At 44.0% G+C, this 72,089-nt stretch overlaps 1 long non-coding RNA gene across 1 annotated transcript; it reads right to left on the bottom strand.

Annotated features, from left to right (window-relative positions):
- Positions 1-30,697: 30,697 nt before the first annotated feature.
- On the bottom strand, positions 30,698-57,468 carry LOC146866289 (uncharacterized). The gene is made up of 5 exons (XR_014976781.1): positions 57,420-57,468; positions 55,303-55,372; positions 52,261-52,299; positions 33,314-33,508; positions 30,698-30,826 (listed from the first exon to the last, which is right to left on the bottom strand). It is a non-coding gene; the product is annotated as an uncharacterized LOC146866289 (long non-coding RNA).
- Between the last annotated feature and the right edge of the window lie 14,621 nt (positions 57,469-72,089).

Below are 72,089 nucleotides of genomic sequence, written 5' to 3'. Positions count from 1 at the left end.
ACAAAAGGTCATATACAGTTTATGTAAATTTATATTTCTTACATATTTACATTAAGGGTTTAAGGAGAGATCTTGCGTGTGCATGATTCGGTTCATAGTAATTAGTTGTGACCATCTTCAAACATAAGCAAGTGAGAATTTAGAGTAATTTTGACAGTGGGAAGAGAGGTGGTGGGGTACAGTTAAACTAGAAGCCTATTTGAATAATTCAACTGCAATCAGGGGACTAGGGATGCTCCACAGAGCGATTGGGGTGTAAAAGAAAGCTTAGCTTCAAAGAGATTAAAAAGTTATATATTGGGTTAACATTTGCCATAGGTGATTGGAGACAGATCAATTATAGCTCCCAAACAAGTTCGAAATTAATATGAAAGCATGTTATTTAATTTATAATACTAGGTTGCGCAAATTTTATCCCCGGTAATCTGGCATTACAATGGCTGATGTGTAAAAACATTTCAGTTCAATACTTCATCCCCATACACTGTAACCCGTTCATTTCTGCTTAAAGATTGTTTCCCTACACAAACTGCCTGGGGTGAGTGCGTCTAGAAACCCCACTTGGGTGGCGTTGGGGGCATGCAGAGCCAATAGGTTAAGGGGAGCCCCATCTAGGTGTCCCTCCAGAAGCCCTTAATGCCCATCTGTGTCCACTTCTTGAGTGCTCAGGTCAATAGGCTTAACCTATTGGCTCTGTATGCCCCCAACGCCAACCAAGTGGGGTTTCTAGATGTACTTACACCAGCTCTCTTTCATGATCCATTTCCCCTCAGGCTTTGGAGGTCGATTTTAACTGTGTGCCTGACTTTCAACTTGACCGCTCTACTCCCCCTTGCATGCAGCAGCCAGCACCCGCACTACACACCAATTTAACCAATGGCTCACACGTATGCACCTACATGACGCGTGGCGCATGGAGCATCCACATTATCGGGAATACTCTTTCTACTCTTCAGTACATGATGAACACACTAGGATCGATCTCCTCTTTTGCACGAATCATCTTGGTCCCCTGATTGACAGATCAGAATACCTGATACGCACCTTGTCAGACCACTGCCTTCTGCTGCTCACTCTGCAGTGGGCCCCACCATACCCACCTGCCGGCAGCAGGTTAAAGTTCTCTCTTACCCTCCCTTTCACGCGACTCTGACACAATGTCTCACTCAATATTTTGAGGAGAATAACAGTTCTGCCTTGTCCCTCGCCCTGGAGTGGAATTCTCATAAGGTTGTAGTTCACGGCCACTGCTGGTTGCCCTTTTGATGTATCTGCTGATACTTGACTAGAGATCTTGTCACCATTAAGTGGGATCTTCGTTCTTTGGAAATATGGGTTGCCACCCAGCGACATCCCCTATCCAACTACGACAACTGTGCTAACAGCGCAGTGAAGTTGAGGCATCCTTGAGTTGACGTGACTATCGGAATAGGACGGCACTAAAACATGCTCAGGATGATTGCTCCTGCAAATTATTTGCACAGCTTGTTCGGGAACAACAGCATTGCGCCCCCATTGTGGTGCTCCATCTGCATGATGGCAGGCTCATTACCTCCAGCTGACCATCGATGCAGCTTTCCATGATTTTTACCCGGGGCTGTATTCAGCGTCTGCTCCACCCGTTCTGGATTGTATATCCAGGTTCTTGAGTGGGATTTCCCTTCCCAGGCTGAATCCTTTGAGGCAGGTTGAACTTGAGGAGCCCCTACAGCTGTAAGAGATTTTGCAGCTATTTCCCAGATCGCACAGAATAAGACTCTGGTCACGGACTGGCTGCCAATTGGGTATTATGCCACCTTCTTTGCGTAGACCACCCAACACCTACTGGCTATGTTGAATGAGGCCAGGGATCGAGGTGGGCTTCCAAACTCCCTTTGGGAGGCCCTGATCGTGACCCTACCTAAACCAGTCCGTGATCCTTTGGATGTTAGACAGTATCGCCCCCTTTCCCTCGTGAACCTGGACTGCATGATATTGGGCAAAGTCCTGGCAAAGCACTTGCTTCCTATCATCCATTCCCTTGTGCATGACGACCAGTCTGGCTTTATACCAGGTGTTAGAACCGGCGGTCTCTAGTTGGCAGAGGTATACACTTCTGACAAATAGGGACCCACCAACTCTAGTCAGGGCAAGGGGATTACACACTCAGATAACCCCTGCTACCCCCTTGGTAGCTTGGCAGAGCAGACAGGCTTATCTCAGAGGCAGTGTGTTAAGCATTTATGACCACATACAGTAATAAAGTGAATACACTACAAATGGACACAACACAGGAGTTATTATAAAAATAGTATTTTTATATAAGGCTTAGCACAAGACCATATAACGACAAAAATATACCACAATCTTAATAAATACTCTTTGAAAGGAAAAATAATAGTTCAGGTAAAGTTTCTTCTCAGGAAATAGTTCTTTAGCAACAAAAGTAAGTATTCTTCTGAAACACAGTTCTTGGCAACAATGTAACCCCCACAGGAGTCACACGACGGATTCGGGTCGATCCGCAGCGGCGTCGAGAGGGTCAGGCCGGAGCAGCGCTCACGGCGTCGAGAAGGGCGTCGAGTCGATGCGATCAGCAGCGGCGTCGAGACGGGGTCGCTTAGAGCTGGAGCCGATACTCACTACTCAGACGCGTCAATACCGGCGTCAAGACAGGGTCACTTGGAGCTGGAGCCGATACTCACTACTCCTGGCATCGCTACTGGCGTCGATCGGGCACGGCGGCCGGCGTCGAAGTCTCGGAACACTGGAGCCGTTACTCACGATGTTGAGCTGGATTCGGCGTCGTAAGCGTCGTCGAGACTGCAGATTTCCCCTGTGCACTGGAAATAACACTTTCCAGCAACCAGCAATTCAGTAGAGGGTGAAGTCCTTTGGCCCTGTGACTTCAACAGGAGGCTGGCACTCTTCCAGCCCTTGGAGATTTTCTAGCAAGCTTTTGAGAGTACACACCAAGTTCCTCTTTCCTTGTTCCTTGGCAAAAATAAAGAAGCAGCTTCAGGTTCCCCCCAGCAAACAGCACACTGGCAGAAGGGGGAGGCAAGTCCTTAGATCAGCAGGCTTCTTGTCCTTGGTAGAGGTTTCCTTGTCAGAAGTGATCTGAGTTCTTGGTTCAGGGGTCCTTCTCTTATACCCCTTTTCTGCTTTGTTCCCTTTGTCCAAGCTGGTAAATTCCCCCCATCCTGGGTTTGTTGTGGGTGTTGCCAGGCAGAGGCACCTGGCCTATTCACTGAGCAGGGCAGGGTCCTCAGCCGCCCAGCAGGAGGCGGAGCCAGTATTGTCACTGGCAGGAGCAGGGCTATCAGTCGCCCGGCAGGAGATGGAGCCAGCATTGTGTCAGGCAGGGCAGGCTATCAGGGACTACTCTTCCCCCACTCTAAGTGTAGATGCCTCATTCACCCCACACTGACTCATTCAAACCTCTGGAGCCACCCAGCCCCTGACACATACACCAAACCAGCAGAGACCGGTGGATAGTTGGACAAGAAAATAGCCACTTTCTAAAAGGGCTATTTTCAAACACAGAATTTAAAAACCATCCATCCTAAAGGGTGTGTTATTAAATTCTGAGTTCAGGGATACTAAACTCGACCTGCTACCATGCTCCCTGAGTCAGATAGATTATAATGGAGTTAATAATCAGTCTGCCCAGTCTGGCCTATTGGAGGTAGGTAGCCCTTCAATAGTGAAAAACGAAAATGGCTGTAATTCACTATTAGGTCATGCCACACACATCAGGGCATGACCTACCTTTTACCCACAATGCACCCAGCCCTAGGGCCTACCATAGAGGTGTCTGAAATGTGGCAAAGTGAAGGTTTTAGAGACTGGCAAGTAGGTTTCCTTGCCAAGTCGACATGGCAGTTAGGGACTGCACACAGGCTCTGCGATGGCAGGCCTGAGACACATTTTACACGCTGCTTCTGGGGGTGGCACAACCCGTGCTGCAAGCCCACCAGCAGCAGTTAACTTACATGCCCTTGGCACACGCAGTGCACTAGACTAGGGTCTGAACTGTAAGTCAACCAAGCCAATCATGGTAACACCAATCAATGTAACAATTTAACATAGGGAGCACTTGCACTGTGGCACTGATCAGCAGTGGCACAGTGCCCAAAGCAATATTCCAGCAAAAACATCGTAAACAGAGGAGGCAAACAGAAAAAATGGAGGAGAGACTCATGCCAATGATGCCAGGTCTAACACGTGTCCCCTCCAGCTGAAATGTGGGGAGAACTACCCTTCACCCAGGGAGTCCTCATCACTAAGGCGGAAAAATCTGGACAGACCATCAGCATTGGCGTGATCTGTACCAGGGCGGTGTTCCACCGTAAAGTCCATCCCCTGTAGGGAAATGGACCACCTCAACAGCTTTGGGTTTTCACCCCTCATCTGCATTAACCATCTGAGGGGCCTGTGGTCTGTCTGAACCCGGAAGTGAGTCCCAAACAGGTAGGGTCTTAGCTTCTTCAGCGCCCAGACCACAGCAAATGCCTCACGCTCTATCGCACTCCACCTCTGTTCCCTGGGAAGTAACCTCCGGCTGATGAAGGCTACAGGTAAGTCTCGGCCCTCTTCATTTATCTGTGCTAGAACAGCCCCCACACCATGCTCTGAAGCGTCCGTCTGGACAATGAACTCTTTGGAAAAGTCGGGTGCCTGGAGGACCGGTGCTGTACACATTGCAGTTTTCAGGGTGTCAAAGGCTTTCTGACAGGCGTCAGTCCAGATCACAAGTCTCGGCTGCTTCCTGGAAGTCAGCGAGGTCAAGGGGTGCACAATGTTGCCATACCCCTTGACAAACCTCCTGTAGTAACCCGTGAGACCCAAGAAGGCTCTCACCTGAGTCTGGGTTTTGGGCGGTTCCCAAGCCAGGATGGTATCTATCTTGGGTTGCAGGGGGGCCACCTTGCCGCTCCCTACTTGGTGCCCCAAGTACACCACTGAACCCTGCCCAATCTGGCACTTACTGGCCTTGATTGTGAGGCCTTCTCTGCGCAGGGCCAACAACACTTCCTGGAGGTGGCGCAAGTGTTCCTCCCAGCTGGCGCTGAACACTGCTATGTCGTCCAGGTAGGCGGCGCTGAAATCCTCCAGTCCAGCCAATACCTGGTTGACCAACCTCTGGAATGTGGCAGGGGCATTCTTCATCCCAAAGGGCATAACCCGGAACTGGTAGTGCCCATCTGGTGTGGAGAATGCAGACCTCTCTTTTGCCCCATCGGTCAAGGCGATCTGCCAGTACCCAGACGTTAGATCAAACGTACTAAGGTACCGGGCAGCCCCCAACCGATCTATGAGCTCATCAGCTCTGGGGATGGGGTGCGCGTCAGTCTTGGTGACCGAATTGAGTCCTCGGTAATCCACACAGAACCGAAGTTCTGGTGAAGCACCAGGCGCTGCAGCCTTTGGGACCAAGACCACTGGGCTGGCCCAAGGACTGCTAGAGGACTCAACCACCCCTAAGGCAAACATCTTGGAGACCTCCTCCTTGATATATGCTCTGACCTTGTCAGTCACCCTGTAGGCCTTGTGCCTCACAGGAGTGCTGTCCCCGCTGTCCACATCGTGGACACACCACTGAGTGACACCAGGGATTAAGGAGAACAGATCAGGGAATTGTCCCAACAGATGGCGACAATCTTGCTGCTGCTCAAGGGTCAGTGTGTCAGAGAGGACAACACCATCCACTGACCCATCTTGCTCCTTTGCACACAGGAGGTCAGGAAGAGGCTCACTCTCCTCCTCCATTCCAGCATCTGTGGCTAGGAGCATGCCCACTTCGGACCTTTCTAAGTGGGGTTTTAACCGGTTGACATGCAGGACCCTCAAGGGGTTCCTGGGAGACTTCAAGTCCACCAAGTAGGTGACATCGCTCTTTTTCTCCACAACCTCAAATGGTCCAGTCCACCTGTCCTTGAGCGCACAAGGTTCTACAGGGGCTATGACCCAAACTTTCTGACCAGGTTGAAGCTCAACCAGAGTGGCATTCTGGTCGTACCACCGCTTCATCTCTTCCTGGCTGGCCTCCAGATTTGCCTGAGCAAGATCACTGAAGCGCCGAGTCTGGTTCCTAAAGGCCAGCATGTAACTGTATACATCCTGGGGAGGTTTCCTGGGAGATTGCTCCCAGCCTTCTTTGACCAGACTCAAAGGCCCTCTTAGCGGGTGTCCATAAAAAAGCTCAAAGGGACTGAACCCAAGAGACTTTTGTGGCACCTTACGGTAAGCAAACAGCAGGCATGGTAAGAGGATGTCCCATTTACGCCTCATTGGTTCTTCAAGACCCATAATCATGCCTTTTAGGGTCCGGTTGAATCTCTCAACCAGCCCATTACCTTGAGGGTGGTAAGGAGTGGTAAACTTGTAGGTTACCCCACACTCCTTCCACAGAGACTTCATATAATTAGAAATGAAGTTGGTGCCCCGGTCTGACACCACCTCTCTGGGGAACCCCATGCGGGAGAAAACACCCATCAGTGCCCGTCCCACCACGGGGGACGTCACTGTGCGGAGAGGGATGGCTTCCGGGTACCCGGTGGCATGGTCCAACAAGACCAGGATAAACCTGTTGCCCATGGCTGTCTTGGGGTCCAGTGGCCCCACAATGTCAATCCCCACTCTCTCAAAGGGGGTACTGACTACGGGAAAAGGTTGGAGGGGAGCCTTCTGCTTCCGCCCGCTTTTCCCACTTGCCTGGCAAGTTTGGCAGGTCCTACAATGGATGTCTGAATCCCTTCTCATCTGGGGCCAATAAAAATGGTTGACAAGCCTGTCATAGGTCTTGTCCTGCCCCAGATGTCCAGCTAATGGAACGTCATGAGCCAACCCCAGTAGGAAGGCTCTGAAGCGCTGGGGTACCACCAGCACACGGGCTGACCCAGGCTCAGCAGCCTTAGGCTCGCTATACAGGAGGTCGTTCTCCCAGTAAATCCAATGTGATCCAGACTGATCACCTGTCGTTTGGGCTGAGGCCTGCTGCCTCATACCCACAAGAGAAGGGCACACTTTTTGTTCAGCACAAAATTTGTCCCTGGAGGGACCACCATCCTGCTGCCAATGGGTCAGCTCGGGCAGGTCTCCCAGTTCAGCCACTTGTTCCCCTGTAGGTTCCAGGGCATCCCCCTCAGGGTCTGCTCCCTCCTGGACCGTGGGAATGATGGGGGACGGTTTCCCGCGCCCCCTGCCTCTTCTCTTCATGGTTGGGTCCTGGGCCATACTTTCAGGCTCCGGGACCCCATCAACACCCTTACTAGCTGACATGGACCGGGTGGTCGCACACACCCACTCCGGCAGACCCAACATTTCCAGATGCGCTTTTCGCTCCACCTTTGCCCAAGGAGAGTCCTCCAAATCATTGCCCAGGAGACAATCAACAGGCATGGCGGGCCTCACAGTAACCTGAAGAGTCCCTGAGACCCTCCCCCACTCAAAAGGAACTTGAGCTACCTCACACTTACTCTGTGAGTTGTCAGCAGCTACAACGGGGTAGAATGCATGAGGGACCACCTGCTCTCTGGAGACCAAGTGACACTTGACAGCTGTCACACTTGCTCCGGTGTCTCTGAGAGCTTCCACCCTATGGCCATTAATGGTCACCCACTGCCTATATTTCTTAGTGTTACTAGGCAGAGGGGTTGAAGGGACCATTTCCACATCTCCTAAAGAGACCAGGGACATTTCTGCGGGACCCCACCCACCGGGGGCACCCATCTCGCTCCCTCCCAGGGCTACATTCGCTACCTGACGGGGGGTGCACGCGGTGGTGCATTCGAATCCTTCATGGGACACTGGGGATCATAATAACGGTGTCCCACCTGCTTACAAACGTAGCAGGTCATTGGGCCCCTGGGAACAGGTTTACCTGTCGGGACCTCTGGCTTCTTTACAGGGGGAGGCTGGGAACCCTTCCCTTGGTTCCCTTGGGGATTACTTTGGGGCCCTTTCTGAAACTCCCTCTGTTTACCCCTGTCCCCCCCACTCTTCTGCTGGGGACCCTGCCCACCTTTGGCTGAGTCTCCCACTGGACCCTTGTGGACCCTGGTACTGACCCAGCGGTCCGCCTCCTCAGCAAGTTTTCTAGGGTTAGATATCTTGCTATCAATAAGGTGCTGGCGAAGCTCTGGAAAACAGTTATTAGACAAGTGCTCCCATGCAAACAAATCATAAGGAGCATCATAACTATCCAGCTTGCTACCCTTTACCCAACCATCCATGGCTCTGCAAAAGAAGGACACATATTCAACCCACGTAGTGCCAGGCAACTTCTTACATTCTCTAAAGGCTTGTCGGTACTTTTCTGGAGTCAAGCCATACCTCAACATTAAAGCATCTTTCATATGAGTATAAGACATCCTATCCTCAGCAGGCATGCCCAACAAGGTATCTCTCCCTTCGTTGGCAAAGCGACACCACAACCCCGCTCCCCAATCTTTCTCAGGGACCCGGTGGGCCAACAATGCTAACTCATATGCTTTAAACCATTGACTAATATCCTCATTTCTACTGTAATCTTTTATCACATCTTTGGGAAAATAAAACCTACTTTCTGCAGGCACAGATGGAGTGCTGCCACCAGAGGGATTCAACTCTAAACTCTTAGTTTCAGCTCCATCTCCCTCAACATCTTCTCACCTTCAAACGCTAATTTTTCTCTTTCAAAATCTAATCTTTTGCTCTCCATATCAGCTTCTCTCTTGCTTCTTGCATTCTCTAACTCCAACTGCCTTCCTAATTTAAGTTTTGCCATCTCTAACTTGTACTCCCTCTCCTTCTCCCTGTCTTCCAACTCTTCAGGAGAAAGGCTCTTAGAGGAAACACTGCTGCCGGGAGATGACACGTGCCCATTCATGTCCTCTTCCTCTGCCTCTTCCTCTTCCTCTTCCGGTACCACCCCCGGATCAGAGGGATCTCTGGCCTCTAACCAGGCCTTCAGCACTTTAAGGAAGTCGTCTCTCACTCTGAGACCTGTGGTAGGAACTTTAAACTGCTTGCAAAATAGCTCTAGCTCCTTTTTCTTGTACTTATTTATCAATTTTTTATCAAATTCCCCCACAACACTCTCAGCAGGCGCAGCAGCACTGGCTTTCTCCATGGTAAAAAATGGCAGTGTTTAAAAAATAAGCTCCAGGAAAGCGGAGAACAAAAATAGAATATCCTACCAAAACAGATTGTGGCTGCGCTATGGTCTGCTTTCACTATGTAGCGTACACTAATCACTGCACATGAGTCATAAATGCAAAGTTCAATCCTCACCGCTGACCACTAATGTTAGAACCGGCGGTCTCTAGTTGGCAGAGGTATACACTTCTGACAAATAGGGACCCACCAACTCTAGTCAGGGCAAGGGGATTACACACTCAGATAACCCCTGCTACCCCCTTGGTAGCTTGGCAGAGCAGACAGGCTTATCTCAGAGGCAGTGTGTTAAGCATTTATGACCACATACAGTAATAAAGTGAATACACTACAAATGGACACAACACATGAGTTATTATAAAAATAGTATTTTTATATGAGGCTTAGCACAAGACCATATAACGACAAAAATATACCACAATCTTAATAAATACTCTTTGGAAGGAAAAATAATAGTTCAGGTAAAGTTTCTTCTCAGGAAATAGTTCTTTAGCAACAAAAGTAAGTATTCTTCTGAAACACAGTTCTTGGCAACAATGTAACCCCCACAGGAGTCACACGATGGATTCGGGTCGATCCGCAGCGGCGTCGAGAGGGTCAGGCCGGAGCAGCGCTCACGGCATCGAGAAGGGCGTCGAGTCGATGCGATCAGCAGCGGCGTCGAGACGGGGTCGCTTAGAGCTGGAGCCGATACTCACTACTCAGAGGCGTCGATACCGGCGTCAAGACGGGGTCACTTGGAGCTGGAGCCGATACTCACTACTCCTGGCGTCGCTACTGGCGTCGATCGGGCCCGGCGGCGAAGACTCGGAACACTGGAGCCGTTACTCACGATGTCGAGCTGGATTCGGCGGCGTCGGCGGCGTCGAGACTGCAGATTTCCCCTGTGCACTGGAAATAACACTTTCCAGCAACCAGCAATTCAGTAGAGGGTGAAGTCCTTTGGCCCTGTGACTTCAACAGGAGGCTGGCACTCTTCCAGCCCTTGGAGATTTTCTAGCAAGCTTTTGAGAGTACACACCAAGTTCCTCTCTCCTTGTTCCTTGGCAAAAATAAAGAAGCAGCTTCAGGTTCCCCCCAGCAAACAGCACACTGGCAGATGGGGGAGGCAAGTCCTTAGATCAGCAGGCTTCTTGTCCTTGGTAGAGGTTTTCTTGTCAGAAGTGATCTGAGTTCTTGGTTCAGGGGTCCTTCTCTTATACCCCTTTTCTGCTTTGTTCCCTTTGTCCAAGCAGGGAAATTCCCCCCATCCCAGGTTTGTTGTGGGTGTTGCCAGGCAGAGGCACCTGGCCTATTCACTGAGCAGGGCAGGGTCCTCAGCCGCCCAGCAGGAGGCGGAGCCAGTATTGTCACTGGCAGGAGCAGGGCTATCAGTCGCCCGGCAGGAGATGGAGCCAGCATTGTGTCAGGCAGGGCAGGCTATCAGGGACTACTCTTCCCCCACTCTAAGTGTAGATGCCTCATTCACCCCACACTGACTCATTCAGACTTCTGGAGCCACCCAGCCCCTGACACACACACCAAACCAGCAGAGACCGGTGGATAGTTGGACAAGAAAATAGCCACTTTCTAAAAGGGCTATTTTCAAACACAGAATTTAAAAACCATCCATCCTAAAGGGTGTGTTATTAAATTCTGAGTTCAGGGATACTAAACTCGACCTGCTACCATGCTCCCTGAGTCAGATAGATTATAATGGAGTTAATAATCAGTCTGCCCAGTCTGGCCTATTGGAGGTAGGTAGCCCTTCAATAGTGAAAAACGAAAATGGCTGTAATTCACTATTAGGTCATGCCACACACATCAGGGCATGACCTACCTTTTACCCACAATGCACCCAGCCCTAGGGCCTACCATAGAGGTGTCTGAAATGTGGCAAATTGAAGGTTTTAGAGACTGGCAAGTAGGTTTCCTTGCCAAGTCGACATGGCAGTCAGGGACTGCACACAGGCTCTGCGATGGCAGGCCTGAGACACATTTTACACGCTGCTTCTGGGGGTGGCACAACCCGTGCTGCAAGCCCACCAGCAGCAGTTAACTTACATGCCCTTGGCACACGCAGTGCACTAGACTAGGGTCTGAACAGTAAGTCAACCAAGCCAATCATGGTAACACCAATCAATGTAACAATTTAACATAGGGAGCACTTGCACTGTGGCACTGATCAGCAGTGGCACAGTGCCCAAAGCAATATTCCAGCAAAAACATCATAAACAGAGGAGGCAAACGGAAAAAAATGGAGGAGAGACTCATGCCAATGATGCCAGGTCTAACACCAGGTCGTAGAACATTTATCAACATACACCACCTACTGTGCCTCCTACACAACACTCCTCCGGAGGCTTGGAACCAAGTGACTGTATCATTGGAAATTGAAAAGGCCTTTGAAACTCTGGGGTGGGATTTTCTCTTTTTGACAACCACGGCTATGGGGTTTGGGCCTGAGTTCCTGCGCTGGGTATGCACCCTGTACACAGACCCATCCACATGGTTGAAGACTGGCCAGGTGATATAAGACTGTTTTAGTATTCAACGGGGCACCTGATAGGGCTGCCTGCTGTCCCTACTCATCTGTGCATTGACCATTGAGCTTCCTGCTTGCTGCCTGCATAGCCGAGCGTGTGAATGGGGCATTCCTTATCCTTAGTTAGGCGTCCATCACATCATATCGCTTTAGGCATATGATGCCCTGACCTAACTCTGAGATGTCAGGACGCTCTTCCTGATCTCATGCACCTGTTGGACAAGTTTAGGGATGCGTCGGGCCTTCAGGTGAACTGGTCCAAATCTTGCTTATTCCCCCTGGCGCCGCACCCGGCACCACATTTGACCAAAACGACAAGTATGCACCTTCTTTGGTGCTACAGCTCCTTTAAATATTTGGGGGTGCACATTTATCACACCAGGGGGGACCTCCAAGAGGTCAATCCTGACAGGGCGTTTGGTTCTATCCATGATCCATGCCATTTAGGGGGTCGCTACCTCTGTCCCTACTAGATCGGGTGGCCATATTCTAAATGTTTGTGCTGCTCTAGTTGCTGTATTTTATTGCAGCTCTGCCAGTCATGCTTTCATGGAGTTTTTTTCTGATTACAAAATGGCCTATTACCCGAATTGATATGGAGCGGCGATCGTCACGGTTTTGCCTTGACCATGATCCCCCCTCTACTGCAGGAGGGCAGACTAGGGCTCCCAATTTTTAACTTTATTGTGCAGCGGCGTAGCTACAGTGTCTGATGGCTTAGGTATGTTCTGACACCTGCCCGGAACTACCTCTTGTCCGAGGGGTTCTGAATGGCATGAGCATTTACACCTGGCTGTCCGACTCTTCCATCTGCCCCTGGCACAAGACGACCACTATGCCAATGGCCTGTGCTTGCTGGCACAGATTGTTACTCCCTAGGGGTCCACACCTCCGGTATTTGCCAGAAATTGTCATTTGGGACCTACCAAAATTGCAGCGGGTGACTCGGAGCACGGGCAGGGGTCTCTGGAGGGATGCAGGCATTGAGCAGCTACGAGACCTCTATCTTGAGGGGGGTCATTATGTCATTTCAGGACTTTGTGGATACCTATGGCTTAACTGCTAGCCAGTTCCGAGCCTACTACACCATACAACATGCACTGCGAGCCGCATGGGGTGCTGGAGAAGGGGAGCCTTTCACCCAGACGGTGCTGCATATGCTGCTGTCCTCTGGCAGCACACAGCATGCTATCAGCACTCTCTATACGGCGCTGCATGGACCTCACTTGACTATTCAATGGGTAGTCAAGCGTGCCTGGTAGGACACAGTGCTACAGCAGCCTTTGTCGGATGGAGCATGGTCCCCGGTACTTTAGATGGTTAAGGGGGTATCTTACAACACCAGGTTCAGGTTCACACAGTTTAAATATGTCCATCAGGCCTACCTTGCCCCTTAACGCATCAAACATATGTTTCCGATGTGTGCCCCCACTTGCCCATTTTCGATGTTACAGTAAGCAGAGCTCTGCTACATTGTATGGGACATCCCTGTACTACAAAAAAAACCTGGCAAAAGGTAACTGCAGCAGTGGTGGGACTGTCAGCCCATTACATAGATTTATTGAACATGCTTTTGTTTTACTCAAACATCAGGTGGCCATTGTCTGGAAGGCACCTTTCCCACCTGATCTCCAGCGAATGCTCTGTTACCTACTGACATGGACTCGGGCAGTTGTTCACACCCCTCAGTGTCTCCAGATGCTGGAGATCTCCCGCTTTGAAGGTGAGTGTTGGGAGACCATTCTGCCTAATGTGGAAGTCAAAGACGATGTGTGTCCCCCTGAACCCACACTTATCTCTTTGACATTCGAATGGTGTATGTTGGCACGCGCAGGGGGAGAGTGCCTTTCATGCAGCATGTGATGACTACTGGATCTAGTAGTTACCCGATCAATACATCCTACATCCCGCAGAGCGAACGACTGCATCCTGTGCATTCATCCGCGTCTCCCTCACCTCTCCCATCCTGAGTTAAGGTTCTTCTCACCACCTCCCCCCCTCCCACTACCCCCATGTCACATAACTACACATAGGGGTCTATTAGGATGTCGGTCGGAAAATCACTCCGAACGCCATGGTAGCAGGAAAACACCGCCCGCTAGGACCGCTGCATAACCGCTGGTCCAATTAGTATGCTCCGCAGTCTAAATCCTACCACATCGTCACTGCCATGCTAAAGGGACCGGCGGTTTTCTGGGTTGCGATTGCGGGCGGATGACCGCCGCCGGCCCGGCGGTTGCCACCGCCGGCCCGATGGTGGCCATCCGACCGCCATCCTAAAAGGCCCCATAGAATTTGCTTTTCACTCTTGGCAGGCACCTTTCCAGACTGTCCCCTTCACTCATCATATATGGTTCACTCCTTACTTCTTCCATGCAGTCTCATGAGCCTGCTTACTTTGTTATGAAGTTTTCTTTGCTATAACTGTATGTGTTACTGAGATCCTCAAAATAGGCACAATAGTGCCGTTGGGAATATTGGTTGCTAAATTTTTTTTGCATGTACCGTATGTTGCGGCAACTCTCTGCCTGCTGCGATGAATGTAGCAACTCTTTAATTCAAAGCTTAAAACCGAATAAACAGATTAAAAAAAACTACATGTGGTATGTCCTTAGCTTGTACTTATGGCTTAGCACATCATAAATGCACCTGAGGGTTGACTTACATGTGCCTAGTCTATTCTTTGCAAAGCACAAATCATTATGTCTAGACATGAAGTTCACCGCACGTACTTTGTGGAGATTTTCCCACTCTGCGCTCCATGTACTGCGCGGAGTTAAAAAAACTCTGCTATGCGGAGCAGAGTTTTTCCTCGCTCATGCTCGCCAATGTTAACTTGACAAGCACGAGAGAGGAAAATCTCACTTTAAACCACCTCCTTGTAAGATTCCTCAATATGGGCGGTCGTGGATGGTAAGTACCGCTTACGTTGAGAAACCATCTGTTTGCGGTGAGGGAGTTGTCATTCGAGTTGAATATCTTTTCGAGCAGTAGAAAGAGGCAGCATCCTCATGTGCTGCACATGGTGCAGTTCGCACTGATTTTACAGCATGGGACAAACACCAGCTGCTAAGAATCAGTGTGAATGGCACAAAGTAACGCACTCTGCTGCTTGTGAAACTCTACGTTGCATGGCGGAGTTTTTTGGTCACTTCGCAAACTCAGCCGAGGCTCACAAATCATGCATATCCTGAGAACAGGACTTACATTCCAGTAAGGGGTGAAGGGCTTATAATTGCAGGCTACACCATAGATATGTTTGAAGTTATGGGTTGAGTAAACCCATTGTAACTAAATAATCAGAGAATTTAACACACCATAAACATCAGCTATGGTTCATATTGACTGGGAATATCAGTCATGATACGTTCTATTTCTGAATACAGTGAACAAATAATCATACTTCTATTTCATACAAACCAGAAAGAGGTAACAGGATACAATCCATAATAATTGCAAATGACATTTTGAGTGTTAAGGAAAAACAACCATAGTAAAAACCACTACATCATAATTATCAAATGGAATTCATCATATAAGCAACGTGGCATTTGTGGGTGCTTTGGGCCAAATAGCTACTGTTCAAACAAAAACATTACACTACATGATCCATCATAAACAACAAATTGCATTTATAATTGGCTTAGAAAAATAGCTGCTGTCTCAACCAACTATTAGGAAAATATTCAAAGTCTACCTCAGGAATTTGTTACGTTCAGAACTACAGCAGGATATATAATTTTTTTGTTTCCTGTTTTTGATGGGGAAATGTACGCCATTGTTTATTTTGGCACCGTAAAAGGGGTCTGACTCATTAAAATAAATACATGTGTGTAGATCAGAATCTAAGTTCAAGTAATTTCTAATGTGTGTATTGTTGCAACCATTGTACACATGTTGCTTGTGTGCTTTTACTGAAACTTCAATACTCAACATCTGACAGCTACATATACTTTCTATAATTAATGATTTAACTTTTAGATTAGCTGCAGTTTCAGTGCTTTCAGAACTCAGAGATGGTTGGTATAGCACTTTGCGCTCCTTTAATAGAGTATTGTAGAATGATATGCCTGAACGGAGAGTAGGCGGCACTAACCATTCAAGGGTATATTTATCAAGTAGTTGCGTTGCCCTTGCGCCTCAACTATTAAGTTAGATTTATCAGGCCATGCAGGGCCACATTGCGTGGCCCTGAGTGGCTTGATAAATCTGGAGTAATGCAATGCAGGGAGGTGTTCCATGGGTGGTGCGTGGTTGTTCCCATGCAGCACCAATGGATTTAGGTGATTTATCAGATTTACTCTTATTGGTAAAACTGGGAATGCGACAAATTGCTACGCCTTCTCAGTTGATGCATAACAAGAAAAAATATATTTTTTCCTCCTCGTTTTTTCCTCTTTCTATGTGTGCTGAATTTTGCAGCACACAAAGAAAGGGGAAAATGCCTCATAGGATTGTTGGGGCCAGTGGCATAGCCGATAACATTCCCAACAGAACATCTCAATCTGCAGCTTGTTTAATCAAAACAGAATCCTATATTTGTCCTCAATTACTTGAAGCATTGTAAACACTAAAAACACTTTTCCTGGAAAGCATATGTTGTGGCTGTCACAGAATACCCTGAAATCGACTGCTGGAGCCTTGATGCAGTGATGATTCACTTGGGAAATTAAACCAATCCTCCTATGAGTGAGGGTAAAATGGTGTCTGGAACTATGTGAATGAAAATGAGAAGGTGGGGGTTGCTTGGCCTGCCTGTGGCACAGAGCAGCGTGAACCTGAATTCCAAGGTGGGTGTGGATCTGTACTGGACACCTGCAGACATCCTTGGCTGAGTTAGAGAGGAGCTGAGCGGCATGTCGCAGGGGTGTGGGCCAGGCAAAAGAAAGGACTCACCAGAAAAGAGGTGAGTGCTTATTGTGCTGAAACTTCACTCTGGAGAGGCAACAATGGTCCAGATTGGAAATGGGGAGAAGACAGCCCTTTTTGACATGTCCACATAAGGAGATGCTCAACATTTGGCCCAACTGTGGAGTGATGGAAAGAGAAAACAGGCTGTAACTGTGCCTGGTTGGGTATGGGATGGCCTCTTTAATTCTTTCCAGTGGGTTTGGGTCCCCGCTGCTTGAAATAGGCTGACCCATACTATTCCTTCATCCGTCTCTCCTGTCCCTGCGACCTTTGAGCCATTGGATGTTTGTGGAGATGATCATTTCTAATGCCTGAAATGGGGGCGGGGTGAGCTACTTGTGGAAAAGATATTAGTGCCATTAAATTTGGAGGTGAACTGAATTATGTTCCACTATGACTAGAGAGTACAAGTTTCAATGAAGATCCATTGAATATCTGCGATGACTGAGTGTCGTGGGCCTGCCCCAGATGCAGACAGAAGAATAACTTTAGCATAGGAGTCCACAATTAAGACACTATCTGGACACAAACATATTTAAGGATAAGGCCCAAAAATGAAAGCAGGCCAATATTACTGTGCGGTACACAAGAGATGTTACATTCCTCAGGGAATGTAACATATCTCTCGTCTCTTATCATCTTAAAGGGCAGAGCTAGAAGTCACCAAGGAGATATGATTGACTGAAATGGCAGGTATCGGAACTGTTCTCAGGAATGTTGCAAACAGAGCAAAAGTGAAAGAGGAATCTATAGAAATCATCATGAATAATGTGGCCAAAAGGCAAACCTCAATCATAAAGAAACCATAATAATATTGTAGATAAGGGAGGAGAAACAAGCTGTTTTCTGGGATTTGGGTTGCGTATTCAGGGTCAAACTGGGCTATTCTTAGAAACCTAGATCCTGGGCTCTTTGAAATCCCAGGGTCCATAGTGTTTTGACATCCTCTCTGATACCAGGGGCTCCTACATGGGATGGTATAGCTCATTGATTGAATTGTTGAGATAGAGTTGCCATTCTACAGTGACTAGAATGGGAACTAGGGCACAGTAAAAGTGCCTGTCAATTCAGATCTATACTGAATATATGTGGCATGCACAGCAACAGAGGAAGTCCTATGAAGAAGTAAAATGAAGACCTCATGATGATAACCTGAAAAACATGCTCCTTTTCCTCACAAAGCTAGGAGTGGACTGGAAGATGCAAAAAAGAATGAGAGGGGACAGGAATTTATGACCAAATGGCAGCTGTGCCCTCACTACCACTTACAATAGATTTGACAAAGCTAAAGCACAAGAGCCTGCTCCCAGCTCTCAGTACAGAATTCTGGTGAATTTACATGGTACTCTCAGTGTGGTTGGGTGGACCTGACTCAAGTCTGGGCTTTCAATGTGTGTGTACACAGTAATGTTATCAGGGTGTATACATTGCTCCTGAATCTTATGATTGCTCTAAAAAGCTAATGGTGGGCACACTGAGATGAAACAGATATAACTGTAGATTGCCACTGTGCACCCCTATCTGGTCCCCCTTTCCCTGCCTGAACTATGCTGAGTACTGTGCTTGGACCTTAGATGCCTGATTAGATGGGCATTGATGATCGGGGGAGATAGGCTTTAAGTGATCCACAAATGTTATTTCTTTCTTTGTTTGCTGATGTTTATTGACAGCTTGGCTGGTTAATAGGTGGGATGAGGTTTGGAGAATCAGACGTGAGGATTCAATGCCTGGATCTCTGCCAACAAAATTATTTGTGTGGATTTGGGGGAAATAGGTTTAGGTTTATTGAATGAGATTTGTGAGATGTGACAGTCTATATCGTTGGTAGGGGGACTGATTTGGGTTATTAAGTTGTTGATTTTTGTGTTTTTTGAACAGCGCTACAGTGAGTTGACATTAGTGATGTCAATGTGTCAGTAATATGACAGTCAACAGCGTGAAGTGGAATGCAGGCAATAGGCACTAAAACTGCAAGTAGGGTAGTGTGGCAGGTTGTATAAAATGATCTCCAGGAAGATTTGAGGCCTCTACAACTAGCCTAAATTCAATAGCATACTACCATTTACAAGTAGATTGAATGTATGAATTGCTTACTTGCAAGAAACTCACATTAGTGTTATAACACATGCCCCTTTGTTAGCAAAGTGGTTTTCTACTTAAACTTTTCAAGGGGTATAGCAGTTTGATTCCATTGTAGAGCCACAGTTAGGGCTACAATGATTCAGAGGGATGCAGAAGGGGGGAATGTAACAGTATGTGGGGAGTTGAATTCTACTGTGTAAGCCTATATGTCCCAAATATTACCATTGTACAATTTTTCAAATGATGCAAAGCTTGACAGTATCATGGATAGGAAACCTGATGATTTGAGCAGGAAATTATAACTGCATAGCATATGTTACAAATGATAGAAAATATATTTATCTTCCTACTCTACCTTTTCAAAGTTGGTGGACATTTAATTTCATAATAGATTACATTTAGGCCAACTTTAATGTAGAGACATAGATAAAGAGTACTTCATGGCATGTGTGGAGTTGGATTGGCAAGAACTTTGTCAAGTATATACCCCAAATGTAATAAATGTGTCAGTTTTGTCCAAAGATTCTAGACTTGACAATTCCATCAAGCAGATCCGGTTGTATCCGTTGGCCTGACGGTGTCCTGTCAGTGGAGTACTTATGGGGGTGACGCTGGAGGAGGACAGACAGGTTTTTATGTAGATCACATATATGTTGTGTGTGTACATATGTGTCTGTGGGATATGTGCTGTGTGCATTATGTGAACATTCTGCACTGCATTCAACCAACATACACACACCATGCAATATATATCCACACACACCACCAACACTTACCTTCCAGTCCATCAAAACAGGGTGCCAGTCCCTCACAATCAAGGTGCAACAGGACAGGGGGACCTGGACGAAGGAGAAGAAGAGGAAACCGCAGTCTGAACCCTTTTCATCCATTTCCACCGACTCGAAGTTGGAGGGATTCCAGGTGGAATTCCCTCTCAAACAAGCCAGAACCAAATACAGACGGTGGTAATCCTGACTAGAGTCCTATTACAGCCTCCTGCAGCCAATCTTGCCAGGGGGGCGGGGAACAATATCCTGGTGGAGTTAGTCGGACCACCGCAGTCTTCTTGTCCATTGCAATGCAGCATCTAAATCGGGTTGGTGGACAGCTAGTTAGGCGGCCGGGAAAACCGCCAAAAAAGCACACTCCATCACAGTGCTGCCATCATCTAAATCAGGCCCAGGGTCTCAAAAGGATGAATAAGGTAATATGTTGGCTTGATTACTGAAAAAACTAAAACAAAAGGGGTAATCTGATACATATGATGTGTGAAAAGGGAGCAACTTGGAGCAAACAGGACACTATTAATGAGTATATTTTGGCTACCTCAAAGAACTTCACTGAGAAAATCAACACCCTCCATTGCCTCTACTGTGGCCAAAAAGGATCCCCTCTTAGCAGGTACAATTACAAGTTTCTTTAGTAACGCTATCGGGACAATTAATACAGAGATTGAAAGTGCGGAGGAAAGACTGAGAGTCACAAAGACAGCCCTAAAATTGGCTACAGCTAAGAGCTCTACCCGAATTGATCCGTTGCCCTCCTTCACGAGCACAGAGAACATGCATGGGCACATATATGATGAGGTGTTGACGGTGGTGGAGAGTCAGCAGGCAATAAGTAGTGACAGTGCGAAGAATAGACCATGTGTTTGTGAGGGACCCTTGGACTTGATACAATGGGGTCACATCCAACAAAGAAGCAGCAGAGCATAAATCGGCCAAAAACTGGTATCAGGAAACCTGCCTCAGCAACTAGACGGCTGAACAAGAGAGGAGAGATGTCAGAGAAGAGACCTGGCTTTTCTTCTCAACATGTTTTAAAACCTGCAGGGAATAACGCTATTAGCACTCAATTTGACTTAAAAAGTATGGAACTTGTTTTTTTTGCAAAAACAATTTTTTATTGCATAACTCAATTACAATTGCCATCTGCAATGACCAGCATATCATTGGTCTTCTCCCAGTAATAAGCACCATTGCATAGTACAGTGTAGACCACTTCCAACTACCAATGCACTGCCCCCCAACACTCCCCAATGCAGATACTCCCTCCCCCCACCCACATGTCAGTGTGCCATAACCGCAGGTACCGGGATAAATCTGTCTCATAATTAGCCGTGTGAGCGGCCGCAGGCTACTCCCCACCCCCATGGTCAGGCGCCAAGCAGAGAGGAGAAGGGAAGCCCTCCCGCCCTCATGCGTGACCCGTCAGCTGCCTCTCCACCGCTACGCTGCTGCATGCTGCTCCAGTGCTTCATCACCCTCCTCCACTTCTGTGCCCCACCCCCAGAGGTCAACCACTAGTGCTTCCCATGCATGTGCCATGGCTAACGCCTTTTCATCGTTTCCCCGCAGCGCTAGCTGCAACCTGAGCATACTCTCGCTACCCGCCCATTTTGTGAAGGTAGCTCTCCACCTCGCAAAGCTGGGAAAAAGTATGGAACTTGTTATTTTTAAACTGATTAACCCAATAGTGGTAGCTCTGACTGTCATTGATTCAACACTGAGAAATATCAAAGTGCATCTTTTAGATTTGGCAGTGAGAGATAGGCCAGCATGCACAAGGGAAAAATTATATGCCAGTGGTACCACAACATCAGCCATAGAGATTGTCAAGGCTCCGTGATTTTGGCAACGTCTGGAGTACCCACTGGGGAAAATTGTGAACGGATTGTGCATCGTACTGATCCTGCTAAACATCCTCGATCTCCACAGCTAAATGCAAGTCCTTTACCTTCTGCCTCTCCCCTTGCTGCTGAAAGTATTTCTGGTAAAGCGTGACTAATTGTGCAGACTGTGCTTCAATTGCCACCTAAAAAAACTGTACCAGCACTGTGTCATGGCCAAACTGCAAGGCTATACATTGGTTATGCTCATCCTTGGGGAATCTGAGTAGCAAAATTCCCATTTTGGAAGAATTGGAGCTAAGGCAGGTGCGAACATCTTTTACGTTTTTACAATTGTTATACAGTAACACTCTTTTATGTTCTTAATTTTTCTAAATCAGCACTGAGGCTTAGAGCTGCGATTGATTGACAGTGGGTCATAAGTGATTACCCTGTATTCTATTATGCATGTTTGTGACACTTTCAGTTCAGTTAGGGATCCCGCGCTTATTCCCCTCCCTTTCTTTTATTGTATATGCACTTTATAACACATTTTTATGTATTGTACATGAGACTTCTAAGTCACATCGGTTATTTATGTCACTTTTCTGTATAATATATTGTTTTAGACTATTATTTTATGCTATGTACGGTTTTAGAATACTTTTATGGTTTATGCACAAAACGAATAAAGTGCAATTGATTGATTGATTGATTGAGTAGCAACTGTGCGTTACAGAACATTGTTTTAGTGCGGAGAATATCTTGGTTGGCCAATACAGTGAAGAGGGAGAAGGCGACTGTATTGTCATCAACTTTTCTAATGCTCATTTGGTCGCCACTATACGACATAGGCTAGCAGGGAGGCCCAAAAGCAACTATGCGATCACAGCAATATCACTGAGTTTTTTTATATAAGCCCTACTCTGTGGCACCAGTTGTGTCTGATTATATGGATCCATCATTGGGAAGATTCCAGGCTGTGCCTTTTGTCATACCTACGTATAACCGCTTTCGGCACTTGCTGATGTTGATTGACGGGGGAATATTGAATGTCTGCGAGAGGCAAATGTGGAACATATCTAAAGGCCTCCTGGACCAACTGATAAAAATGTGGAGGAAAATAGTAGGTCTAGGCTTCTTCCCCATTCGGTCTGGGCAGAGAGGAAGGGATGTGAGGTGGAGAATGGGCTGATTTAGGCATCCCTAGGATACAACTTCATCCAGGTTGTGGCTCGCCCCCACTTTTCTGAGAGAAATGCGGCTGTACAGAGGAGTAATGCTTGTACACAGAGCTTCGTTCAACCCAGTACCATACCTATGAAGAATACTAATATTCTGTTCTGGAATGTTGCAGGATTTGCCCAGAAGTTGACAGATCCAGATAGGGCAAACATGATTGGTGATTATCACATCATTTGTCTAGAGGAAACTTGGACATATGAAAGTTTACATAAATGGTTTTTTTGCTATAACCACTCCAGCCTTGCCAGTTCCTCATGGGCATAACAGAGCTGGAGTGCTAACTTTGATTAGTATAACTTTGCCCTGTCAGATAATAGAAAGGGTTCTTGATTCACCACACTTTCCTATTTTGTTTCACTTCCTGTTATAGTGTTGATACATTTTTATCACAATAATTTTAAGTGTGGTGATTCGACTATTGTGGATTCACTGGTCACTGTGCCCACTAAAGATGTAAGATTAGGGCATGATTATTATACTAATCGGAGGGGGCGCCTTTAATTGTAGAATGTGTCCATTTTGTGCAATTCTCTGTGTGGCCTGTGGGATATTGATCTTGATTATCCCCAACATTTCAAGCATAATCCATGTGGTGATTCGCTGAATAATATACTGTTAGACATAGCCTTATGCTTACAGTTGACTTGTTGAAGGACACAGCTGATTGACAAGTATCATTTAGGGGGAGAGGTAAGGGCAGTTTAATTATTTATTTTGCAGTTTCACTAGAGATGAGAGGGACAGTCTGTCATTTTTCAATTGAGCCCAGCGATAAAAATGACCATAATTCATTAGTGCTTCTTCTATGCTTGGGACTAGTATCCCCAATACATACTTACACCATGCCATTACTAGAATACTCCAAAAATAGAGGTATTAGGCATAAGTGGTTAGATGTGGAATCTGGGGAACTGCTTGGAAGTTTGGTGAGAAGTAATGGAGATAAAATAAAGACTTGTTTGGACGCTGATGCAACCCCAGGGGATATACTGGAGGCTTACATAGATCTATGCAGGCGAACTGCTAAACCTTTATCAAATCCCAGTGACCATTGTGCAGTAAAGATCCGCAAGGGGTTTGATGGTCCTTGTTCGGAAGCCCACAGACAGTTAAAAGGTGCTCTGAAAAAATTTACCAGGAATTTGGAGGAAGTGAAGTCCTGTAGACATCCTTAGTGAAAGGAATTATACAATCAGAAGGGAGGGGTAAGAAAAGCTAAGGAGAGCCAGTCTGCTCAAAGAAACAATAAAATTGTGGAAAGTGGTTAATGCCCCATATTTTAGTAATGGCCATAATACCAACATGAATATTCCTATACTATCCTTTTCATGGGTAACCTATGTTACAAAGGCATTTGAATCCCTGCCCATGGAAACCCAGGGGAAACAAGGCAAAGATATCGGCCCTATAAGATATGTGAGCCTTTGACAGTATCTTTAAATGAGGTAGATTGTGCAGTGGCGAGATGCCCTAATAGCAAAGCGCCAGTCCTGGATGGAGTCCCAATAGACCTTTTTAAGAGCAATATGGATCTGTGGGTCTCAATCCTTATGAATGTCCTGAATAGCTGAATGGCTTGTGGTCCCCAATGTCATGATCAAAAGCCATAATAGCACTAATTATTTATAAGGGTGATAGAGGCGACCGCAAATGCTACCGCCCAAACTCACTCATAGATTCCACAGTAAAGGTGTTGGGCAGGATGATGCAGAGACCTGGGCAACCCAGGAGGGGATTTTATTGCCCACGCAATATGGATTCAGACACGGTCTAGGCACTACAGACCAGAGGCAGAACCTTTACTTTTTGTATAATAAGTATGTACAGTGTAAGACCTGTACCTTGCCTTCATAGATCTCAGCGCTGTTTTCTATAACATTAACAGAGGGGAACTGTGATTGAAGCTGCTCACTCTGGGAGTGGAGGGAAGGTTAGTGCACATCCTTTGCCAAATTAATGAGGAGGTGGTTGGGTATGATAGGTATGGGACAAGCAGCAAATGTACTCTTCTGATTTACATCAGTATGGGAGTACGTCAAGGCTATGTCCTCGCTCCATTTTTGTTCAGCCTTTACATCAATAATTTAGACCTGCACCTACTAAAGATAGTGGCTGGCACCCCAAGTGTCGGGATTAGAGGCCGACCCATACTCATGTATGCAGATGACAGCGTACTAATGTTTCAAACGTGTATTGTTCTGCAGAGGTTACTAGACTGGTTTGTGCAGGTTTATGGATTCAATAGGTCATCAGACAAATAAGTCAAAATCATTTACTATGGTATTTGGCAGACCTATAGGTATGGTAAGAGCTTTTCAGGTACGGACAGTAAACACCTTTGCATATCTAGGTCTACCATTTGAAAATAAACGCAACAGGAATCATCTTTTTAAAGTTAAATGCACCCAACTTGATCAAAATATGTGCCCATCCTTAAGTATACTAAGAAGCTGGGGTCATCACCTTTGGGTGCAATTTTAAATATTTATAAGGCCAAATGCATTGCAATGGCCACCTAAGGAGCAGGTATATGGTGCTGCCATGGCCTGGTATCGTTACAATCTGCTGAAAATATTTTCTTCCGCAGGTTGCTTCCTTTACTGGGTTGTGTGCCCACCTCCATTTGTCATGAAAACGTAGGGAGCAGATACTATCAAGTGTGATACTATCAAGCTAGTGCCAATCATGCGATGGCTGTCTACCTGGTCCTGCCCTGAAGCAGCATTGAAAAGTGCGGTAATCAAGGACTGTTTGGCCCTTGATAGGGCTTGTAATATTTAGGGGGCTACAGTTCATGAAAAATCAATTAGCCAAAATAGGCCACCTACAGCTTTTTGATAAGCCACAGAACACAATAAGGCAGATTAAATTGCTGATCAGAAAAACACTTACATGCGAAGAGAGAGAGAGGAGGGTGAGTATGGAAAAAAGACAGTAGGGATGTTTGCTTTATTGGCAACGACTAACAACATAGAACCTTATCTACTTTTATATTCCCGGGTTAGGCCAATGTAGCAAAGCAGCTTATTTCCTACATTGTCCTCACAATAACATTTCAGCTGAGACCTTTTGCAAAAATTTGAGTGCACAACAATGTTGGATTAGTTTCCCTGAAACTAAACTTGTTTACACATCGAGCTTCACACAACTTTGTCACAATGCCCTGTACATTATGTACAAGGTTTCTTTTTGCACTATATAGAAATGTAGGGCAGCAGGACTATCGACATATCCATAACATCACTAATCTAAACGCACATCGAAAGTCTGCTTTCTATTATAAAAGATGGAACATCCTAATAGATTAGTAGAGGAGGCACTTTCGCTCTCACTGAGGGTTCTTGCATGCTGAGAACTCACCATGCAGTGGTTTGACATCTCGTCAGGAGTGTCCAGTTCTTGACCAGGACAAGGTCCTTCATTCTATCCCATCAGGTCATGGGGTTGGATCGTCCTTTGAGGGGATTCTTGGCTCTAGACCTACACACTCTCTAGGTACACTTAGAGTAGGGTTTGCAATGTAGGAGTGCGCTTGATTACTTCTTGTCTGATATACATGCATATATACACTGTATTAGCACCATGGTAGAACTATATCTACTCTTTACTCTGTTGGTGCTTGTAATCACGTTTTTTGCTTCTACCTATTAATCATTACAGCACACTTATTTTATACAAGAATAACGTTGCTTCAATAAACGTATTGAACATGTCCCACTGTATATTCTCTGTATACTTCTCTGGGAATAAGTTAGCATGAGTGACTGAGCGGAAGGTTCTGTACTGTTTCCACAATCCCTGAGGGGTCAGGGTTGTCATGTTCAGTGGTTGCCAGAAACCATTCGCTCTCTGGTAGTTTAGTGTGGCATACGGTGGCACTGTGAGCTAGATGGTCTATAGGCCAAAATATCCTGTTGGAGTGTCCTGAATCGGTCTTGGCATCAAGCCCCTAGTTGTTGTTGTCCAAACAAATGCGCAGATCCTACGGATTAGTAGGAACTACATGACACTACTTATCATTGCCAGTGTACAGCATTTTCATTTGTTAAGGTTCTGTCTAAACATGGCACATCTCCTTGTTTCATATCCATCAGCCGCAAATTGTGATAGCAACGTTGCAGTATGCCGCTGCGATACACACACTGCCCAATCACAACTACACTTTTGTTTCTTTTGGGAAGAAAGGGTTCCAGTATAAAATCTACTTTAAGATCAAGGAATGCAGAACCTAGAGAACCTGTTACCACTTGTCCAATTTATGAAGAATGTGTATACTGCTTACAAGCTCTTTAATGATTAAGAATAGGGGTTACGTCCTTAATAGTGGCCAAGTGAGATGAGCTTAAAGTTGTATTACCAAAAGGAATCCAGCCACCGTCTTTTGCTTGCTATTTATTGAAGCAGACTTAAGACCAATGTATAAAAGTCAAAGGACTTGTTTTTTTATTTCACCCTTATTTAAACTTTCTTTTGAGTCATTTCTGCTAGCAAGCCTGAGCATAAAATGATACACTCTTACAATTTAAACAAACATTAAGCAATACATGATATACATTGTGAATAAACAGAAAGTTAATGAAACTTCTTGAAAAGTGCATTATTCACAAACCTTAATTAATTAAATATTACACCAATTTATGATTTGTCACACAAAATCAACAATAAGCTCTCTCTTATCATCTATTTTGTTTTCTTCAAGAGCGTTGCTACCCATGGGGATTGGGCTTGTAGTCCTAGGAGTAAATCAATGTTCAATGTCCCCTTTTAAAGACTTTGGGCTACAAAAATATTTGGTTTTCCCTCATGAAACCTTATAAAATAGTGCCGACGCGTTTCAAATCCCTAGACTAATCGTGGAATTTTCATCAGGGCTGTAACACGGTGTAATCTGAATTCTTGTTAGAGATTGTTCCTTTATTGTTAGCTTTTGACCTTTTTAGATACCAGCATGTTCCCTTTTAATTAATTTTGTGTTTTACGTCAACTGCATTAAGTTTGACAGATTAGTTCCCACTTTATTGCTGCAGAGAGTGTTCGGTAAGAACGTGTAGCCGCATAAACTTTGGAGAATTCTTAGCCGTTCCGTCACTGTGTGCAGTAATTTATTTTAAGGCACGACCGTGTTTCTTGTCGGGGGCGATGGGCTCTTCAGACGCTGTGCGCGTTTGTTGCTTTTTAGTTTGAAGTTGACACGATGGATCGTTCTGCTTTCGTCATGGTTCTCAGACTTGCATGTTTGGTGGCTCCGACAAACATGCAAGTCTGAGAACCATGAGATATGCTATGAACGAGGCACTTGTTTGAAATTGTGGATAGTTGCACCTCCATCGATTCTTCGTGTTCTTGAGACTGGAGTGGCACACCCTCACAGTATCGGAAAACAACTGGATATTGAGTGGGGTTTAAACCTTTCTAGTATTTTCAAATACAGTATGAGACTAAAGTCTTGTCCAAATGGCCACTGTGGAGACAGTACATTTAACAACAGGAGTAGGAAATGAGAATAGAACCAGAACAAGCATTGGCATAGCCAATAGGTCTCGCTTTTGGGACCTTATAAGTATTTAGTTATGCAGCACAATATCCTTGGAGCAACAACATCAACTGTTGCATGGCTAAACACTTATAAGGTCCCAAAGGCGAGACCTATTGGCTATGCCAATGCTTGCTATTTGAGTTCCTGGGACCAATATTGCAATTAGGTGAATAATAAAGGATGCTGCTTGTTGCTGCAGGAGGAAAAAGCAGCTACAGTGTAATATCACTCCCCAGCGTTGCCTCTGGCTGTCAGCATCACACTTTTCAGAAGTGGCTCACCCAGCCATTTCAACTTCGAAGCGTGGCCCTTCCCGTATCATCACCATCAACCCGGCCAGACAAAATGGGAAGAAATGGCACCGTTAGGGCATCGCCTGACACCACATTTTGAACCGGAGTAAGCAAGTGGTCTTGTCAGCTCTTCAGGGTCAGGCCCTGAAGCCGGTTTTGTGGCCTAGCAAATCATGCTCTGTGACAGCGACTGCAGCCCGAGCACAGACCTCGTAAAAACATGCCAGAGACGGGTGCATTTCAAACACGCACTCTTCGCTCTCTTCCTCTTGCGAACTGACACAAGGTGCCAAGCAGTCTGTCGTTCATGTTTGTTAAAGCATGTGTTAGATTCTGCTGGATTTTATGACAACCTCTATGCAAGGTAGTTGCAACATGCGCCCAAAGGGTGTTTGGCAAAACAGCGTGGGACCGACCCTTGGAGGTAAGTAGGTGTTACACGCGTGAAGTGAACTGTGCCATGCAAAACGTTTGCCCGCGCTTGCGTGTTATTGTTCAAGTATTCACATACACTCTACTTCTATCAATGCAGGAAATGTTCATGTCGCAATGCACGTGTGCAATGGTACTCACGATATTGACACATACCTGTGTTCCATATTTTGCATGTATGTGCTTTACACGACTTGTCCTTTGCTCATACGTACGGTTAGGAACATTGTGCAATTTTTTTAATAATGCATGAAAGTATTTTTTTTCGTACCCTCCATTTTTATAATGAATGGCACGCCTCCCTTAGCATGACCTATTAAATTGAGCGGTTTCAAGGAATTTCCTACACTGCCCCAGTCATGCCTTGTCTTAGTCGGAAAAGTAACTACAAATTCATTTCTGCATGTTTGTGAATACCCAAAACAGCGCCACCTTCTGGATGTTAAACTAAATTGCATTGCAGTTCCCGGGTCAAACATCTATCGCTTCCTTAGGTACCTCCCGTAATTTAGTCCACACCCCTCCTTGTCCATTTTGGCACAGATCTTGGTGAGAAAATAGACACACATATTTGGAACCTTTTTTGCCCTGGTGACCAGGTGGCCTCAAATTTGTTCACTTTTTGAACCAGATTTTCATTGCTGACAATAGCGAGTGGATAATATGTGAAATTAGCTGATGGTGTGTGCAAATCGGTCATAAATACTGCTTCACTTGTTATCCCCTTCAATGTCAATGGTCTCCACTTTTGGCAGTAAATAAAAACAAGCAGGAAGTGGGATAAGGGAGGGGTGGCAAATGGTGAGCACTTTCGTGGCCTCTTTGATGTTCTCAGTGGCCGCGCGGCTCACTGAGAACATCAAAAGCGGCCGCGAAAGTGACCAGGCAGGCTGCCAAATGGTGCGCGCGCCCTGCGCACATGCACTGTATTTGGAGGCCTGAAAAGCACTAGTTTGCACTTCCAAATCCCCCGTTGACAAAAGCTCTCGCCAGAGCAGCGCTAAAGCGCTAGCTCAGGCGAGACCTAAAAACCCTATAACTTGCTGTTCTCATCGGCTTTCACTGAGTTTGTGTAATCCAAGATTACACAGTACTTAATCATAAAAGAATAAGTGCCGGGGCCCAAAGTTTTGGTCATAAGCCGGCAGCCGGGTCTCTTGAATGTCAGTGTGCCGTATACCAAGGTTATGAATTCTTGCTTAACCTCATGCCTCTTTAATACTCTAGCAGACACTCCCTGCCCCTTTACCTCACTCTTGCTGGTTATTTCATCCACTTTCTCTTCTTTATAATAGTTTTCAATTATTTCTCTTCCTCCTTTCACTTGGTCAAATTCTAATGAGAATCATAAGTGCTAATCCATACAAATGAGCACTGGTAGGCCTTACCTGCAACCACTGGCTAAAACGTAAGCCCTGGGATTACATTCAAAAGTGTTGCCTGGTACAAGAAATCATCCTTGAAACCTGATGGGAGAAAGTGGCCAAGATGTTTCACATGGAGGGCATTTTGGGATCCAACTCATAACTGGAGTAGGAGCCATAGGTCAGGCAAAGAAGATAGAAAACGTGAATTACTATCATTATGTGGAGATATGATTCTCTTGTGAACAAAATCGGGTAAATAAAATCCTAAAAAACTGCTATATTGGATCCAGGGCTCTTTACCTGTGTTTGTATACCCTGCCAAATGCGGTAGTTATTTTATTTAAGGTATCTTAAAAGCCTGTGTCTGAAAGGTTGTGTCTAAAGCCACATATTGCAGCGAGCTCTGATTGAGTTGTTGCTTATTAAATGTAAAACAAGTATACCTGAAACATATACTTGCAGATGCTTTTCCAAGAAAAGTAAAAAAGAAAACACATCAAGCCACAATGTTGTTCTGAAGAATTTATTTATTGAAAGAAAATTTTTCTGAAAAGAACTCTCTGAACATAAGATACAGCTTTTTACATTCGTTAAGAGAATAGACCTTCACTTATTTTGAAAGGGATGTTTTCTTTCTGATAGTAAAGAGCAGACACTTCTTTTCTCTTCAGATGAACCTCTTTTCTCTTTCTGTAAAGAAACACAGTCATATTAGTTTATAGTATATTGAAGATGTAGTGTTGATTTGTTTTTTGAAGCTATGCATTATCTGTATTCTAGAAACCAAAGTAAAATGCTAACCCCACATGCGTCTTCTTGCACCTTTCACGTGACTAATCTTCACCATTCTCGTTTCCCCTAATCTCCCTGTGCTGCTTCACGAGTCTATTCATTCAAGCTACTCAGATGATCCCCTAGGGATGTGACTCCTATTTGGACAGAACTCAGTTGAATCTCTTCCCACTGGCAAAATAACTCTGAAGTCCCACTGGCCTTTGATTGACAATTAATTCACTTGCACACCCATTCCCTCCCTTTCTCCCTGAGTGTGAATATGTTGAGATGTATATATATAAATGTAGTAGGCTATCTATCCTGTGTTTGGACTTTCAATCCGTAGCTATCATGCATCCTATTCATACAAGCTGTACATAACCGTTTCATAACCAGATTCTATGGGTATGCACATTCTTGTCAAAATGTTTATTATTCTTGCTGAATATATTTATTAAATAAATATATTGTTGAGATGAGAAAGCACAGTTTGAAAACCATTCGTGGAAGCTATAGAAGTTAATAAATTAAATTGGCAAAGGCCAAATTATAAAAAGCACAGTTAAGCATAAATGTGTTTGAGAGGATCATCCCTGGGAATGATTGTGGGGGGGGGTTAATCGATTAAAATGGTTAATAAAAAAGATTTTCTTGTCACCCAGTGGGTGCTGTGAATTCTGGGTAAGAGGAAATGCATCTTTCTGCTCGACATTTCATGGGTGAAATATAAAAAGAAGTCTTTAATGTCCAAGATTCATAAATTGTGATCACCCAATGAACATTTTGAAGGAGCAGTTGTGGAAAACATTTTTGTGAGTGCAACATCAAGATGATTGTAGCCATAAACAAATTGGAATGCAAACCATTGTAAATTAGCTACAAATTTGCTCAATGCAACATACAATATGTTTGTCTAAGGTAGGAAGGTAACGTTTACTAAGGGGACGTGATATAGCTGTACAAGTTTCTTTTACACATTATGTGGCAAGGGCTCCCTGGTGACCTTTTTGGTCCACCTGACTGCGGCATCCTTAAATTTGAAAATGAGGTGTCATTTCTTCCCCACTGTGAACCTTTTATTTACAAGCAGTGGCTGGGCTGTGATTGGTGGCCACATTGCAGTGCAAATTCCCAAAAGAGAAGGCTGTTGTCATACATGCCTTTCTTTTAGTGACATTTTGCTTAAAATATGCTTATTTATCATTCAAAGCTGTTCAGATTGAGACCCTCCATCTACAAATTTTCAGCCTGTTGTGTATTGTTGTACAAATGGTGAAAAAAAGACCTGACACAATATGCCACTTGGGCAGCGGAAATACAGATGCCACCGGATTCTATTCTGCCCAGACAATGTTTCCATATCATTACACTTTGCAATTCAGAATGGTGGATAGCTAGGTGATGCTACCTGCTTTCCAATGTTCCAAGCTGCAAAGCTCTGTACATTGTGTTTCAATCTGCAATAATTGTGCCAAGTTGTTTCTTGTGGGTGGGAAAGGACTATGTACCGCTGATAATCCTAATTTAGACACAAACTGGAGTTTGTTTCAGAATCGAGATTATGGGGCACTCAAAATTAGGCAGTAGGTGTTTCTACGGCCAGGCAGCAATCTGCCAGGCCTGGTTGCTGTTCCCAGTCCGGCCCTGAGTACTAGCCATACTGACATAAACTGTGACCAAGCAGTATTAGATAGGGATCACAATCTGCATCCAGTTGGCAACAAACTACCCTCAAATATTTAATCCATATCTTCTGATGTTCAAGCCTGTGTCCTGAAGCGGCTGGAGAGTGAACAGTGGCATTTGCCACCTATGTTTATATTGTCTCATCATTTGTTTCCCACTGTTTACATTGAGATTTGGTTTTGAGAAATATTGGATTTGTAAAATTAAGTGATGGAATGTGCTTGATGCATCATTGACTTTCTGTATCCTCATTTCCCCTCCTTTCCATGGCCTCATGCTAAATGAGCATGTGAATAACTATTTAGCTTTTTATGTGTCTAATAACATTTTAATAAAGACATGCTTGTTTGGGAGCGTGGGGTTATCAGAACTTGTATTGTGACACTCTCAACACTAGGTAAGCAACGTGGTAGGACTATGTACAATATTGTGCTATAACAAAAGTGTAGAGCTTCTAGGTATATTTATACGCCTGCACTGAAGGGTTGGTGCTATTAACACATACTTTGGTGAACATGTTTGTTTTTATAACCCCTATAAAGATTTCTTTCATCTTTCATTATTCCTATATTTATCAAAGTTAAAAATGAGGACAAAGGTGAAAAAGAGTGTGGTTGTTGTGATTTCTGATTGTTGGCCTCTTGTTGTTTAGAAGAGTGTCCCCACACAAAATGATTAAATATTTCTATAATGTTTACTGGTGCATGCATCCCCTACCTGATTTCATATTTAACCTTGAGCCGTGGAAGGCTTGGTCGTAGTGGGAGTAGTTGTTGTTGGTGTAGAAGTGGTTGGAGTAGTAGTGGTTGGAGTGGTAGTGGTTGGAGTAGTGGTGGTTGGAGTAGTAGTGGTCGGAGTTGTTGTACGGCGATGATAATGATGCTTCTTCTTGTGCCATTTTTTTTCATGCGACTGGAAAATAGAGAACAGAATAAAAAATATGCTACACTCAAATAAATTATAATACAGATGTACATAACAAGACATCACACTATAATCTTTGGCAAAAGGCATCAAGGAACATATACACCAAGGTTTTTGCTCACTACAGGCACACAAAGCAGAAAATACCAACAAAGGTGTATTTCCAGGGACATCAAAACACCAGCCTATGATTTAAGATTCATAGCACATTCACTGCAGGTAGTCACCCTTTCTGATACATAAATATAGCTTTTTATGGTGTGGCTTGGAACCATTCACATCCTTCCCCAAAAAATTCAAGAACTGGAAGTATGAAAGTGTGTATTGAAATGTTGTCCCTGTAATAACTGCTTTGGGAAACATAGACCTTCAATGTATTCTGATCACAAAGTGACCTAATTGTGAATTCTTTGGGATGAGCTGCTGCTTTTCTCCACATTATGTAAGCACAGAATGTAGGAGCCTTGATTAAGAAAACAAATATTTGGACTGTAGTTTGACTCTTTTACATGGATGTAGATTTTCTGAATTGCAGGAATTCACAAATCTTTACAAAGGTATTCCTGAAAAAGGTTTGATATGTTTGGCTCATATAGAGCGCTATTTGCATGAATGACTGGACTGTAAATCTAATACTCAATACATCAAAAAGCAATTCCAGTCTGCTCTAGCTGAGCACTGTAAGAGCCTGTCAGAGCAGTGCTGGAAAGCATGGAGCACAGCTTCTGGAGGAGAGGGAAGAAACAGAGCAGAGGGGTGGGGTGGCTACTTCAGTACAACAGAACCCTAGTTGCTGAGGCTCTTATCCCCGGCTGTAAATCGCCTGGTCTGAAGTGGGCTAAGATGCAGATGTAATGTTTGCGCCAGGTGAAGTGTTTGAGTTTTGCTTATTGCCATTGTGATGTGTGGCTAGCGGCTATGATCATTTGCGGTGTTTTCTTTGTGATGTGTGAGTGAGTCAGAGTGCACATCCTAAGTAATCATTTGCTGTATTTAGTGTATATATCTTTCTGACTTCTTGCAGGACATCCAGTATTATTTGCTGCTTGTTTATTCATTATTATTATTCATGCATTTAACTGTTGCATTTACCCAGTGTGTTATTATTGCTTGTATATATATATATATATATATATATATATATATATATATATATATATATATATATATATATATATATATATATTCACTGAAAAAACCATAGGTTTCAGGCACGTTATAGTTAGGAATTAGCATTTAAAAAGCCTTAGAAATTCACTGAGAAAAACATAGGTTTCAGGGGCGTTATAGTTAGCTGGACTTTTCACTCGTACAAAGCCATTGAAATTCCCCCGTTATAGTTAGTTCAGCTAACTATAACTCGCGCGCCCGCAATGCACTGCTGATGACGTCACATATTACATCACTCATGACATGGTCAGTGACATCACTGATGACATCTCAAATGACATCACTGATGACATCATCCAGTGAATGTCTGTTTTTCTGAAAATTAAATATGTTTTATATATGTATATCTCAAGGTCGATGGAAGAATAAATGGGTATATAAGTGTCTAAATGGATGATTTGTTTTTGAAAAATTGATTGTGTAACTGACTGATTAAGTGTATCATAGTGAATACATTGCTTAGTGAGTAATGTTTAAATGTGTAAATATCTGTATCAGTCTCTCACTTTGTGTATAAGTGGCTGCATGGGTTGGTGAGTAGCTACATGGGTTATTAGTTGTTTTTTTGAGTATCAGTATGAGTGTCTGCATGGTTCGGGGGGGGTATTACGTAGTGCATAGGTGCATGAATGAGTGACTCACTGTATGTGTTGAAGACAGCATGTGTGCAGGACTGTATGGGTGGATGAGTGTTTGTATGGGTGTGTTAGTGAGTGAATGACTGTCTCAATAGTGTCTTTATGAGTAACTACATATGTTTTAAACGAGTATATGTGACTATTGGTGTATATAAGTGAGTATATGTGAGAGTGAGAGATTGAAAGAGTTCCTGTATGAATAAGTATGTGTTTCTATAAGTGATTGTTTAAAAGACTAAGTATGTGTAAGTTTCCGTAGAAGTAAGTGTGGTGGTGTGTGTATAACTGTATATGCAAGTAAATGTATGTTTGATTCTTTATTAGCATGAGTGACTATGTGTGTGAGTAACTCTATGGATGAGTGGCATTGTGTAACAGGATGTATAGGTGTATGAGTACATATGATGAGTGAGTACATGTATGAGTGACTGTATAGGACTGTTGGTGAATGAGTGGATGTGTATGTGGATCTTAGAATTACTGAAGAGGTTGTTGTAACTGGTATTGGTATGTTTATTGTTTTGAAAATTTTAGTCTCTATTTTTGAATGTGTGTATCAAAGGTTATATTAGGGTGAGAGGAGGTCTGCCACTCTATCACAAGGATGATGTCATCAGTGATGTCATCAGTGATGTCATTTGAGATGTCATCAGTGATGTCATGAGTGATGTCACTGACCATGTCATGAGTGATGTAATATATGACGTCATCAGCAGTGCATTGCGGGCGCGCGAGTTATAGTTAGCTGAACTAACTATAACGGGGAAATTTCAATGGTTTTGTACAAGTGAAAAGTCCAGCTAACTATAACACCCCTGAAACCTATGGTTTTTTCAGTGAATTTCTGAGGTTTTTTAAATGCTAATTCCTAACTATAACGTGCCTGAAACCTATGGTTTTTTCTGTGAATTTCAAAGGTTTTTTAAATGCTAATTTCTAACTATGCCTACAGAGATAGGACATGTGAAGAAAGAAGAAAAAATGCACAGAAAGAAAAAAAAGAAGTGCAGAAAAAAGCAACAGAAGTCCTCAAAGACGAAGAAAAGTGCAGGAAGAAGGATAACGTGCAGAAAGAACATAAAGAAGAGCAGAAAGAATCCTTGTTGCGAAATCATCCTTTACCCTCAACTTTTTCAGACGGATACTGGTGGTAACTGAGTCTGACTAACCAGTCCTAGAGCCAGTGCTATGTTAAAAGACACTTAGAATACAGTGAAAACACCTACATACACTAGGGAACATTATGCGTTGGGGTCCCCCTGTAAGCCCCTAGTATATAATAGGGCAGGGGGATTAAAACTACCTCTTAAAACAGGCCACAGGGCGTTTTTGCACACGTTAACTCAGGCCCCGTCCCCTTCCTTCACCACTGTGTAAACACGCCCTGTGTCCGTTTTTAGTTGGGAGATTAAGTTCATTTGAATCCTGAGGGTCCCTAGGGTCCATCTAGCCCGCTAAGTACCTCCAGTAAGTGCCACAGAGCTGCATTGCAGAGAGGTGTAAAAAGTGGCACAGCCTGGACCACCTCTCTGCAATGCAGCTCAGTGGCGCTTACTGGAAGCACTTGGTGGGCTAGTTAGCCCCCAGGGGCCCTCAGTATTGAAGGGAAATTATATCCCCAATTTAAAACGTGCCATAGTGCGTGTTTGCACACGTCACCTCAGGCCCCGTCCCCTCCCTTCACCACTGTGTAAACGCGCCCTGTGGCTGTTCTAAGTTGAGAGATTAAGTCCCCTTGAATCCTAAGGGTCCCTAGGGTCAAACTAGACCACTAGGTACCTCCAGTAAGCGCCACAGAGCTGCGTTGCAGAGAGGTGTAAAAAGGGGCTTGGCCTCAGAACACCTGTCTGCAGCGCAGCTCCCTGGCGCATACTGGAGATGCCTGTTGGGCTAGTTGGCCCTCAGGGACCCTCAGTATTGAAGAGGAATTAATTCCCCAACTTACAACTCGCCAGGGGGGGCGTTTGCAGAGTGCTGCAAGGAGGGGGCGTGGCCTCCGGCACGATGCCAGTCTTTTATTTATTTTAATTTTTTAAGAAGGGGGGCTGTGTGGTTCCCCTTCTTATTCTAATTTATTGGCCCTGATGACCCCATCCCCCAGGGCCTGTCTCCTAATTATATTCTTTTGACCCCAATCCCCAGGGCCGGCCACTGTTTTTTATTATTTAAAAAAAATATATATTTATAGACCCACCTAGGACATGCTGGACAAACCGTACGTACCTATCACCATGACGATTTGAGTGATATTCATTAAAAGGCGACTATGCATACAATGAATCCACGTGGAATGTATTTAAACCACTAGTGAAGCTCTGACATGTCTGATGCCCTACCGTGCCTAATCCTGGTAGACACCCTTGTCGTTTATTTATACAAACATGGGTAGCTTTTGACGGGCACATTTAATACACATGCACACCAAGCCATTCAAAGGGGATTCGACAAAAATTTGACCAAAACTATGTAAGAAACCCCCCTCACGGTTAATAAAACACACATCCACTGCCGGATGTGTAATACTTTTTATTTTACTCTCTGGAAAGGGGACGAACATCACTTGAGAGTCACAGCGCGCTCCTGGCAGAGCCCAATGCTGTGTTACACCCACCATTGCCTGCCGAGTGCCACACACCTCTGGGTTGTATTCCACCAGCTAGTGCATATGCTATGACACTCTCTAGCCCATGTGCAATGTAACACCACCCCGTGAATATGTCATGCCACACTTGTCTTCGCACGGGTTATATTGCCCCATCTAACGTGCCTTCCTCGATGCCTATGTTATAACGCACAGTGCTATGCCATACATATTACAATCTGGGATCCATATCTTTGTCACAGTGCATATGCAACGTTACAATCCCCAGCACATATTTTATATTACAACTTTAGAGACTAGTTAGGTTACACAACACTGCCCTGTGCATATTACACTCCAAGGCACACATCGCATAGCACGCGCTAGTGCCTGTGCTATCTCGCGCTCTCCAATGAATCTGTCATTGCGCACAATGTATTGCATATTATATTTCACGCCCGGTTCATCTTATATCACACTTTTTGGTGCATAGTTTATACCATACACTATATCTAGTTTTCATTTTCAATCGTGCTCTCAGGACTATGTTCTATATAACACTGTGTTCACCTACCCTTTTCACGGGCATTACATTTTGCGATGGGGGGTGGAGGGTCAGGAGGTGTTTCTGCCAAGTGAGCCCGGAGTCACAGTCACAAACGTCCTCTTCTTCCTGAATAAAAGTGAGATTATGCTGCATACTTTTTCATATTTTAAGTAGTTCGCACAGACACACGTTTTAAAAACAATAAAGTTCCTAATACTCGCCTTCTCTGAACAGTTAGCTTGCTGCCCCATCCCCCTCCTCCCTATCCTCTGCTGTGTGAATCCATGGACTAGCCTCCTCCCTCCTGCCATGCATGGTCTGATGTGCTGCCACTGCCCTCAATTTAGTATGATGTACCAGTCCCCTCCTCCTGCCCTCCATTGCCCAATTCTATGCCCCATCATTGACCTCCTGCTTAAACTCTGTGCTTAGCTTGCTGCCCCTATTCTCCTTCCCCCTGCCCTCCGATGTCTTTGTGCATGCCCCTGCTCCATCCTTTTTGCCCACCATGTTCCATGGACCTGCCACTCCTATCTACTCTGAGTGTTCTGTTAAGCTGCCACTCCCCTCCCACCTGCCTAGCATTGTCAGATGACTGTAACCTGTCCCTGCCACCTCCACCCTGCCTGTCCACATGCCATGCCCCTATCCTCTTCCTCCTGTGCTACATGGTCCATTGTACTGCCACACCCTTCTGCCCTCCCTGGTCTGTTGTGCTGCAACTGCTCCTCCTGCCTGCCCTGTGCGGTCTGTTGTGAGGCCCCTTCCCCTGAACTTTCCTGTCCGTGCACAGGTCCTGACCCTCCCTTCTATCCTCCATCGTCCTTTGTGCATGCCCCTGCACCCTTCTTCTTGCCTATCATAGCCATTGTGCTGCCACTAACCCTCCCACTTGCCATGCATGGTCTTCTGTGCTGCCATGGCCCCTCCCACCTTCCCTGTGTGGTCAGTTAGCTGCCCCTGACCCCCTCCCACCTTCCCTCCATGGTCTGTGTGTATGCCATCACAGTCGCACTGTTGCTCTTCATGGTGTGTATTGCTTCTAGTGCCCATCCTGCCTGACCTCCATGGATATCTTGCTGCTCCTGCCCTGCCCCCTTGCCCCCAGCCCTCTGTTTACATGTGCAGACCCCTACTCCCTCCCTCCTGGCTTTTCTGTTCCATTGTAATGCCCCTGATCCTTCCCTCCTGCCCTTTATGGTCTGTTATGCTGCAGCTTTCTCTCCTGTCTTTCCATTATGGTCAGCTAGCTACCATTGCCTCTTGCCCCTCTGTTCTCTGTTGTCCATGTGCATGGTCCTGTCCCCTCCCTCTTGCTTTCTATGGATTGTTGTGCTGCACTCCCGTCCCGCATGCCCTGTGTGGTGTATTGTGCTGCTGCAAACCCTGATGCCTGTCCTACAGGGTCAGTTTGGTGCACCTCTCCATGTCCCTCCTGTCCTCTGTTAACCAAGTCCATGTCCCTACCCCATTTCCTTCCATGATCCAATGTACAATACTTGCGAAGATTTTGAAAAAAAAACTGGGGTATTGATTTTCCCCTTTGAGTTACATTGAAAAAGAGGAGATTGTAGACAGGAGACAGATCAAATAAAGCCCATTTGAGCTTAAAAACATTGGACGTTTCCTGGCTGAATCGGTCTGTTGGCATGTATGGTTGTACTACCATTGCCTCTTCCTTCTGCCCACAATGGTCTATTACATTGCCACAGTCTCTCTTGCAAGTCCTGTATTGTTGGTTTGTTGCCCCTGCCCCCCTTTCCACTGCCCTCCATAGTCTGTTGTGCTGCCACGGCCCTTCCTGCCTGCTCAGTGTGGTTAAATTGTTGCCTTTGCACCCTCCTACCTGCCTTCAATTTTCAGAGTCCGTGCCCCTGGCCTCTGCCTCTCAACAGTATCCTAATGAACAACTAGATTGCTAACATTATTTATTTATTACAAAAGTGTGGAACGCCTGATGTCATCTTGATGTAATCAAAACTGTAATTTCTAGAGCATTTCCTTTAGAAATTACAGATATGAGAGGGTCTTATTGGCATCAAAATTATGGTTAGTGCTCTAAAAGACTAAAATAAGGACATATTTTCTGAGTTTTCAAATAGCGACAAAGCACTTTTAAATTATTTGTTATCTTTACGTTTTTTTATCCAGTTGACCACTTGATTAAATGTTGCACTTAGGGGAGAGGATGCGGTGTTACTTCCAGAACTGCAGACTTTGCAACTGGGGAACCAGGTTGGAGTTTCTGCTTCAGCTCGACATTCTGTGATTCTGGTCAAATCACTTAGTCTCCCCATGTCTACAACCAAAATTAATTTGTTCTTGTGTGATGTAACCAATGCTCATGTAAAGCACTCCAATACCTGAAAAGTCTGCACTATAACACTGCAAAAACACAAAATAATAAGTGTTTTGCACACTTCTGTCATTGGGCTATATTTGGGCTACATCTGGATGATTTTGGGCTACATTTGGGCTCTTTTGTCTCCGGTGGCCATCTTGGGAGATTTATTTGTTATGAAGTTTCCTAATTTCCTCATGTACTGCAGTCTCCTCAGTAGGAAATGCTTTCAGTTTTTTACTTTGATTCCATCATGAAGGTATTCAGATATGTCACACATTTGCCATAAATTCTGAAAGTTAGCACTCTAGTTGCTCATTAGATCACTGTAGTAAACCTACTGTTCACCATGGAAGTCTGCTCCTGGTATTAAAAGTGCATGTTTCAGTCTGCATGTCAGAATTTTTTAATGAAGTAGAAGAGGATTTGAATAGTCACTCAAAATGTGCCCTCATATTCTTTCTTCAGCATTAATCATAATTTCTATGGCAAAATGAACCCCCTCATTGTGTTCCTTTTTAAATTAAATGTTTTAAGTGTTACCAGTTTATTCCAATCAAGATGGCTTCAGGTGTGCCATACTTTTGTCATAATAAAGACAGTAAGCGCTCTAGTTGTTTTTAAGAACACTCTGGGACATTCTGTCATTGGGCTATACTTGGGCTACATCTGGGTGATATTTGTGCTACATTTGGGCTCTTTTGTCTCTGGTGGCCATCTTGGGAGACTTATTTGTTATGAAGTTTCCTAATTTCCTCATTTACTGCAGTCTCCTCAGTAGGAAATACTTTCAGTTTTTTACTTTGATTCCATCAAGAAGGCATTCAGATGTGTCACACATTTGCCATAAATTCAGAATGTTAGCACTCTTTTTGCTCATTAGATCACTGTAGTAAAGCTACTGCTCACCAGGGAAAACTGCTGCTGGTATTGAAAGTGCATGTTTCAGTCTGCATGTCAGAATTTTTTAATGAAATAAAACAGGATTTCAGAAGTCAAAATGTGCCCTAGTTTTTCTTTCTGCAGCACTAATCATACTTGTTATGGAAAAATGAACCCCCTCATTTTGTTCCTTTTTAAATTAAATGTTTTAAGAGTTACCACTTTAATCCAAGCAAGATGGCTTCTGGTGTGCCATACGTTTATCATAAGTAGGACTGTTAGCGCTCTAGTTGTTCTTTGGAACACTCTGGGAAGCTGCAGTAGAACACAAAGGAATCAACTGACAGTCTCTGCCCTTGTTGGATGTACATGTTTTACTGAGAATGTCAGACTTCATTCTCACATGACTGAGAAAGATAATGTGAATTTACAGAAAATAAGCTCTCATAGATCACCTTCCAAACCTCTGTGGGAAAAGCATGAGAAAATTTTTTTCTCTCAATCATGATATCCCAGCAGAAGGCTTTTTCACATGGTGAAATCACCTTAGAACATACCACAATTCCTAAAATGAGTATGGTACCATCAACAAATGATTTATAATGTAACTAAAGTCTTAAAACCTTCTATTAACTGCAATGCTTTTTAATGAGGTGCTATCATGTATATTGGTCCCAAGATGGCTGCCAACACTTCTTGGATGAAGTGCTGACAGCCAATCAGATCTCAGGATGAGATGTGTGGTTAGGCTCCGCCCACATATATATATGATTTTACTTTTGATTTTCTCAGGAACTACTGAACAGATTGACACCAGACCTGCAAAAGGCACTTCCCTGAGCTGAGGACTACCTCTCTGCCAAATTTCAAGTAATTCTGTTCAGCCGTTCGGGCTGTACCTTGGACTAAAGGTCCCTATGGAAAATTGCATGGGGAAAATGCGCTTTGGGACCCCCCTTTTTTCTCAGCCCCCGCTTGACGAATCCCCCCCGAGACTTTCAGGGTAGGAGCGGATCGGAGCGCCCCATCTATTTTGAAAATTTCGCGAGGATTCGTCTACCGGCGCCAAAGTTATTCCAAATAGAATGTTGCGGATTTCCTATGGAAACACGGTCCTAACTATAACTATCTACTGGCGACTGCCAGTAGATAATATATATATATATATATATATATATATATATATATATATATATATATATATATATATATATATATATATATATATATCCTTTTCTTCCAACACGGCTCCAATAAACGAGAACCAAGGGATGGACACAGACCCGAAGTAAGTGCTTGCAGTGTTTTATTGTCCAGAAGTCGTCGATACGCGTTTCGGCTCGGGAGAGCCTTGTTCACTCGACATGGTATCATAAAGTACATACATTTAAAGTGACAGTGCATACATACGTCATACCCCACGTGGTCAGACAATGGATAGACATAGAAGAGATACACATAATGCTCTCACATTATCAATCAGCTTGGGGTAAAATCGTCAATCATGTGCAAAGTAGCAATGTAAAATTCAAAATACAATGGAAAATTCTAACCTTAAACCTATTGTTGGAATTGAGCAGAACATCATGGTGGTAAATGAACCAAGTTCTACCCCAACTAGTGGAAATGGCCGGCATGTAATATTCAGTATTTATAGTGTATAGGAGATAGCTTATACATCCACATGAGTAAATGCAAACAATCTCAGCCTCAAAATTCATGTAAAATACAGAATGGCAAGCCTGGGCTGGGAGTGAATCCTGGTAGACATGAAAAAGCTTAAAGCTTTGAACCTGTGACAAGTAGCGTAACAACAATCTGCATGAAATACACTCGAATTATATTTCTAAGTATGGGTGAAGTTCCCATCATAATCGTATGAAGGTAAATACCCTGGAATAGAACCCACAGATAAAAGGGGGGCATGGCATCACCATTATATATGTCAGTCTCAGAGACAGAGCAACTAGTAAAGGACCCACATGAATATTAACCACTATACAATATAATTTTAATGTATAGTGAAAATAAGGACATAATATGTCCGTATGGTTGGAGACACTGAAGGTGCTTGTCATGTGAATATCATGGCAAACATAAACCTGTAAAGTATCAAGATACATCACCACTCGTAATAATGTGGAAGATGTATAAATGTGCAAAATAGCAAAAGTGCATATATAAATATATAAATATATAAATATAGGCAATATAAATATATAAATATATAGATATAAAACTATATGCATTAAGAACAAATAGAAACTTGAAACTTAATAAGGATAAAACAGGTTAAAATTCTACCGTAAAATCAGTAAAAATATAGTGTCAGTAACCTATAAAACATAATAAAGATAGAATATCAAGTCAATATATGAGAGACATAATGTGGCTAGCATGTGAGGTTGCTAATAATAGATGGGACACCATGGACCAGGTATTCTACAGGCATGTGTACAGATCTTCAGTCACATTCAAGCCATTCGGGTGCTTAGTGTCGAGTTGTAATATGTATCTTGTCTCGAGTTTTCTGAGTTTGTATTCGCGGTCTCCACCTCTTCTACTGGGAGGTACGGCATCGATTACAAAGTAATTGAGACCTTTGTTGTTAGATTGATGGAATTTCTTAAAATGTCTGGCCACAGGATAAGTGCTATCTTCATTCGAGATTGCGCGAAGGTGTTGAAGAATGCGCTTGTGGACCTGGAGTTTAGTACTCCCTATGTATTGGAGTTTGCAGGGGCAAATCAAGACATAGATGGCAAATTCGGTCTTACACGTCAGGAGTTTGGTAATTTTGAATGCAGTTTGACAAAAAGGGGTGGTATAGGATAGTGTGTTGATCCCATGAGAGCAAGCTTTGCAGGTTCTGCATCTAAAAAAGCCTTTATGTGTTTGCAGCCACAAGGTTTTTTCCATGATCTCTGGGTCGGTCGACACCAGACAATCCCTCATGGATGGGGCCTTACTGTAGGTAATGGACACCCTCTGCGGTAGCAGGGGTCCAATAACCGGATCACATAACACTAAGGGCCAGCAGGTTTGCACGATCTTATGTATGGCTCTGTGTTGTTTGCTAAAACTCATGATAAGGCGAAAATCAGGTTTGAGTTTAGTGTAGTTAGTGGTGTCTAAGGTCTCAAGGTGTGTCAAAGAGCGTTTGTCTTGGAGAAGAATGTTCCTATCTATGCCGGAAGTTTTGGAAATGGCAGAATCAATGACATTGAGTTGGTAACCTCTTGCGAGAAATCTGGCTTTACTCGATTCTTGGGCAGTTCTAAGGTCAGTGCTGTTGCTACATACTCGCTTCAGACGGAGCATTTCTCCATATGGAATGCTCTTTATGAGGTGCTGGGGGTGAGAACTCTGAGCGTGAAGAATAGAATTACCCGCTGTTTCTTTCCTGTATAATCGAGTCTCTAGTTTATCATTGAGCACATATATTTGTGTGTCCAAGAAATTGACAGTAGTGTCACTGACATTGACTGTGAAGTGTAGATTTAGATGGTTACAGTTTAAGTTGTTAACAAACTCTAACGCCCCTTCAATGTTACCCTTCCAGACCACAAATAAATCGTCAATATAGCGCAGCCATATAACAATGTTGTTCTCCATAACCTTTTGGTACTTGATGTTGAGGACCAGCTCTTCCCACCAGCCCATGTGTAGGCAAGCGTATCTGGGGGAAAAGCTGGCCCCCATGGCTACACCTCTGGTCTGTTGAAATAACAGATTATTGAACATAAAAATGTTATGTGTGAGACAAAACTCAATCATGGATATCAACATATCATTATGTGCCTGAAATTCAACCTCACGTTGTGCAAGAAAGAATTTAATTGCTTTGATACCATCAGTGTGTTGGATGCTAGTATACAACGAGGAAACATCAAGTGCCAGCATAAGAAAGTCTTTTTGCCAAGTGAACCCCTGAATTTTCCTTAGAAAGTCACTTGTATCGCGAACATACGATGGCAGTTCCTTTACAAAATCCTGAAGAAAGTAGTCAATATAGATGGAAGTGTTTTCAAGAAGGCCTTCTTTTGCAGTAATGATTGGTCTTCCTGGCGGGTTGACCATGTCCTTGTGTACCTTGGGGATGAAATAGATACTAGGAATTGTAGGATTTTCTTTTCTCAAAAATTTAAATTCATCTTCGCTGATAAGATCTTTTTTCCTCCAGCCAGCAAGTTTGTTATAATATTCCTGGTACATGGATTTGAGATGAGCCGTGTTCGTGCGGCTGTAACATTCTCTATCATTCAACTGTCTGAAAGCTTCATTGTGGTAATCTTCCTGTGATAAAAGGACAATGTTGCCGCCTTTGTCGCTGTTGCGAATCACAGTGTCTTTATTTAGTTTTAGTTTTGTCATAAGATTGTTGTACTTGATTTCTTTCTCATTGTATCGTCTTTTGGCCATCAAGGTGGTTTTGTTGAGCCTTTTGATCTTGGAAGTAACCTAACTATAACTATCTACTGGCGACTGCCAGTATATAATATATATATATATATATATATATATATATATATATATATATCCACAAGAACAAAGCGCCACCACACCGGTTTCTGGAAAGAGGCTTTATTTGATTGGCGCAGGGAACAGCATGTAGGAGGCACCTGACGCGTTTCGGCCAATTGCCTTTCTCGAAGGTGTTGCCCCATCAGTGCAGTGTCCCAGGTGTAACTTGTCTCAAGATCACATGTCCCACACCTACCACACTACAATTCCCATGATTCATCTGGGATGGTAGCGTAGTGTTACTGCAAACGAAATGATGTTTTTTGCTGCTTTGCCAGTCCCGAAATGATGTTGCAGGTAAGTGTGGCAGGTGGGAGAAGACTGGTGCACAAAGTAAACCTGCTGTTACCCTCGAACTGCCCATAAGCGCTGTGTCCAGAACCTGCCTTGGATAGGCGTCTGCCTTCCTCAGCTCCCTTTCTCTCCTTACTGCACAATCGCCGGAAATCCTTAGGCTTGCAGGTCAGGTGAGCGGGTCATGTCCCCCATCAAAATTCACAGAAAGAGGGCTGTCGTCGGGGACCCCCAACCCTGCAGGGCGGTCGTGGCTACAACGGGAGACAGCAATTCCCGTCAATGAATATCCACAAGAACAAAGCGCCACCACACCGGTTTCTGGAAAGAGGCTTTATTTGATTGGCGCAGGGAACAGCATGTAGGAGGCACCTGACGCGTTTCGGCCAATTGCCTTTCTCGAAGGTGTTGCCCCATCAGTGCAGTGTCCCAGGTGTAACTTGTCTCAAGATCACATGTCCCACACCTACCACACTACAATTCCCATGATTCATCTGGGATGGTAGCGTAGTGTTACTGCAAACGAAATGATGTTTTTTGCTGCTTTGCCAGTCCCGAAATGATGTTGCAGGTAAGTGTGGCAGGTGGGAGAAGACTGGTGCACAAAGTAAACCTGCTGTTACCCTCGAACTGCCCATAAGCGCTGTGTCCAGAACCTGCCTTGGATAGGCGTCTGCCTTCCTCAGCTCCCTTTCTCTCCTTACTGCACAATTGCCGGAAATCCTTAGGCTTGCAGGTCAGGTGAGCGGGTCATGTCCCCCATCAAAATTCACAGAAAGAGGGCTGTCGTCGGGGACCCCCAACCCTGCAGGGCGGTCGTGGCTACAACGGGAGACAGCAATTCCCGTCAATGAATATCCACAAGAACAAAGCGCCACCACACCGGTTTCTGGAAAGAGGCTTTATTTGATTGGCGCAGGGAACAGCATGTAGGAGGCACCTGACGCGTTTCGGCCAATTGCCTTTCTCGAAGGTGTTGCCCCATCAGTGCAGTGTCCCAGGTGTAACTTGTCTCAAGATCACATGTCCCACACCTACCACACTACAATTCCCATGATTCATCTGGGATGGTAGCGTAGTGTTACTGCAAACGAAATGATGTTTTTTGCTGCTTTGCCAGTCCCGAAATGATGTTGCAGGTAAGTGTGGCAGGTGGGAGAAGACTGGTGCACAAAGTAAACCTGCTGTTACCCTCGAACTGCCCATAAGCGCTGTGTCCAGAACCTGCCTTGGATAGGCATCTGCCTTCCTCAGCTCCCTTTCTCTCCTTACTGCACAATCGCCGGAAATCCTTAGGCTTGCAGGTCAGGTGAGCGGGTCATGTCCCCCATCAAAATTCACAGAAAGAGGGCTGTCGTCGGGGACCCCCAACCCTGCAGGGCGGTCGTGGCTACAACGGGAGACAGCAATTCCCGTCAATGAATATCCACAAGAACAAAGCGCCACCACACCGGTTTCTGGAAAGAGGCTTTATTTGATTGGCGCAGGGAACAGCATGTAGGAGGCACCTGACGCGTTTCGGCCAATTGCCTTTCTCGAAGGTGTTGCCCCATCAGTGCAGTGTCCCAGGTGTAACTTGTCTCAAGATCACATGTCCCACACCTACCACACTACAATTCCCATGATTCATCTGGGATGGTAGCGTAGTGTTACTGCAAACGAAATGATGTTTTTTGCTGCTTTGCCAGTCCCGAAATGATGTTGCAGGTAAGTGTGGCAGGTGGGAGAAGACTGGTGCACAAAGTAAACCTGCTGTTACCCTCGAACTGCCCATAAGCGCTGTGTCCAGAACCTGCCTTGGATAGGCGTCTGCCTTCCTCAGCTCCCTTTCTCTCCTTACTGCACAATCGCCGGAAATCCTTAGGCTTGCAGGTCAGGTGAGCGGGTCATGTCCCCCATCAAAATTCACAGAAAGAGGGCTGTCGTCGGGGACCCCCAACCCTGCAGGGCGGTCGTGGCTACAACGGGAGACAGCAATTCCCGTCAATGAATATCCACAAGAACAAAGCGCCACCACACCGGTTTCTGGAAAGAGGCTTTATTTGATTGGCGCAGGGAACAGCATGTAGGAGGCACCTGACGCGTTTCGGCCAATTGCCTTTCTCGAAGGTGTTGCCCCATCAGTGCAGTGTCCCAGGTGTAACTTGTCTCAAGATCACATGTCCCACTCCTACCACACTACAATTCCCATGATTCATCTGGGATGGTAGCGTAGTGTTACTGCAAACGAAATGATGTTTTTTGCTGCTTTGCCAGTCCCGAAATGATGTTGCAGTTAAGTGTGGCAGGTGGGAGAAGACTGGTGCACAAAGTAAACCTGCTATTACCCTCGAACTGCCCATAAGCGCTGTGTCCAGAACCTGCCTTGGATAGGCGTCTGCCTTCCTCAGCTCCCTTTCTCTCCTTACTGCACAATCGCCGGAAATGCTTAGGCTTGCAGGTCAGGTGAGCGGGTCATGTCCCCCATCAAAATTCACAGAAAGAGGGCTGTCGTCGGGGACCCCCAACCCTGCAAGGCGGTCGTGGCTACAACGGGAGACAGCAATTCCCGTCAATGAATATCCACAAGAACAAAGCGCCACCACACCGGTTTCTGGAAAGAGGCTTTATTTGATTGGCGCAGGGAACAGCATGTAGGAGGCACCTGACGCGTTTCGGCCAATTGCCTTTCTCGAAGGTGTTGCCCCATCAGTGCAGTGTCCCAGGTGTAACTTGTCTCAAGATCACATGTCCCACACCTACCACACTACAATTCCCATGATTCATCTGGGATGGTAGCGTAGTGTTACTGCAAACGAAATGATGTTTTTTGCTGCTTTGCCAGTCCCGAAATGATGTTGCAGGTAAGTGTGGCAGGTGGGAGAAGACTGGTGCACAAAGTAAACCTGCTGTTACCCTCGAACTGCCCATAAGCGCTGTGTCCAGAACCTGCCTTGGATAGGCGTCTGCCTTCCTCAGCTCCCTTTCTCTCCTTACTGCACAATTGCCGGAAATCCTTAGGCTTGCAGGTCAGGTGAGCGGGTCATGTCCCCCATCAAAATTCACAGAAAGAGGGCTGTCGTCGGGGACCCCCAACCCTGCAGGGCGGTCGTGGCTACAACGGGAGACAGCAATTACCGTCAATGAATATCCACAAGAACAAAGCGCCACCACACCGGTTTCTGGAAAGAGGCTTTATTTGATTGGCGCAGGGAACAGCATGTAGGAGGCACCTGACGCGTTTCGGCCAATTGCCTTTCTCGAAGGTGTTGCCCCATCAGTGCAGTGTCCCAGGTGTAACTTGTCTCAAGATCACATGTCCCACACCTACCACACTACAATTCCCATGATTCATCTGGGATGGTAGCGTAGTGTTACTGCAAACGAAATGATGTTTTTTGCTGCTTTGCCAGTCCCGAAATGATGTTGCAGGTAAGTGTGGCAGGTGGGAGAAGACTGGTGCACAAAGTAAACCTGCTGTTACCCTCGAACTGCCCATAAGCGCTGTGTCCAGAACCTGCCTTGGATATATATATATATATTTTTTTAATGTTGTAAATAAAACCCCAAGCCTTATTCGAAAAAGATAGTCTTTGTATTTTGCAAAGCGAAACCCCTTTCTAGATGTTGTTGTGTTTTATGTCTTCTGCCTCATCGTGTTTGGGCCATCGTGTGGGGTGGTAGTATTTTGAAGGCAAGGCAAGACAATTGCTTTGGAAAGGAGTTGGGAAGAAGGTCTCTGGTGTTGGTGGGAGCAGGAAGCCAGTTTTTTTTTTGCAGCATCTGGAACGGGGAGGAGAGGTCATCTTATGTATGGCTCCCAATCAAACCTCCGTCATTGAGCAACAGTTGAAAGCAGGAGCAGATGAGTCTAGGGACCATACAGAACATAAAACTAAAGCTTAGTAACAGTAAATAACACTGATGTTTTTCATCAAGAGGTTCTAATTAACATCTTAGATATCACAAACAATGCTCTTGTAATTATTTGATGTTACTCAGAACCTCTTGGGGAAAAACATCCCTGATGTTCACTGTTACCCATCTATAATTCAAAATATTAATCACTTCTTACATAAATGTGAAATAATCTCCACAATTGTAATTTTCTTAGCGTACCAGTGCAAATGGGATGATTCCCTCCCATGCGTACTATCACATGTTTCTGTTTCTATCATTTTTCCCCAATGGTAATTATTTTTCGCAAGTGATGAAGATCTTCTCCTTTTCCATCAGTTTTGAGGATTTTGATTTCCCATTTGCACTCAAGAAAGAGATTTCCTAATTTTCTGAACAGGATTAAATCATTGAGCATTTCTAAGACTGCAATAGGTTACAAGTATGTGAATGTGAATATTACCAATATTCAGAAAATCATTGTTATGTGGGTTGTTCCTAGGATTTCAGGGCATCCTTTTGTTGTAGTGCCTACTTCCGGTCTCTGGGAAATTATAATGTGCAGTATTAATCAACTTGGGCTAATATTATGCATGTGTAAATCCCTTTATGGGTGTATCTTCAGCTTTTTAGAATACCAAACTTGAATTTACAATTATTAATACAAGTAAGACTTACAACCAAAAAAGGGGAAATATTTGGAGTCCATCATCAAACATTTTCTTGCAGCAGAAAGTGACTGATCACCATTCATTTATCACATCGCCACTGATCACATTCCAGTTTTCAACAGTTTGAAGCATCTGACATCAAATCTACTGATGATCGGAGCTTTGATATGTAACGTTTGTTTTATCCCTCTTCTTGAACCTGATTTCCAACTACATGCAGTGAGAGGATCCACTCGTCCAGGATTGAGAAGTGAAACATGATAAGCATGTAGAAATATTACAGTTTGACTGCTTAGCTGTACCCAGGACATTAGAACACACTTGTGAGATAGATCTTATGCCTCAAGCCTTTATGATACGAGCTATTCATTGGAAAATATCTAAAAGGACACCATGGGCCATATCATGATGGGCTTTAATGGTACAGCTTAAATCTCAGTACCTAGTTTATGTTTCTGCAAGGCATAAAGTTAATTCATTTAACCTGATTATTTTCTGAGTTACTGCTTTATTTTATAAGAGACCTGCTTTGAAACAGTGAGCAAGGTTTGCCTCTTTAAATTTCTGGTCTGTGCTGTCTGAAAATAACATTGTAACTCAGAGAAATATCGGGTTAAATGAATTCACTTTATTCCCCCAAAGGTGCATAAAATAGATGCTGGACTCTGAGCTTCACCTCTGAAGTGGCCCCCTTTAGCCAGATTCAACAGGAAAATACATTAAGCCTTAATTTTACATGAATTGCTGATATATTGCATATCTGTCCAATTTATCTTGGAATAATGCAAAGAAAAAGTAAGAAAGTGAAATGTTGATCAACCATTGAGTCAGACACCGTCTCTCTCGCCCATCTGGGATTACTTGTGTTCCTTTGCAGAAAATTAGCAGTTAAGATGTACTGTTCTATCTCAAAGAATGTCACAAACAATGTGGATATGGTTGGTCTATGTCTCTAATAGTCCTGGCAAACATGGAATGGAATACTAATCAAAGTAAGTACCATTGGTTCAAATTAAATTGTTTCCTTACTTTTATTTGAAATAAATCCATTCAATCCCAGAAGCCTGAATATTATCAACAGTCAGTCAAGAAAAATATTTTATAAAGCATATGCAAATCAGATACAATGAACCTACAAGAAAAATAAGCATACAAATATAGAACGCCATGGTCACTGCAGGATGTAAGAAACTATTGAGGAATGTCTCATACTTACACCACTGTCACTTGCACTTCTCTCATCCCGTTCAAAGGCCTGGAATGGAGGGAAGATACAAATTTAGAAGAAAAAAGTGTTCTTAGTCAGTGTAGTTGAGGTGCAATGTAATGTAAGAGCAACACTTTTATCAACCATTAACTTAAAGTTACCCTTACCACTTGTCACTGAAATATTCAGCTACCCTCTAAACCTGCCTTAATGGCATAACACTGCGTTCCTCTCCATCAGCTCCAACGCTGATTCCAGCAGCTTCTATAGGCAAGTTTTGAATCGCTATCTCGACTATCATCTCAGATTCCACTCCTTTGACAATGAGCCCTTTCTGATTTACAACTGCTGCAAAACGGCCAAAATAAGGTACAATCTGCCATGTACATTTCACACACAGCTCACTCATTCACCAAGATTCTGGGAGCGTGACGTTATCAACAGTGTATTGTAGGAGATCCATTCCAAAAAAGGTGGTGATGTTATGTGATAAATGGCGAATACCGCCAGTGGTGACATACTTTCCAATAAATAGGTAGAAAACACATTTCAGCAACGAATTTCATTTCACTAAGTGCCGAGTGGCAGAGAAATTGCAGTGACACTGGCTTTCCATCTGCAGGAACCTGGAGCTTCACTAAAGGTTAAGCTGCAAATGTGCTAAAACTGGTGTCATTGCCTAGAAGTGCTCACTACATATTCGAGAACTACGGAAAGAGAAATCCCATGCACTCCATATGTCTATTTTTAACCCCTGAAGATCAAAAATTACCCTGGTTGTTTCCATTTCCATCCGATCAGGACTACAGTGGGTTCCCAGGTTACACCTGTCAATCTTTCCAGAATAGGACCCTATGTGTTTCAGACCCCATGGGTTCATAGCAGGGTTGCAATTTAATTATAATCTGAAACATGAACCTTGACATATATATGTCCTGAGTCAGTCACAGCCAATCATAGTTCGTGCCTAGTTGAGCATCATTTAGTGAGTCAGAATTATATTGCATACTTCAATTCTCCCACCCAACAGTGTATAATATGCAAGACAAAAAAAGCCTTATTTAGAGTTCGACAGACAAGATAGTCTTTCAAAACAGGACAGATGCACCATCCACCATATTGCAACTCTCATAGGCTATATTGCACTTGTTATAAGAAAGATGGGAGGTTCAGTACATTTGTGAAGCTTACAAGTATTTTCTGTTGCAAAAACATCTTTGAAAAACAAAATAATAAATAAAGGTTTATGCCTAATTTGTGATCAGATCTTATTGTACAATGAATTAACTTTTTCAAATAAAAAGTGAGTTATTATGCTGTTGTTGAAAGTTTCTTATCTTGAAGAGGAAGCAATGAAAGAAACAACTTGGATGTGGAAATACCAAATTAGACAGATTACAGTGTGTAGACTGAGCAGCCAATGAGAAATTCTAATGATTGACCTTGTCTATGTTATGGGCATCACTGAAAGTGAAATGGAAAAAGTAGGGCAAGGGAGTGTACATTGATAATTCTCTACCATATAAATAATGTGTAGGCCTTTATCAGTATTGCGACCCGACCAGGCAGCTCCTGTTCATTCTTAATTTGTACAATTATATCAAGTGGCAATATGTTATGACCACATTCTAAGCAGTGTGGTTGCATGATTGCAAGAAACCTTTCCAGTACAGAAGATTGAGCGCTCCATTAAAGAGGGAGAACAATGGCAGATGCAGGTCCTCTCTAAAATTCCAATATAATACATGGGATTCTGTAATCCCTGTTTAAAGGCACATCTCTAAATTCTTTATAATCGGCAACTAGTGACAAACTCAGTCGCCGATTATAAAGCAGTGACGTCAGAACTCTACTATTATATATTATTCCAGTTTAGTTCTGACTTCACAATGCCTGCCGCCACTGCCAGCAGCTACGGTGATAGGCAGGTCAGGTCACTAAGCATTGTTGAAGCAGCTGTTTAAAGCACCGAGACCAGAACGTTGCTTTTCTTTTTTCTGATCTGTTTAACAGGTTACAATGACAAGCAGAAAGAAGATGTTTACTATTTTGCACTCCTTAGATAGAGAAAAGAAATAATCTTTCTACGGTTGTATGCATTACGAGCTACTTCAGCTTTTTTTTTTAAACGTATTTGTATTGAACTGTTTCTAAAATCTGTTTGCAACAAATATCTAACAAGTTGTTGATATATTTAATTTTGCCCTAGAGGATTTATTTGTATTCTTCATGTTTGCAAACATGCTCACTCTTTCATATGATAAAGCTACGATTCAATGTTTTAAGAGGTCTGTGGGAAAGGTGATGGTGTGACCATGTATTATATATGATAATGTACCCCCTGGCGTACACGATAAGGGAATTGCAAGTCAACTCTGAGTTCAATAGCCTCATAATAGAACTCGGCCTCCGGCCTTATTCCTCAATATGGTTATGGAACTGCTCAGTGACTTGCAATTATGTACGGCAGGGGGTACTTTATCCATTATATTACACTTTTTGTTTCCCCTTTTAGTAAACATTGTTTTGTTCTTAATTCTATATGTGTGCTAAAAGAATCTTCTGAGGAATCGCTGCTAGTTTAATGCCCTCTCTCCCCTTATCAGCCCGCACTGCACAGTAGAGGCTTTAACAACCAGCACAGTAATATCACTTATGTTAGCCATAGATTTTTCAGAGTGGTTTTTCTGAATACTGATATTAACTGGTGCTGTCCACCTGCAGCTTATGTGGTTTCAAAAGAAAATATTACACACTGCAAATGCCCTATCATTACTTCAAGACTGTTGAATATTTAATGTCATTCTCAAGGACGGACACATTTTGAAATGCTTCTAGCAACCAGACAATCCAAAAGCACAATTCGAGCCAAAGGAGTGCAGTAGGACGTGTTTCCAATTCCCAATTTAGGGAAACTGACTACCACACACATGACATTGGAGACTATCTACTTATCAACAGAAGCACAAAAGATATTTTCACTAAAAGCATTGTTGAGTGAGACTAACAAAGTACTACATGTCTGCTAATGTCCCACATATCATCACTCACCGCAATGCAGACTGCTAAGGCCAGAAGGCAGGACACCACAACTAAGGTCCTCATCTTTTATGAATGGTATCTACAAGTGAATATGAAAAAACAAATGGTTAATAAAGAGCACATTTCCGAAGGTCCAGCCATGATCTCCGATGGTGATTGGCAGGAAACCTGCACCTAGGTTTCATTTTGTTGGAGGTTACAATTGGTTCCATATTTATAATTGTAACCTATTCTCAGCACCAATGAAGTTTTGCAGCAATGGAGGAGTAAACTATCCAGTAGTGAAAAAAAATTATATGGCAAGGCATGGGCAATTTTGTGGCATTGAGGCAATGACATGTAACTATGCAGCACACTTTGTGGCAATATTAAGTAGGTATTTTAATATTTAACACACTTTAATATAAAATGGATCAAAGTGCAAAAACATTTGTTTCTTGATGTACAAAAATATAAAGATTTAGCACATGAGATAAAAAAAATATAAGCACAGATGCATAATTTAATTAACATTTGCCTCTTCACGCCCTGTGTGAAACAGATGCAGTGGTGCAATGTGCAGAAAACAAGCTTATCTATACAGATTGAGATAAATGGTGTGCCTCACTTATTCAGTACATCACAGATTTATGTTTGCTTCATTTCACGCAGTAGAACCTGTTGTAACATCCCTGTTCGTTAACAGAAACCCCCCTGCAAATAGTCAAAATCCCTTCTGCCAGCCCAATTATAGAAGATATTTCTAGTATCTGGTCAAAAATGTTCACCTCATTGCATACGTGATATAGCTTTCGGGGGCCGAATGGTAGCCCGCTAGCACAATAAAATGTGAATCATTGTGTGGCACTACTCTTTGCTGCATTTTAATAACTTTTCATCTGTTAGAGACAGAAACTATTTTAGAATCTTTAAAATATTCAGCCTTTGGTGAACTATGTGGCTGGAGCAGTTAATTAATATTTCTGCAGAAATGTTAATTTTCTTCCATCATTATTTTCTACAGGCCCTGCCTATAGGGATGTAGGTTTACTTTCCAGTTTGAAAGTTCTTTAATCGAATTTTACATATGAGTGTGCACGATTAATATGGGATAGTGCCATTTAATAGGTTAAGACAAAATTGACAAATATGACGAGCAGACAAATATGTTTAGTCTTTTGTTAGCTGAACAGTATGCCTTTAGTTGTATTTTTCACTGTGCTTTAACCAGATCGTGTGTTTTTTTAATGAAATTGAAAAACATTTATGATGGCATCCACAAACATTCTGACGGTCCGATTCACAAAGGTAAACTTAGACCTGAAGTCTAAATGTAGAGCAGAAGTTTGACTTTATACCTGAAGTCTGAAGATAGGCCTGAAGTCTAAAGGCCCAATTCAAGTCTGAGTTCACCTTTGTGAATCAGACCATGAGTGTTTTTTTCACCCAATTTAGAAACCTAAGTTAGGCCCTCAATGCCTGGCCTAATATATATATGCTCTATAAGGTAGCTGGGAAGTGCTTCCTTCCAGAGGCAACACTCCCTCCTGGGAAAAGATATGATACAGGGTCAATCACAAAATCCTGTTTTCAAATTGAGGACATAAGCAGAATTTCTGTATGTCAGTCAGGAAGGGGCTTTGCTTGTCAATGTAACATATGGATAAGCAAGAGACTTAAACAACCTTCTGCGAGCTCAAACTTTAGAGGAATCATGTCCAAATGCATGTTTAATCTAATAAATATGCCGTTTTAATTTCAACAGCTTTACAGCATTTCGAATCGAGACCACTGAACAGATATGCATTGTGCGTTTTATAAACGGAAAGGAGCATATAAATACTATGACTGACAGGGATTATGTTTGAAAAAAAACAGCTGGACGCCCACCCTACTCCTAGGTTTGCATTTTTGGATAATTTGGTCCAGAAAAGACATGTATTATATGGATTCATCCCAGGCTTTGTATGTGTGTCATAAAACACATCGGTGTGGGCTTTTAAAAAGTAATTATAAACTGTTTCATTAATGTCCAATCAAGTTTACCTTGAAATTATATAGAAATGATCAAAACCTAAATCCACTCGACTGGTTACCCTTTCATCCAGATCTGACAAGCAATCTGAAGGTTAAAAGCAATGACTTACCAGGAGGAGCTTGTTCAAGGATTGTCTTCTAATGCTTTTGTGGTTGAAGTGGTGTTTGGTGTTTGGTGTTACAATGCCTGAACATTTATAGTGTTCGTTTAAGGGCCTGGCTTTACCAGGATTAGGGATGATTGTGTCACACACATTACAGTGGGTGGTAAATAATCCACCCTTGATGACTCCTGCCCTGGTTTCCCCGGCTGCTGCCTTTCAGTGATATATTTAGTAAAAACTGTGTTCTTGTTAAATAAACTAGGTAGGAAGACGAAACTCCACACTTGAGTAGTCAAAGTTTCAGTGGCTATTCAAACCACAATTTAGGCGTAGTCTGATACTTGTGTGTTCAATAATGCCCTTCACATTTTGAGACAGGGGCTTTTTTTGATTCTAGGACTTGGGTGCTGAAATCTACACAGTATTAGAATGATTGATCCCTTAGTATTGTTCCTGCTTCTTGCTCACTGCTTAAGGCTCTGTCTGTCGCTGAGACAGCGAGGGTGATTATGAACTGAACTGAAACTCTAACTAGGTAACTGTGGGTCAGAATTTGCAACTCGTTGCCATGGGGGAAATAGCAAAAATATAAATGTAACAAAATATAACAAATCAACCAATATTCTTCTCCTAGTTTCAATTCTTAAGAGTTTCAGTGGACATAATTAGATGTTGCAATTCATCATTATGACATTTTAAACAAATTAATTGAGGAAATTAATTTCAAAATATGACACTATCCTCCATCAATATTTTTCTGAGGCATTTCAGTTTGAAGAGTGGTATGCGAAAATCATCAACTTCATATTACAATGTTGAATACAAATTATTGTGAAATGGAAAAGCAGTTAAAACTACAAGCAGATGAGTGGTCAAACATCGTACAAATAATAATTTTTATGTAAATAAATGTCACATTTGGGTTGATCCAAGTCTTCTACAAATTGGAACATTTCAGCTTCAAGGGATATTTAAAAAATGGGATCAAGAAGATGCCATTAAAGAAAATGTGAAGATTTGCCCAAAACATATTAGAGAAGCAGGATTTCGATTTTTGAAACAAACATAAATAAAAGCATAGACAGAAAGCCTAAATATACAAGATAAGAAATGTACCCAATGAACGAAAGCGTTTCAGAACAAACCCAGTAATGACAAAATACTAAAGGACTGAACGTTTTTTCAGAGCATTGAAATATTTGGACCTCCCTTGACAACAAGAGCATGGCAGGGGACACAAATGCCTGATAATGAGCATATGAATAATGATTGCTTGTACAACTCTGTATTAGAGCTTAACCATAATACCATGTTAGTCAGAAGGCATTTTGTTGAATGTGTTCCTTCTTGCAAACTGGCTTACATTTAGAAGCTACAAATGTAGAAAAATGTTATTACTTATAACACATGCTCTACTACTCTCTGTTTCAAACTTCTCCAGATAAAAACGGTACCCCATGTGTGAGGGTGAGCCTATTTACTACAACGGGGAAGTCCTCAAAATGCAACAGGGAAACATCAGGATATTTCCTTTGAAATTCACTCATTCTGGCAATGGATTCGAGGCTGCCGTGGCCGGCACCCATGGAAACCTTTCAGAGAAGTAGACACTCATGATTGTCAAGGTTAGGTTGATTCTCTCAAACATGCTTAATTTCATCGATACTGTTATGATTTTACCTTCTTCTATAGAACGAGACTGACAACATATTATGTGTATATATGAGTTTGCCATTTGTATTTTTTCCATCTCCAAACTTTAGCTGTTTCTGTAAATACAAACAGAGCTATGGCACAAAAGGACATATGCAGTTTATGTAAATATATATTTCTAACATATTTACATTAAGGTTTAAGGAGAGATATTGTGTGTGCATGATTCAGTTCATAGTAATTAGTTGTGACTATTTTCATACAAAAGTAAGTGAGAATTTAGAGTAATTTTGAGAGTGGTAAGAGAGGCGGTGGAGTACAGTTAAACTGAAAGCTTCTTTGAATAATTCGACTGAAATGAGTGGACTAGAGGTGCTCCACAGAGTGATTGGGGAAAAAAAGAAAGCTTAGCGCACAAGAGATTAAAAAGTTATATATTGTGGTAACGTTTTCCATAGTAATTGGAGACAGATCAATTAAAGCTCTAAAAAAAGTTAGAAATCAATATGAAAGCATATTATTTAATTTATAATACTAGGTTACGCAAAGTCCATCCCCGGTAATCTAACATAAACAATGGCTGATATGTAAAAACATTTCAGTTCAATACTTCACCCTCATACACTATAACCCGGTCATCTCTGCTTAAAGATTATGGGCTATATTCACAAGAACGTGTGATAACTACCGCAAGAGTAGCTTAATGCAACTCTCAACATCGCAGCCCATCGCGGGAAAATAACCCGGTGTCAACGTGGCATTCACAACAAGGCGGTACCATGCGATAGTCTGCCGAATTCGCAGACAATGTCCTCGATACAACTACCTCGATGGAGATAAAAACACAAACCACAACACAAAAAAAGTGCGATGGGCCAAAGCGTGATGAGGAGATCAGCGATAAGCAATGCCAGGCCTGCAATACACACCTGGCAGGCGGGAAAAATCACCATAAAAGTAGAAAAAACATTCAAACACAAACTGACCAACACCCAAGCACCATGGAGGCAGCCGGAGCAGGCACAGCGGACGAGCGCAACCCCACAAGCACCCCGGACGACTAGCCTGGGACCTCGGGGACACGGAAAGGCAAGCACAAGAAGAAGAGGAAGATGAAGTTCAGTCTGCAGGCGAACAGGATCATAGTCACAGAGATGATGGAACACCATCAACAACTGTTTGTCACCTCCAACGTGTCATTGGGCACCAAAACTGGAATACGGCGGGACATCGTGGACAAGGTGAATGCCGTTGGAGAGCACAAGAGGAAAATGGACGAGGTCAAGAGGCGATGGAATGACATCAAGCGGAAGACCAACAAGAAACTCGCAGCCAACCAGAAGGCAGCAATGCAGACTGGAGGTGGGGGCCCAGCGCCACAGCTCGTGCTGGATGACATGGAGGAGCTGGTGTCGACAGTCATCAGTGTGGATACTGGGGCCGGAGTCGGGGGATCGGACACTGCTCGACAGGACACAACACAACCGCAACAGGGTGAGTGACCACCAGGTACTGGGGGGACGGTTGGAGATGGCCACAATGGCACACATGCACAATCAAGCTGAACACAGTGCACACTCTCAATGACCCTGGGTCATCGCAAAGATCTATAGACTGTCACAATATACAATGCCATGCTGTCTGAATGTCAACATGTATCATGCGGCTACATACATGTGGACACATTGCAATACACCATCTCCCCTTTGCATTGCAGGATCAGCATCAATACCCCCTGCAGAGCAGGCCCAGCTACTCTTCATTGATGACGAGGAGGACAACCCCAGCATAGATGCAAATGCCCTCCTAGACATCATTGACATCATCCGCGACTCACCTCCAGGATCAGGGCTGACCAGCTGCATCTAGGTGACCCCACCCACCACCCAAACCACCCAGCAGGAGGCACCCACAGTCCCGGCAGTCTCCAAAGACCCCCAGGAACAACACACGGCCTTCCAACGCCGTGTGCTGGAGGCCCAGAGGGAGACAGTTAACCAGGTGCGGGTGGGGTTCGACCTCATGGCCACCAAACTGGACACCATCCATGGCTGTCTAGGCCCGCTCCATGGTCTCCAACGAGCCCTGACTGACATCGCTGGAGTCCTGATGTGGAGAGAAGAACACCTGTCTGCTCAGAGGGGCACCAGCGATACCATCCGTGAGCTGGCACACATGCGGAGGCTCATGGAGGACATGGTGCGGATGGAGGCGGAAGGATGGCAGCCACCGCTGCACATAGGCGAAATGTAGCTGGGATCTAACATGCCCTGCAGATCATCATCATGTCATTGCTGCCACAAGGCGTGGCGCTGATGAATGCTGCTGCCCCCACACCATTCACATCTCCGCCCCCTGGTGTGCCATTGCCTCACAGTGCAGCAGACGTATCCACTCCGGCACATGATGTGTCAGTGGCACACAGTGCCTCAGCCGGTACTGCAACACCCACAGGTGGGGCAGAGCACACATCCGGGGATGAGGACGTGGATGACTTTGTGATCAGGAGGCACTAGCATTCATTTCCGCCACCTGGCCTGTTTCTGCTTGGTGCCGCATATGTCCTCATGAGCTTCTACTGACCCCCGATACACTCCGATGCACTCACCTTGGAGAGCAACATGGACTGCCATATCCTGTTTGATGACCAATGACACGGCGACCAGACTGCGGACTGTACCCTTCATCTTCCGCAGTACTTGAAATCCCCGGATGGACTCTGGCTGGCTCTCCATGGGCCCACATTGTGTAGTGTGCTCGGCATTGCCCTGTACCGCTCCAGCTGCAGAACTGCACTGGATGGGCAATAATCATCCAGTGACACACTGCTGTGTTGTGTCTTTCATCATTCATGTATGAATGTGTGGATGAATATAGGGACAGTGATTTCCCTTGCGTCAATGATGCTCATCCTGTGGGATGCCAGTCAGAGGGTGCTACATTGCATATTGTGTACCGGGTCCCATGAACACTACAACAGGGGCACACGCATCAGCCACTTCCTTGTCCAGACATGGACTGAACCGCACCCAGAGCCCACGAGTCATTGTTGCAAGCCCTGCGCTGGTCCGGTGTACGGCAGGCCAGACCACTCCGCTTTCGTTCCGAGGGGGGCCCTCATTGCTACCCGTCGCAGGCGTACTCACAGGTGGTGTGCATGTCATTGGTCTAGTTGTCAGCATGTCACAGCCACTCCCTGAGGGCAGGTTTGCACACACACCACACCCATCCGGCACAGGCGTAACAGGCCATGTGACTCCACCAACATAAGGGGCCAACAACATCACATTCCCCTCTGGCGGTGGTGACTGGATGACAGACAATTCACGGTTCTCAATCATAAAGGGCCCATGACTTGTTGCGCCCAGGGTTAGTGGCACCCGGAGCATTGTGGCCGGCACAGGCACCCCGCCATGGGACGGTGACTTTGGGTGTCAGTGGCACCGTAAGCTGCTGAGCCGGTGTGCAGCCTGCGATGTTGACCCGTCCCGGCGGTCCGGACAGCTCAGGTTTTGTGTAACCTTCATGGGAGGAAAATTACATATAGTACTTTATTAACTATATAAAATGTTTTTAATAAAAATCCTCTTTTAACTGTGATTGTATCGAATAGTACGTCTTTTTGAAACTGCATGCTGTACTGTGTTATAGTTAGAAAAGTCTTTATTATAGTAGCCCCAAATGATACAGTGATCCTTCTTAAAAATATCACCAACTGAATAGTAGGCCAAGTAGGAGCCTTGTCTTGCACATATGCTTTTTCTTTTCGGGAACGTTTGTTTTGTTGTGGACCGCAGAGTAGGCCAGAACCAGCAGGCAGCGCAGGCCTACCACCACGTAGCGTCGCTTCCGGGATCCCAGAGTTAGTGGCACCTATTGGGCTGAGCAGGTATGCAGCCTGCTATGATGCCGGGTGCACTGGTATGTCCTATGCCATGGAGTAATCAAGACCCTGCACCAAACGTGAGACCTGGTGGCCTGTGGAGCGTGGCTGCATGGTGTGGAGGGTGCCATGTCCGCGGGCCCTGGGCTTGTGGCTTGCAGAGGCACGTGGTGGGACCTCCTGTCTACACGCAGGTGGCGGAAGGTGAGCAGTGAGGCCTGGGTGTGCATGGGCGGGCATGCTCCGATGGGCGGCGGGAGGGGCTGGAGTGCCTCTGCCTGGGTGTGCATGGGCAGGCAGGCGATGTTGTCTTGTGCAAGTGTGCCAATCATGTATCTGGACTCTGTTTCCGATGACGGCTCTGTCCCAGATGTGTGACCTGGTGTACTGCTATACATACAAGTGGTTGGAGAAACACCGGTGGCAGCAGGTGAGCAGTGTGGCCTGGGTGTGCAGGGGCGGCACTCTCTCTCTCTCTCTCTCTCTCCCCCTCTCTTCTCTCGCTCTCTCTCTCCCCCTTTCTTCTACTCTCTTCTTCTCTCTCTCACCCTCTCTTCTTCTCTCTCTCTCTCTCCCCTTTCTTCTTCTCTCTCTCCCCCCCTCTTCTTCTATCTCTCTCTCTCCCCCTCTCTTCTTCTCTCTCTCTCTCTCTCTCTCTCTCTCTCTCCCCCCTCTTCTTCTCTCTCTCTCCCCCTCTCTTCTTCTCTCTCTCTCTCCCCCATCTTCTTCTCTCTCTCTCTTGCCCCCTCTCTCCTTCTTTCTCGCTCTATATCTCTCTCCCCCTCTCTTCTTATCTCTCTCTCCCCCTCTCTTCCTCTCTGTCTCCTTCACTCGCTCTCTGTCCTTTGATGTGTGCAGGAAACACCTTCTCATCATGAATTTTGTCTTGCAGGCTGTGACCTACGGATTGTCCCGAGGGGAGCCGCCATGTGTCTTCATTTATTTTGAGTGTTCATTTTAATAAAGTTTCATTTGTTGCTTCGAAAGTAAATGTGTAATGCCCATTTCTGTGACGACACATGCATGTCACCAGTTGTGATTGTGCGACATCAAGCGGATTATTTTGTACATGTTTAGGTGTAGCTGATGTGGCATGTCTTTGGTCGTGGGGGGTGATGGAGAGGGGGGTCCTGGGGGTGGTGGTGGCGGGTGTTGTTGCTCTTTCGGCCCTCCGGGCTGCATGTTCAGTTGCCCCGGAGCATCTGTTGTTCCTCAGGTTTGGCAGTGAGCTGTGCTCCCTTCTGTGGTGCAGGCTGTGGTCCGACTTTGCACCAGGTCAGAGAAGGTGTTATTTTCCTGCTGCTAACATGCTTTATCGCATGTTTTGTGTTCTTATCGCAGTTCTGTCTGATCGTTGTGAATGTTGTGGAGTGGTGTTATCGCGACTTTTGGCACGGGAACGCCTACTCTGCATTTCATTAGCGATAGTTGCAGTGGTCATCTGTGGCGATGTTTTTTGCGGCTGCTATCGCGGGTAAACTGGTGCTGTGGGCTGTTAACACCAGCTTGTGATTGGGGCGATACGTTTATCGCAACTTTGGCTGCGATAATGTGCCATTAACTCTGCAATAGATCCTTTTCAATATTTCCCAATGTTTCCCTACAGAAGGAGGAACGCTTATCATCAGATGTCCATATAAACTGCTATTCCTTACTTCCAGAAACACATGCTTCCATTAGCTACATTTTAGATTGACGCATTTGCTCCATTCTTCTCCACTGAAAAGCAAACATATATATATTTTTTTAAAACATAATTTTTATGAATGCAACCCACACTATATTAAGAATAACTTTTGGAGGAGTCCAGCGTGAGAGACAATTGTGCATTTTTATGGATGCTATAAAGTGTGCCCTCCAAGGTCTGATAGTTCATAGATTTCCTGAGAGGATTCAATCTTTACTCCTACATACAGACAAGATTCCTTCCGACAGAAATCTGAATCCTACTCGTGTAGCACCATGCATGATAGGACCCAATCAGGAAACCAACTCAAGGTAATCATTTGTGCAACACACATCAAACTAAGTGTGGTATTTGGCTACACTGACTCCTTTTCTACAGGAGCTTGGGTACTGGGCCATGAACCCTTGCTATAATGCCACATACTGCCAATGTTCCAATGTGGACTGTTGTTTCTGTTTTTTTATTCTTCTTTTGTTAGTGCTTCAGATATGGGGATTAATGCGCAGACCCTTTTGAGGTTTATCTAGTCAATTTGTCATCTTCCCCCGCCCTTGGGGGCGGGGGTAAATGACAAATTAACTAGATAATGTTTCTGTTTGTAAGTTTTGCTGTGAGTCTGCTTCTGCCAGAAAGTGTTGATTTTATGCATACCCCACAAGGATATCTACACCATCCTGGGAGGGCTTGAATAGGTGAGGAATAGCCATGGCAGGGAAGTGGAGATGCCCTCACACACTGCCTGTGCTGCTCCTATTTTCCCATCATAATGCCTAGACCGACACCTGATTACCACACTCTATAATATTACATCATTAGATGAAATGTGCGCAGCATGGCCACATTCATGCGTTACCACATTTATGCATACCTCAAACGTTGTCACACTCACATTGCCATGCTCGAGGAGACCCATCTCATGTCGCCAGAACTGCATAGGGTGCATGCTAAATGGATAGAGCAGACTTACAGGACCACTATGTCAGCCTATGCAGGGGGTGTGCTCATTTGGATTGCCCCAGGGGTTGCCTTTGCCCTGAGCACTCAACTAGTGGGCACGGATGGTATGTGCTTCTGGAGGGACACCTACACGGGGCTCCCCTTACTCTGATGGCTCTGAATGCCCCCAACGCCAACCAAATGGGGTTTCGAGATACATCTATCCCAGCTCTCTGCCATCATCCATTTCACCCCAGGCTCTGCAGGGGCGATTTTAATTGTGTGCCTGACTCTACCTCAGGAACTTGTTACATTCAATACTACTGCAGGATAAATACTATTTTTGTTTCCTATTTTTAATGGCGAAATGTACGCCATTGGTTTTTTTTGGCACGTACAAGGGGTCAGACTCCTGCATTCATTGCATGTGTGTAGATCAGAATCTAAGTTCTAGTAATTTCTAATGTGTGTATTGTTGCAACCATTTTACACATTGCTTATGTGCTTTTACTGAAACTGCATTACTCTACATCTGACAGCTACATATACTTTCTATAATTAATGCCTTAATAGTTAGATTTTACTTTAAGGTTAACTGTGTTTTCAGTACTTTCAGAACTCAGAGATGGTTAGTATAGCAACAGCACTCATGTGATAGAGTATTGCAGGATGCTTGCCTGAACAGAGAGTAGGTGGCACAATTCAATTTATTTATTATGATTTGTAACTCCTAGGAGTTCCACATAAATGTATGTGAATAAAAGGCTCTGATGTATCAAATCATCCACAGCTATAATAACAATAACAAAATAAAATACATACAAAACCATAAATTCATAAATTTTGTTGGACAGTTCAAGATACAATCAACAAGCTAAGACTAAATGTGAAAATATGCAAAAATTAGACCAGTGCAGATCGAGCTGTACCCTGAAATGCTCCAATAATTTTAACTACATTATACAAACATCCTAAAATTCTATATTCAATATAAAGTAGATTTTGCCCAGAGAAAACCCTGTGCAAGGTATATGCAGAGACCTAACAGTTACAGATTTAATTGTGCGTACTAAATTCATAACAGCATACAAGATAATTAAAAGTGCCAACCCGAATATGGTAACAATATCACACATCCAGTAACGGATTCGATTTAAAATGTAAAATAAATTTTGCTCCGACGGACCCCATGCAGAAATACAAGCAATGGCCTAAAAATGCAAAATTCATTCATACATAGCAGCATTCATGATGTCAAAAATACAAGTGCGTAAGTACTATACCAAATCCATTATTCCTTTAGGGAGCCAACCAACTAGGATGGTGTAGTTTGGATTGTACCATTAGATACTATAATAACATCAAATAAGTAATACGAGGATCCTGCAATTTTAATTATTATATGCAATGAATATTGTCCACAAAGGACCCTCTTCAGCATACCACAGCCAACTACTTAACATTAGTTCTTCTCTAAAATATACTGAAAAATTGTTTTAAAAAATTTGAATTTTAAAACACACTTCTTCGAAGAGGGGGGGGGGGCAGGAGGTAATTTCGTGCCTCCTCGTCTGTAGCGATGTTGTATTTTAAATACTGTGGTCTCAGCAAATGACGTCGTACTGGTTGTGATGGGGGGCAGACAAATAAAACATGATTTAAATCCTGTACCCAGCTTCTGCATAGGTGACAAAGCCTATCCTGCTTGGCTAATCCCTCACACACCCCTGTTATGATTTGTAGGGGCAGCAAAATCATCCTTAACAACAGGATAGGTCTGCGCACTCCTTGGGAGAGATTCCATACAGCGTACGGATGAGGTTGTTTATGAATACTGCTCCCAGCTAATATATCATTGCTGGAATGCCCTAAGCACAAGGCAGTATCTCTTTTACAACAGACTTCATAAATTGTCTTTTATATTAGCATTTTCACAGCTTGTTTTGGTAAAGAGCCTACGCCACTAAGCCCAATTTCAAATAAATCTGCCGCTTTCACGTCATTCCTGAAAACAACGGTTTTCCCCTTCAGGCTTTCAAATATTTCCTTTCTTAGCGCTGCACGTTGAGGGTTTTCAGCACTGTTCAGTAAGGCACTACTCCATCTTAAACATGCAGCCATGGTGAACACATAGGTCAAAAGGAACCCGAATTCAAGCTGGATCGCCGCTATTGGGGCTGCTCAGGACAAATTACAAATCTGGCACCAAATGGGCCACTCTACCGTCTCAAAATAAACCCACTGCTGTTCGTCCACTAGTTCACGAGGGTAGCTCAGTACGGGTGGGATTTTAATTTTGTACACTTATAAAACATGGGCAAAGTGTCTTTGCCTGGCAACATTCATAAAATCTACCAATTGTGCATGCCTGAGATATTGCCTTATTTCTACATTGGTCAGTGTAATCACTGCTAGAGCACCTTCTTGTAAAAATTCTTCCTAGGTACGGGTACAACTTCACTACATCAAGTTTGTCTTTTCCAAAGAACCAATGCATATATTTTTAACTTTAGATCTCCAATATCTAAAAATCATAATTTTACTTTTTTCTGTATTTATTTTTAGAAAGTGATCACCCGCGTAGCGGGCTAATTCATTAAGGCGCCTTTGAAGTCCTATCAAGGTTAGATCCATCAGGATGGCGTCATCTGCATAAAGCAGACAACTCAATTTCATTGTTCCTAATTTTGAGGAATCCCTTGACACAGCCCCAACCTGCTCGGCAAGTCAGTAATATAAAGAGAGAAAAGGAGATGGGCTAACAAGCATCCTTGCTGCAAGCCATTATGAGTGTCTACTTTATTTGACAGGCCCTGATTACCTCCCATCAAAACCTGAGTCCTAGTTGAGGAGTGCAATGCTATAATCAATCTGAACAGAAGCATGGGAATCCCCATTGTGGCCAATTTCCTCCACAGCGCCCCCCGGTCTACCAGCTCAAAAGCCGTGGAGAAATCTATAAAGGCAGTGTACAGGGCCATTCCCTTACCCATTGGGTATTTTTTTATCTTGGTTTGCAAGGCAGTAATATTATCTAATGTGCCGCTATGCTTACAAAACCCTGCTTGCTCTGCAGGGATGAAGTTATTTCCAAAAGCCTAGTCCTGAAGGTGGATAAGGTTGCTTTTAGCAAACAATTTTCCAGTCGCATCTTGCAGTGTGATTTGCCTAAAGCTGGCAGGGGACGTTTTGGGACCCTTTTTATATACTTGAACCACAATAATTCTTCGGCAAGAAAAAGGAATAATCCCATGTGCATAGCAATAAGAGAATACCGGACAAAGGAATTGAGCACATACAGAGCTATCTTGTTTGAGTACATCTATTGAAAGATGGTCAGGGCCCATCGTGCCTAAATACCTTGCACCTTTAATGAAACTATTTCTTTACAAGGAGGGGGACCGTAGTCACTCCCCACTGGAAACTCCTTGAGTACCTCTAACTTGGACCTGGTCATTATATTTGGAGCATATAATTGTGATATGTATTGGGTCCACTCTGCATCTGATATTAAATTGGCTTTTGCCTTAACTCCACTGTCACAGTATTTGGCTATTAAAGCCCAATATTTGCGCAAGTCACCAGACTGCATCCTCTCTTCATTTAATCCAGTTTGAGTCCTCCACCTCTCTACGTTCAGACGGCTGCATTCTCTTGCTTATCTGCTTTAATCTACTAATTTCCCTTTGCCTAACCAAAGAAGATTGCCTAAATTGTTCTCTTACTAGGGCATTTATCCCTCGTTTTAACTTTTTTACTGCCCCAGAACTAACCACAGGTTGCTTAGTGCCTCTGACCCGCTTTTCCCTTCCACATGATCTAAATAAGGCCAGGTTTTTCTAAAACCAGGTGATGGGATTTTCCTGTATAGGACCCAAGCTCACGTTTTCAATCAGCCTCCTTAAGCATATAATGCTTGTATTGGACCAAATAGTGCACACATTTGTTTCATTATCCGTAATACTATCATATATGGGATTCCAGGGCTCCAAGGACTTGAGCTCCAAACTGACATCCACTGATAAAATACTGTGGTCACTCAAGTTTGTACCCCATTACCTTAAATTGTGTGCAAGCATCGAAGAGCGGGTAAGATACCACCATATAGTTAATAAGCTATTGACCGGAGAAGCGTGGAAAGTAAGGGAGGCTGGGGAATTCTGTAGGAATCTCCCATTTAAGATAACAAGATCATTCATTCTCAAACAATGCAAAAAACTCAGACCTCACTTATCTGACCTAATATGGCCAGGCCACATTGGCTCAGGAATGGTTCATACATCCTACAGCTCCTGGTTACGGAAGACCAGGGAGGAACAGCTTGAACTTTTTGCACTGCAATCTCCCACCACCAATATCATTGTGCATTCTTCTGAAATACTAATTTTATGGATAAAAGAAAAAATGGATTCAACCAGAGAATCAGACGCCCTCCCAGGAGGAATATATACGTTTACCAATAAAAAGGACCGGTGCTGACCAAGCCTCCCATTACCCAGCTTAAGTTTCATGACCGTACAAAGATTAGACGGATGGAAGAAAACCAGCGGATTCCAATTTATCCTGCAACTAAGTAAGATAGCTAAGCCACCACTTGTATGAGCTTTTGCTGAATGTGAATACAAAGAAATTCTCAAAATTAAAATCTGCGCAGCTCCATGTTTCCTGTAGGCAGATTATCATTGGATCATGTATCATTAGAGTGTCTAGTTTAGGGCAGGGATTTCCTAACCCAGCCATGTTCCAGGATAAAACATGTTTGGGAGGGCTACCACCGCAACATAGGGATCTCATTATCTTCTTTTGGGGCATTCAGCGAGCCAGCTACCCAACTCCACTGGGCCACCTCCTCCTCCCCTCTGGGTTCAGTGGTACTTTGAACCATGGGTCCCAAAATATTAATCACTCTTTTACCGGAGGTACTACAGACCGAGATTTTAAGGTCTTTCACATTTACAGCCCCCTTAGTATTGGATAACACTCTACCAATGTCCTGGTAAAACTGGCTCCTTAAATTGGAACAACAATCCAATTTTTTCTAAAAAGATCTACATTAGCCAACGCTAGCATTGCAATTATTCCAGAGCTGAAAGTTACTCTGGAAACTGGGAGTTCACTTCTTGGCTCTAAAAATACACGCTCAGCATCTTTACTTATTACCAATCTCAAATCTTCGATTTCAGATAATAGCTGCAAAAGAAAACTTTTATTAAGTGGGCCCAGTTCTCTATCAAATAATGAAGCAAAAACCAAGGTGTTCACTACTTGTCCTTGCCCATGTCCTACATGTACTCTATCACTCAGCCTTGACTCAGCCCCTGGCTCAGGCATTTGTCCTATAGGCAGTGGCAGCTCCTCGAGGGAGTGCTGCGGGGCGGTGGGCCGGGGTAGGGTGGGGGGTAGTAAACTCCGGAATTGGGCCGAACTGAGTTGAGTAAAGAAATAAATAAAACCAATTACATTGCGCGCTGCATCGCCAATTTGGCGTTGCAGCGCGCGCAATGTAATTCGATTTTTTTTCCATATTTATGGACAGATCTGGGAGTGTAAAATCCTCCAAATGCTCATGATCAAACTGCAATAATCAATCTTGGTCACTTGTGGGCTCACTTCAACATGTAAGGGACCTGGTGGTGGCTCTACAACTTTCAAGGGGCTAGTTATAACAGACAAGACTGGGTGTTCCATTGTAACCACAGGTTCAAACAATAGCTTAACACCAACAACATTTGCCTCAAATGTAACCTTATCATCATTTAAGTCAATATCCATTTCCATTTCAGTTTTTTCAACTTCTGTAAATAAAGCACATTCATCCATTTCCATTTCAGTTCTTCCAACTTCTAAAAATAAAACACGTTCTTAAATAGGCTGAATTGGAAGGGTTGATACAAGTCAAGTGTGCGCAATTTGGAGAACTTGAGGTGATGCAAAACTGTCGGCTCAGGGAGAACAGTACATATGCCTACTATGTCTACATCAGCAGCACCTAGGGCCATTCCTGGTTCCTTATTTTTTAATATAGTGCTTCTCAAACCCTTCGTGAACATGGATAACACAGAGGGATGAGAATTCAGGTGGGACAGGCGAGCTCCGGGATTCTTCCTCCTGATAGTCTTTAGCAGTTTTGGTAGGCCAGGGATAGACCCTGGCAACTCTATTGAGGACTCTGAGGGTGCGAATAAGTGACCAGAGCGCAAGCACCTGGAGGGCGTTTTATTAATCCACCAAAAATGATACCCTTCTTAGTGATCCACCAATATCACTGGTGATCTACTGCTGCTTTTGCCCCCTTCACACTGCAACGCTTTCCTTCAAAGCCAGGCAACTGATATCATCCCCAGGAGGTACAGACTTTACACACTTTCGCACCACCAGCGAGATGAATTCCCCAGGGGGCCCGTCATCCCCACTCCGCTCTCTTATACAAGTAGAAGACTCCTCTGCTCTCAGTCAACCAAGTCTCCTCTGCCCTTCTTGCTGAATTTATCCCAATTTTCCCAAATTTTTACAGCCT

Source organism: Triturus cristatus, chromosome 2_1, assembly GCF_964204655.1.
Source record: "Triturus cristatus chromosome 2_1, aTriCri1.1, whole genome shotgun sequence".
Lineage (NCBI taxonomy): Eukaryota > Metazoa > Chordata > Amphibia > Caudata > Salamandridae > Triturus > Triturus cristatus.
This window is presented reverse-complemented; position numbering and strand designations above follow the sequence as displayed.